Source organism: Rutidosis leptorrhynchoides, chromosome 6 (assembly GCF_046630445.1).
Source record: "Rutidosis leptorrhynchoides isolate AG116_Rl617_1_P2 chromosome 6, CSIRO_AGI_Rlap_v1, whole genome shotgun sequence".
In the NCBI taxonomy this organism is placed as follows: domain Eukaryota; kingdom Viridiplantae; phylum Streptophyta; class Magnoliopsida; order Asterales; family Asteraceae; genus Rutidosis; species Rutidosis leptorrhynchoides.
The window spans coordinates 261650895-261722983 of NC_092338.1; the positions used below are offsets into that span (position 1 = coordinate 261650895).

At 33.3% G+C, this 72089-nt stretch overlaps 1 protein-coding gene across 1 annotated transcript; it reads left to right on the top strand.

Moving 5' to 3' along the window:
• Positions 1-990: 990 nt before the first annotated feature.
• LOC139854483 (uncharacterized) lies at positions 991-16591 on the top strand. Its single transcript, XM_071843785.1, has 5 exons — positions 991-1038; positions 1186-1341; positions 15597-15685; positions 15796-15978; positions 16132-16591. Exons 1-5 carry the CDS (start codon positions 991-993, stop codon positions 16589-16591), a joined length of 936 nt encoding a protein of 311 aa, XP_071699886.1.
• The last annotated feature ends 55498 nt before the right edge of the window (positions 16592-72089 follow it).

A 72089-nucleotide genomic window follows, 5' to 3' on the forward strand; every position in this document is an offset into this window, starting at 1 on the left:
ATTTTAATATTCCAATTACTTTATATTCCAAATCATTTTATCACAAAGATTATAATAGTAGAAGTTGTTATATCATAAGACGTTTTTAATAATAAAAGTCTATTATATCGAAAAGACGTTTTCGTTTAAGAAAGTAATATCATATATGAATTATATCAGGTTTCAAGGTTTTAAATTTCCATTTTAATCATGACTCGTAAGATTAAGTCTAAGGGAAATTCAAACGTATGAAATCATCTTAATATAAAACATCGATCTACTTAACTCGTCAATATCTATTTCCTAATTTACCTATATTCCCTGATTTTGCTTTCTCAATACATAATATGAAGATTAATTAATTTTATCTTATCAAAATCACGGGGCAATTATTGTAGGGCATGCATTGAAAGCTAAGTAGGAATTTCTACTAACCCTTGTCCAGCTATTGTTAATTGACGTATTTGTTCTTACTCGTAGGTCACTAATTATTCCGAATACCGTTAAAAATGAAAGGTTTCCTAAATCAAAGTGGACCTCTCAACAGAGACTCGTAATCATAATTCAATGTATCTGATAATTCAATCATTTGATATTATCTTCTAATTCCATCGCTAATCATATTGAAACAAATACATTCATGTAAAGTATTATTCGTTTAATTCTTTGTTAATGTTTCAAGTTAATATATACACATATACCTATAATCACATCCGTTCATTTAATGGTTCGTGAATCGTTGGAATTTGGTCGAGGTTAAATGAATGTATGAACATCGTTTAAAATTCTTGAGATTTAACTTAACAAACTTTGCTTATCGTGTCGGAAACATATAAAGATCAAAGTTTAAATTTGGTCGAAAATTTCCGGGTCGTCACAGCAAGTTGGATAGACATGTTCCCTAGAGCGTCATTTCAAAATCTGGCACGAATTGCATCAGACCATTCCTCGATTGTGTGTCGCTTAAGTTCATTCGAGAAGAGAAAGAATAAAATATTTCGTTTTGAAAGTATGTGGCTACTTGATGAGAGTGTTTATGATGTTTTTAGGAACGCTTGGGTAAGTGGTTTAGATGCTGGGTTGCAGAGTGACCCATGTGCTATTATTGGTGAATGTGCTGCTAGACTTGCTGATTGGAATAAAAGGAGTTTTGGTCATATTTAAAGGTCTATTAAGGCAAAACAAAAGAGTCTTGAAATATTGCAGAGTCGTTTCGATGGTGGAACATGGGCCGAGCAGCAAGTACTGAGAGGCAAAATCAAAGAACACCTTACACGTAAAGAGCTAATGTGGAAGCAACGTAGCTACATTCAATGGCTATCTGAAGGGGATAAGAATACACATTTTTTCACTCTCGTGCAAGTAACCGGAGAAAACAAAATGCTATTTTGAGGCTTAAAGATGATGATGGTCGATGGGTAGAAAATTGGGAGGAGGTGTGTGGTTTGGTATCCACATATTTCTCTAATCTGTTTACCAGCTCTTCACCACAAGACTGCAACGCAGTGGTGGAGAACATTGATAAAATCTTGAAGGATAATGATATATGTGCACTTGAGAAAAACGTTACATCAACGGAGATTTATGAGGCATTAATGTGTCAAAAGTGTGTGCAGTAGTGCTTAACTCATCTTTCAACTTTTAAATTTATAAAACCTTTATTATTACAGTTTAACACCCTATCGAGCAGCAAAACCCGATCAGATATAGTATTTTAGGTTATCGTCCCAAAAGAGCATAGATGCGGATAAAAGTTGTTTTATTTAAATAATTTAATTCTTATTAAAGAATTAAAGATAGATTTTTATGTTTTTTATAGGATAGATTCTTATCTCTTAGGAAAGAGATGCTTTAAAGATAAAAAAGTAATAAAATAAAATAAGGAATTGAAGATTCAAAATAAACAGATAAAAATAAAAGCAATCACATGAACAACTAACTTATACGTGAATCATATTAAGCAAGTTTCATAACTTATATTAACACAAAGCAGAATAATAATCATAGACCAACTATTATCCCTTAATAGGTTAAGCTAAGTGTTGCATATCATTCAAGAAGTAGGACTTTAAAGCATATGCTAGACACGTGATGTGCATGACTAACATCTCAATTCTTCATGTTCAATTTAATTACATGATGCATATCAATCTTGTGATGAGGATCAACATGCAAATAGACTGAAAAATTATATAAGCTATTAAACACCAAGTACATTAACTCAAGTTACTAGCTGAAAGTCAATTACTACTAAGTTCTCATGCAATCGTTAATTAAACAAATCCAAACCAAGGTTCTTCGATTAAGCCTAACAATATCAAAACTCTATTATATAAGCGTAATTCCAATTAAACAAGTTTATCACTATTAAGCTTTTTAACCTAGTTTCATGCAAATCAATTTGACAAGTTTGATGGACTAGATCTAAAAAGTAGCATGAATCGAATAATACATCTTTGGATTGTAGAGACCCGTCCTAATCCATCCGGACGAAGTCCATATCGATTACAAACGATTCACAACAGTTGATTACATCGCGAGGTAATTGACCTCTATATGATAAATTTTACAAACATTGCATTCATTTTTAAAAGACAAACTTTCGTTACATCGACAGTTGACAGGCATGTAAAGCATTTCATAATATATCCAAATATAATTGACTTAATAATAATCTTTATGAACTCAACGACTCGAATGCAACATCTTTTGAAATATGTCATGAATGACTCCAAGTAATATCTCTAATATGAGCAAATGCACAGCGGAAGATTTCTTTCGTACCTGAGAATAAACATGCTTTAAAGTGTCAACCAAAAGGTTGGTGAGTTCATTAGTTTATCATAAAGAATCATTTCATAATTTTAATAGACCACAAAATTTCATACTTCCATTTCTCATGATCATACGTCCTATGCATAGAGACAAAAATATCATTCATATGGATTGAACACCTGGTAACCGACATTCACAATATGCATATAAGAATATCCCCATCATTCCGGGATCCTCCTTCGGACATGATATAAATTTCGAAGTACTAAAGCATCCGGTACTTTGGATGGGGCTTGTTGGGCCTGATAGATCTTTCTTTAGGATTCGCGTCAATTAGGGTGTCTGTTCCCTAATTCTTAGATTACCAGACTTAATAAAAAGGGGCATATTCGATTTCGATCATTCAACCATATAATGTAGTTTCGATTACTTGTGTCTGTTTCGTAAAACATTTTTATAAGTAGCGCATGTATTCTCAGTCCCAAAAATATGTTTTTGCAAAAGCATTTAAAAGGGGAGTAATGAAACTCACGCATATAAATATTGTAAAACAGTTAATAAAGCATTTGCATGTATTCTCAGCCCCAAAAATGTAAAGAGTAAAGGGGATCAAATGAAACTCACCATACTGTATTTCGTAGTAAAAATACATATAACATCATTGAACAAGTGTAAGGTTGGCCTCGGATTCACGAACCTATATCATTTATATATATATATATATATATATATATATATATATATATATATATATATATATATATATATATATATATATATATATATATATTAACACATATAATGGTAATCGAATAAGTTTATATCGTATTAAGACTAATGTCCATATATATTTTTATATTAATACTTATAATCTGTTATAGTATGTACATGATATATAATTTATTTACTAGGAATAATATTATATTAGTTAAAAACATGATATTATGTAATATTAGTATATTTATGATATAGGTAACAATAATAATAATAATAATAATAATAATAATAATAATAATAATAATAATAATAATAATAATAATAATAATAATAATGTAACAATAATGCTAATAATACAAATTGTAGTAATAATAATAATTAATCTTAACAATAATAACAATAATAATTAATAAAATAGTAATAATAATGAAAATACTACCTTTGAAGTATCAAGCTTTAAAAAGAAAATAAACTGCCTGAGCCCGGATTCGAACCCGCGACCTCTCATTTCACAATCTCCCACCAAACCAATGGACTACTTGTTACAATCTTGAAATATCTCGCAAGTTTTATAATTTAACATATGTGAACCCGTTTGTTTTTTTCTTATTAAGCCTAAAACCCAATTTACACAAGCCCAATTATCCATTTATGGCCCAATAGTAAAAAAAGTATACGGCCCATGTACGTTTTGATCCACAAACCAGTCCATTAACATCAAAAAGACTAGCTCGTTATTTCCACTGGTTCCATGGTGGTTTTGGTTCGGTTACTAAGCAGCCAATAGAATAAAACGATCACATCATCATCATCGATTCATGTTCATCACCGAATTCATTATCATCATCATCTATTATCATCGTCCTCACATCATCTTAATCGAGTTTTGCCATCATCATCATTAGTGAACGTCATCATTAACATTCGAACAGTATCATCATATCATCCCCATCATAACAGATTCATCGTGATTTTATGTAACCGTCACCATCCTTATCATCATTAATAACATCATATCGTGTATCATTTATTATGATCATAACCCATTCATCATGATATCTTCATATCATTAGCATCATAATCGTGGATCATCATAATCCTCATCTATGATCATCACCGTGACCATTTATCATCATACTATTCATCTTCTTCCTCATCGATCTTCATCCTTATCATCTTATGAATTCCATGTTCGTAAAAATAGAGAACAGTTTCAGCGATGATTGTGATTATTTTGTGTTTGTAACTGAAAGAAATAGGAATATCAAAACAACCGTACAGTAGTTAATGGTTGTGGTTTATGGGTGACTCTAGCCTGAACTAGAAACAATTCGGAATAGTTGCAAAAGTGTATATGTGTAAGGGCTGTAGCAGACGAGTAAAGTTGCAGTTTTGATTTTTGTGCTCGTGTTCTCGATAGGGTTCTGAAGAAGAAGAACAAACGTAGGATGGTTGAGTTTTGGTGAACCAGAAAACAGAAATATAGAAAGCGGAGGCACTGTAGCATCATCAGTCTTTCATCTTCTCGTTGTTGTAACAGGAAACGGAGGCAAGACAGCATAGTGGTGGTTTTGTGTGGCTGTTTACGACAGGGATAGAAAGAAACCATGTTGTAAAAGCTCGATGGCTATGGTGGTTTGAGATGGTGTTACTGTTGGGTTTCGGTTAACAACAAAACAAGGGGGATTCGGGTGACCTTAGTCCTAGTCGAATAGCAGCAACTTATATGGTGGAGTTTTGGTTCGAGTAAAATAGAAAAATTAAATGGGTTTAATGGTTAATCGAAGAAAAAGGGAAGACAAAGGTGGTGGTGGATGGTGGGTTGAGGTTGTGTGATGAGTAGGTGTTTGTGTAACTTCGACAAACTGTAAACAACCCTAAGGTTGGGGACGTTTTAATGAGTTATGGGTGGCTTTGGCCATCTAATGATAACAATCAAGAGGTTTGTATGTGGAGCTAGAAAAACGAATTAAGAAGCAAGAATATGATTTCCAAGTGGCTCGAGAGTGATGATTATAGGTGGTCATGGGTGTTGGTTTAAATGGGTTTGAAGTGGATGGATGATGGTGTGCATGTGGTGAATGAGTTAGGAAGTAAAAAGTTAATAAGTAACAAGTGAGGTTATGAAAGGGTTTTTAATGGTGGTTATTCATTTTCATGGTGACAAATAGAATTAGAAAAGTGATAGGTTTTTGGTTTTCTATCTATCTGTAACACTTGCATAAAATAAATATAGAAGATTATGTGGCTAGTCTTAAACAAGAATAGAAAAAAGAAAAGGATACTGTAAGTAGTAAGAATTGTGGTTGCATTGGATTCTCTCTCATATTCATTTTCATCATATATGTATATATATTACTAGGCGTAGTAAGTAGAACAGTAACAAGCAATATATTTGCTTTCAAAGAAAGAATAAAACAATCAGGATGAGTTGGGGTAGGTTTACACAAAACAAAAATGTAAAGTAAGAAACAGTAAAATAAATAATATAATAATATTAATAATAATAAACGTAAATTTAATTAATTACCGACAGTTCTATTAGGAACATTATATCATACCCCGTTGATAATTAGTGGCGGATAAAAAGTCATCTAAAAAATCCCTTATTTTTATATTAAATAGTTCTATTTATTTTAGACATTATGGTATAAACTTTGATCATTAAATTATTAAATAAAAATTACATCAACTGTCCCTCTCATTTATGGGTAAAATATAAAAAGTGTTCAAATTTAACAATTAGCTCATAAATACATTTTTTATAAGCCTAAAATTTATATAACTCATTTTCGGATCACCGTCTATTTTAAAATCATATAAGTTTGGACTTAACTTGCTTAAAATCTATCGAAACATCAAACAAGTATTACATTCATTTAATATTTAATTTTAATATACTTTATTTATATAGTTATGCTTTAAATAATAATTATTATAATATCTATATTTTATTTTGCATAAATAAATTTTAATATCAACAACAAATTATATTTTCAATTATTATTTATATATATGTACACATATCTATTACAAATAGTTGTTCGTGAATCGTCGGGAATAGTCACAGGTTAAATGAATCTATATAAATAGTTCAAACATTTCGAGACTCAACATTACAGGCTTTGCTTATTGTGTTGGAACATATAAAGATTAAGTTTTAATTTGGTCGAAAATTTCCGGGTCGTCACAGTACCTACTCGTTAAAGAAATTTCGTCCCGAAATTTGAGTGGAATGGTCATGGCTGACAATAAGTATGTTTTCATGACGTATCCGAGCTAGAAATTAGAGTTTTATCATCAGTGAGTAATATAGGTAAAAAAAAATTTGATTACGCGAAGAGTATAATCGAAGCTATCGTAAGAGAGGGAACTGATGACGTAGTTATGATTGATTTCCGGAATTCATGGGATTTAAAGAAAATCTTCGTAATAAGATTTGGTTCTTCGGCGATATAGGAAATCAGATCTTCTTTGATTAAATGCAATAATCTGTTTCGATTGCTCTATCGGATATTTTACTATAAATCCACTCCCTTCATTTCCTTATTTTCACAGCTCACACCTTCCATTCTTTCTCCCCTGATTCATATTTTTAAAGCATTCATTAATATGCTCCATCCAGTTCTAATCCTTGATATACTCTTAACTTTCATATCTGTCATTCTTCTCTTTCATCTACCACCGGAGGATTATATTTACTTCTACTATTATCTTGGGGTTATAGTGTTTTTAATTTTCCCGTGCCTTTACGTGGCAATACGTATTGATATGCACGGTTTGTAATTTATGGTTTGTTGTCGAGCTTTATATTTTCTTTATATTCAAGAGTTCCATACTTTCGTCTCCTCTTCCCGACTTCAAGTCAAGCGAATAATGGTCCAGAATTCGTAGATATGGATTTTGAAATGAACATAGTTAATGTTCTAGAAGGAAATCGTAATGGCACGATCTTGATTTTTCAAATTACTAGAATATCTGAAAAGATAGAACTATTAAGAATATATGTTCTTGATATACTTGGAGATTGGGTAGAATGTAAGAGTCGTGTAACATGGCACATGATGACGTTATGATCTGTGAATCATCACGTTCCATTAGAAACTCAGCATGACTTACTGTAATATAATCACGTTGATCAAGTGTCATTATATTATACTAACTCATGCATCAGTTCCCAACATTACTTCAATAACATTCATATTTCAAGCTCGAAAGTTTACAGAATATAGAAACTAACAGTTTCTATATGATGTAACACTGATAGCACGAAGAGATTAATGATTTCAGATAAGAATTGTTATGAAAATATTCTCGAAAATATCAAAGATATTTATGATGATATTTTCAGAATTTCTGAGATCGAATGTTGATGAAGAAAATCCTTTCGCAAGGATTTAGAATAAATAAGGAGCAAGATATTCACTAAAGACTTCATCAGAAACAGAATCATCAGGGTTCTTTATGTACAAGTTTAGTCCTTGTGATTTGCTCAGAGTCTCCTTCATGGTTTGCTCAATTCGTTTTTCAGTACCAAACTTCCTTTTGAGCTTTTCCAACGTATCTTTTTTTTTTATCAAACTTTTGACTGTTAAAATCATCCATAGTTTTTGTTGCTTCATTCAACTTTTCAAAATTTAGAGCATTAATTCACAGACTGGGTGCTTTTCTGAATTTCAGAATGGAAGATCATAGTTCTAAGAGATAAATGTTATATGGATACATATAACTGTTGATGTGGAAACGTTGCGAGACTCAAAATACAAATTTGCTGATTCCCGGTAATTGGTATGGCAGTTCTCGTTACAAGATGCGAATGAGTATATGATAGGGTTTCAATGAATAAATATAATGATTTGACAGAGAGATTTAAGCCAAAAAAAAAAAAAAAAAAAAAAAAAACAACGAGGCTGCTGGTACGTCTTCTGGTAATATGGTGGAATATAAAAGAATTCTCCGTTATAAAAAGGGTAATTGTATATATCAGGATTATAGTAAGGCTACTTCGAATGAAAAGTCGAAGTTGACTTGCTGGAGCTGTGACAAAATTGGCTACTTTGAAAAGGGATCGCAAAGTTATTTTTGCTAATAAATGCCAAAGGATCTGATGCGGCTACTTGTTAAACTTTTACTCAGTTGCCGAGAGTTTCTCAGGTGCATAACTATATGCATAAACCTTTCCTTCCGTAGATGAAGTGCGGTTGATTCATCCTATCGATTGAGGTGTTTTCAAGAATCATGAAAGGTTTGAATGCAGATTGTAATCGTCAAGATACAGATGAGGTTTAAGATGAGATCAAGTGGCAAACTTGAAGATATGTTTAGTTTCATATGTTATAATCAATATTTTAATTCATTTTAATTATCCAATGTCGACAGTCCATATTTGATAGTCCACAATTAACAGTCCGATAATACATATATAGCTTAATATATAATATCCGAATTAATTAATACGTATCGGGACCCGTGTACATGTCTCAGACTCGATCACAACTCAAAGTATATTAATTATTATAGAATCAACCTCAACCCTGTATAGAGAACTCGATCATTACTGCATATAGAGTGTCTATGGTGATTCCAAATAATATATATAGATGCATCGATATGATATGTCAAAACCTTGTATACGTGTCCCGATATTTAAAGTGCGTAAAATAAATAACAGGAATTAAATAACGATAACTAAAGTGCGTAAAGTAAATAACAGAAATTAGATGACAATAAATAAAATTGCGGGAATGTAAATTGCGATAATTAAATTGCAATAAATAAAATGCGATAAATAGAATGTAATCAGTTAGCTAGGAACAGTTAGCTGAAACAGTTAGCATGGTTTCTTAACAAAATTCCATATTGTTAATTAGTCTGTTTCTAATCAATTTTTATTGTGTCCATTATTTCTTCATTATGCCACTTGTTGGATTCTGGTAAGTAAAAATCCAAATATGAAATTGAATTTGAATAAAAATGGTTATTCTGTGGTGAACGGATTCGTATATCGATAGATGTAGGTAGGATGGTAATCGACCGTTGAATCAGATTCGAAGACTGTACAATGTAACTTATTAATGTGAAATCTTAAATATTTCTCGGGTATTACCTACCCGTTAAAAATATTTTCACCATTAACAGTTTGTACGAAAGAATTGTTAATTACAATCTTTATGAAAATATATATACATATATATTTTTTTCAGATGTAATCAAGGATTTAATGAGTTAATATAATATTAATCTCATTTGATTTACCGTTTGAACAAGAATATACAATCTCTAAAACATTAGAGATTACATAATCGCCATGTCGAACGAAGATAATTGATTAGAACGATATGTAGTATGAAGATCATACTCAAAGTACAGATGATGATATTGAAGCATGGATTGTTGATGGTACTGGTGTTGTTATTGATGGTACTGTTGGTGCCGGTGATGTTGCTGAAGCTGGTACATTTTGCACCATATTCTCCGAATTGATTATTCGAGCGCGAAGTTCCTTGACTTATTACTCCAGGATGATTGTCGGTCGGAACGAGTGGATGAATAAGGTTCAGAATTGTGGATAGAATATAATCTTGTGGATTTACCCTGGAAATGAAACTGAAAATGGTGTCTCGAACAGGTTCGCCGGTAACCGCTTCAGGTTCATCATCAAGAGGTAAATTCGGTTAGTGGAAAGGATCGCCTTCTTCTCGTCTCCATTGATTAAATCGACTACGAACTCATCAGATGAATTGAGGATGGTTGATTGGTTGAATTCATTCTGGTGACGCTACTTCCGGAGTTTAGATGAACATTCATGTCGGAATATCTGTCGGAATGACTATCGGAATAGCTATCGGAATCTGAGGGACTCGAACTGGTTGAGGGATTCATCTCGTACGATCAGATGAAGAATTTTCGATAAGAAAAAGAGTATAGGATGTAGATTAGTACCCTGTAATTCATAGTTTACATATGCATATATAATACTAAAATCTCATAAGTTACGGAGGAATCTACGGAATCTGCCAGGCAAAGTCTACAGTAACAGATATGCTAAGATATGAATTAGCAGATACGCTAAGATACAAATTTTGTCTATACACTATTCATGCAGTCAAAGCAGTAAAACGTGTCTAGACTAAGGATAATGAGCAGGTAATTTCCTAAGGATGATAAGCAGATGATTTCCGACAAAAACGATAAGCAAAACTTTTGACATGCAGACACGGTCGAAGTCCAGACTCACTAATGTATCCTAACGACTATCAGTTAAACACACTAATGCAAGACCTGGTTCACTAAGACCACCGCTCTGATACCAACTGTAGAGACCCGTCCTAATCCATCCAGACGAAGTCCATATCGATTACAAACGATTCACAACAGTTGATTACATCGCGAGGTAATTGACCTCTATATGATAAATTTTACAAACATTGCATTCGTTTTTAAAAGACAAACTTTCGTTACATCGACAGTTGACAGGCATGTAAAGCATTTCATAATATATCCAAATATAATTGACTTAATAATAATCTTGATGAACTCAATGACTCGAATGCAACATCTTTTGAAATATGTCATGAATGACTCCAAGTAATATCTCTAATATGAGCAAATGCACAGCGGAAGATTTCTTTCATACCTGAGAATAAACATGCTTTAAAGTGTCAACCAAAAGGTTGGTGAGTTCATTAGTTTATCATAAAGAATCATTTCATAATTTTAATCGACCACAAGATTTCATACTTCCATTTCTCATAATCATACGTCCCATGCATAGAGACAAAAATATCATTCATATGGATTGAACACCTGGTAACCGACATTCACAATATGCATATAGGAATATCCCCATCATTCCGGGATCCTCCTTCAGACATGATATAAATTTCAAAGTACTAAAGCATCTGGTACTTTGGATGGGGCTTGTTGGGCCCGATAGATCTATCTTTAGCATTCGCGTCAATTAGGGTGTCTGTTCCCTAATTCTTAGATTACCAGACTTAATAAAAAGGGGCATATTCGATTTCGATCATTCAACCATATAATGTAGTTTCGATTACTTGTGTCTGTTTCGTAAAACATTTTTATAAGTAGCGCATGTATTCTCAGTCCCAAAAATATGTTTTTGCAAAAGCATTTAAAAGGGGAGTAATGAAACTCACGCATATAAATATTGTAAAACAGTTAATAAAGCATTTGCATGTATTCTCAGCCCCAAAAATGTAAAGAGTAAAGGGGATCAAATGAAACTCACCATACTGTATTTCGTAGTAAAAATACATATAACATCATTGAACAAGTGTAAGGTTGGCCTCGGATTCACGAACCTATATCATTTATATATATATATATATATATATATATATATATATATATATATATATATATATATATATATATATATATATATATATTAACACATATAATGGTAATCGAATAAGTTTATATCGTATTAAGACTAATGTCCATATATATTTTTATATTAATACTTATAATCTATTATAGTATGTACATGATATATAATTTATTTACTAGGAATAATATTATATTAGTTAAAAACATGATATTATGTAATATTAGTATATTTATGATATAGGTAACAATAATAATAATAATAATAATAATAATAATAATAATAATAATAATAATAATAATAATAATAATAATAATAATAATAATAATAATAATAATAATAATAATAATAATAATAATAATAATAATAATAATAATAATAATGTAACAATAATGCTAATAATACAAATTGTAGTAATAATAATAATTAATCTTAACAATAATAACAATAATAATTAATAAAATAGTAATAATAATGAAAATACTACCTTTGAAGTATCAAGCTTTAAAAAGAAAATAAACTGCCTGAGCCCGGATTCGAACCGCGACCTCTCATTTCACAATCTCCCACCAAACCAATGGACTACTTGATACAATCTTGAAATATCTCGCAAGTTTTATAATTTAACATATGTGAACCCGTTTGTTTTTTTCTTATTAAGCCTAAAACCCAATTTACACAAGCCCAATTATCCATTTATGGCCCAATAGTAAAAAAAGTATACGACCCATGTATGTTTTGATCCACAAACCAGTCTATTAACATCAAAAAGACAAGCTCGTTATTTCCACTAGTTCCATGGTTGTTTTGGTTCGGTTACTAAGCAGCCAATAGAATAAAACGATCACATCATCATCGATTCATGTTCATCACCGAATTCATTATCATCATCATCTATTATCATCGTCCTCACATCATCTTAATCGAGTTTCACCATCATCATCATTAGTGAACGTCATCATTAACATTCGAACAGTATCATCATATCATCCCCATCATAACAGATTCATCGTGATTTTATGTAACCGTCACCATCCTTATCATCATTAATAACATCATATCGTGTATCATTTATTATGATCATAACCCATTCATCATGATATCTTCATATCATTATCATCATAATCGTGGATCATCATAATCCTCATCTATGATCATCACCGTGACCATTTATCATCATACTATTTATCTTCTTCCTCATCGATCTTCATCCTTATCATCTTATGAATTCCATGTTCGTAAAAATAGAGAACAGTTTCAGCGATGATTGTGCTTATTTTGTGTTTGTAACTGAAAGAAATAGGATATCAAAACAACCGTACAGCAGTTAATGGTTGTGGTTTATGGGTGACTCTGGCCTGAACTAGAAACAATTCGGAATACTTGCAAAAGTGTATATGTGTAAGGGCTGTAGCAGAAGAGTAAAGTTGCAGTTTTGATTTTTGTGCTCGTGTTCTCGATAGGGTTCTGAAGAAGAAGAACAAACGTAGGTTGGTTGAGTTTTGGTGAACCAGAAAATAGAAATATAGAAAGCGGAGGCACTGTAGCATCATCAGTCTTTCATCTTCTCGTTGTTGTAACAGGAAACAGAGGCAAGACAGCATAGTGGTGGTTTTGTGTGGCTGTTTACGACAGGGATAGAAAGAAACCATGTTGTAAAAGCTCGATGGCTATGGTGGTTTGAGATGGTGTTACTGTTGGGTTTCGGTTAACAATAAAACAAGGGGGATTCGGGTGACCTTAGTCCTAGTCGAATAGCAGCAACTTATATGGTGGAGTTTTGGTTCGAGTAAAATAGAAAAATTAAATGGGTTTGATGGTTAATCGAAGAAAAAGGGAAGACAAAGGTGGTGGTGGATGGTGGGTTGAGGTTGTGTGATGAGTGGGTGTTTGTGTAACTTCGACAAACTGTAAACAACCCTAAGGTTGGGGACGTTTTAATGAGTTATGGGTGGCTTCGGCCATCTAATGATAACAATCAAGAGGTTTGTATGTGGAGCTAGAAAAACTAATTAAGAAGCAAGAATATGATTTCCAAGTGGCTCGAGAGTGATGATTATAGGTGGTCATGGGTGTTGGTTTAAATGGGTTTGAAGTGGATGGATGATGGTGTGCATGTGGTGAATGAGTTAGGAAGTAAAAAGTTAATAAGTAACAAGTGAGGTTATGAAAGGGTTTTTAATGGTGGTTATTCATTTTCATGGTGACAAATAGAATTAGAAAAGTGATGGGTTTTTGGTTTTCTATCTATCTGTAACACTTCCATAAAATAAATATAGAAGATTATGTGGCTAGTCTTAAACAAGAATAGAAAAAAGAAAAGGATACTGTAAGTGGTAAGAATTGTGGTTGCATTGGATTCTCTCTCATATTCATTTTCATCATATATGTATATATATTATCAGGCGTAGTAAGTAGAACAGTAACAAGCAATATATTTGCTTTCAAAGAAAGAATAAAACAATCAGGATGAGTTGGGGTAGGTTTACACAAAACAAAAATGTAAAGTAAGAAACAGTAAAATAAATAATATAATAATATTAATAATAATAAACGTACATTTAATTAATTACCGACAGTTCTATTAGGAACATTATATCGTACCCTGTTGATAATTAGTAGCGGATAAAAAGTCATCTAAAAAATCCCTTATTTTTATATTAAATAGTTTTATTTATTTTAGACATTATGGTATAAACTTTGATCATTAAATTATTAAATAAAAATTACATCAACTGTCCCTCTCATTTATGGGTAAAATATAAAAAGTGTTCCAATTTAACAATTAGCTCATAAATACATTTTTTATAAGCCTAAAATTTATATAACTCCTTTTCGGATCACCGTCTATTTTAAAATCATATAAGTTTGGACTTAACTTGCTTAAAATCTATCGAAACATCAAACAAGTATTACATTCATTTAATATTTAATTTTAATATACTTTATTTATATAGTTATGCTTTAAATAATAATTATTATAATATCTATATTTTATTTTGCATAAATAAATTTTAATATCAACAACAAATTATATTTTCAATTATTATTTATATATATGTACACATATCTATTACAAATAGTTGTTCGTGAATCGTCGGGAATAGTCACAGGTTAAATGAATCTATATAAATAGTTCAAACATTTCGAGACTCAACATTACAGGCTTTTCTTATTGTGTTGGAACATATAAAGATTAAGTTTTAATTTGGTCGAAAATTTACGGGTCGTCACATGGATCAAGTACTCATGAATCTTAGAATCATGTTATTTAATTATTAAGCATGGCAAACAAGTATATTTAAGCAAAACAGATTCAAAACAGTTCAAATATCATTACAGAAACTCGACCATACAGATCTGAAAAAGAACCAGAAATCGTATAAAGTACACGAATCTGGCGGCTTTGTTCCAGTCAAGCCGGCGGCTTAAACTGGTGAAGCCGGCGGCTTCATCTAATTCCCAGATGAAGTTCAGTTTTCATCCATGTAACCACTATAAACGTTTAGTTCATAGCAGAAGACGAACAGAAACGATTAAATTAAATAAAATAGACTAAACAATAAAGTAAAGATATAATCATACCTTAAAAAGGTAGATGAAAAGAACTTGAATAATTAACTTGAATGATTCTTGATTACAATGAAAAGTAAATCTAATCTAAGGGTTTTAGAGAAAACCCCAAAAGAAAAACGAAACCAAACTAAATTGTATTGAGTTGTACTGAATTGCACATCTAAAACTGAGACTAGAGCCCTCTATTTATACTATTTAGAAACGGTGGCCAAGCCGGCGACTTCATTGGGAAGTCGGCGGCTTGCCTTGGGTCGGTGACTCCTTCTGCAAGTTTAACTTGATCCACAAGTACAAAACGCATAACCATCATAATTAAGCCGGAGGCTTGGTAGCAGGCCGGCGGCTTCAGTGATCCGGAAAATCTTTCTGATTTTGTTTACATTTTTACTTGAACTTAGTCGACAAGTTGAGAAACCGTGTCCATTAGGCCGGTGGCTTGATCTTCTTTTTGTTTGGTCAACAAGTTCATCCAATTCTATAGCAATTCTAGAACATCCTGACGTATTCAACTCTAAGCCGGCGGCTTCCTTGACTCCATGTCGGCGGCTTCATAGCCTTTTCTGCAGTTTTCTTTGTTTTTGGTCCTGTTTAATACATAACTTTGATAAAATCATTAGAATTACCTTTTTTCCCATTTTATTCATTTTACCCATTTTAATGTGTTTTAGGATTAAAATGACCTTAAAGTACTAAGATAACTCCTCAAAATGTTATCAAAAAACTGTATAATTTAGGAGTTATCAGGCATTAATGCAAATGGACCCGTCTAAGGCTCCGGGGCCTGATGGTATGTCAGCTTTATTCTTCCAAAAATTCTGGCATGTTGTTGGCACTACCGTAACGGATACGGTTTCTTGTTTTTTTGAGTCGGGAGGGCCACCTCCTAATATCAATAAAACTCTTGTAACTCTTTTCCTGAAAGTTTCAAAACCCGAGTCCCTTAAAGATGTACGGCCAATTAGTTTGTGTAATGTGCTCTACAAAATAATATCTAAAGTGCTAGTTAATCGAATAAAACCAATTTTGCCGAGCATTGTTCATGAAAATCAATTAGCTTTTATCTCAAACCGTGTGATCACGGATAATGCAATACTTGCCTTTGAAGTCCTACATTGGCTTAAACATAAGGGAGATGGTAAAAAAAGTGCAATAGCACTCAAAGTAGACATGAGCAAATCTTATGACAGAGTTTAATGGTCTTTCATTCGAGCTGTTCTTTGCAAATACCGCTTTCCATCACACTTTATCAATTTGATTATAGCTTGTGTTACTTCGGTTTCCTTTTCTTTTAATATTAAGCAAGTTTCAAGTCACGTGATACCAACTAGAGGTCTTCGCCAAGGGGATCCACTCTCGCCCTATCTTTTTATTTTGTGTGCAGAAGTGCTATCAGTCATGATAAGGAAGTCAGTAGCAGAGGGTTATATTCATGGAGTTAAGGTGTGCCGTGGAGCGCCAGAAGTCTCTCATTTGTTCTTTGCCGATGATATTCTATTTTTTGCTAGAGCTTCAATTCAAGAAAGTTGCTGATCAAAAGATATTTTGGAACGATATTGCCATATGTCATGTCAAGTTATCAATTATGAAAAATCTGACTTATCATTTAGCCCAAATGTTGAGCCACATGTTCGTACATCTATAATTGAGTGCTTGAATGTACGAGAAGTTGTTAATCAAAGCAAATATTTAGGACTCCCATTAGTTATTGGGAGATCTAAAAAGGTAGTCTTTCAAGCTATTTTGGACAAGATAAATAAAAAGCTCAGAGAATGGAAAGAGAAAACTCTCTCGATTGGGGGGAAATAGGTACTCATCAAATCTGTTGCGCAAACAATGCCCATGTACATCATGAATATCTTTCTACTTCCTAATAATCTAATTGATGACATTCACAAGGCTTTGAACTTGTTTTGGTGGGGTGATGGGGTGAAAGAAAAGCCTATTCGGTGGTGTGCATGGGAGAGAATGTGTGTATCAAAGTTTCGTGGTGGGCTTGGATTCCGGCATTTGGGTTTGTTCAATAGATCTTTGCTCGCAAAGCAAGTGTAGCGCCTGATCACCAACCCAACGACATTGGTTGCTAGAATTTTTAAGGCTCGTTATTTCCCACGAACTTCCTTTTTTGATGCAACAATTGGCTATAGATCGAGTTATATTTGGCGCAGTTTTTTCTGTCAAAGATCTTGTGCGAAAAGTAAGTAAGTGGAAAATTGGTGATGGTCGTTCAGTGAGAGTAAGGGATGATTTCTGGGTTGATAATCAAAGAAGATTGGGACTGAAACCGAATAATTGTGAAGTTGAGTATGTACGGGACTTATTGATTCTTGAGGGTAATGACTGGAACCGCGGTCTGCTATCAGAATTGTTCCCACATGATATTGCTAACAAAATAGCAGTGATGAAACATGACTAGGAACTTCGAAATCAACAGATTTAACTCACACAATGGCGGAATAAGTGAATCAAACCCTCTAGTGAATGAGAAATGCTTTTTGGGATTAATTTAGTCAAACCACAACAAAGGATGTGTGATTAGATTACCACCTAGAGCTATTATTCACCTTTTGAGTGATTTGGGTTGAGAGAGAATCGGACAGGTTACCAGATCTAAGTGATGTGTGTGTAATGAGAGGCTTAACCTAAAATGAAGAACATAAACACTTATATACCCCTGCTGTTGAGTCAACCGCGTGTGTCAGGCCTCACTCGTACGAGTGGGCTGGCTCAGCCGTACGGTTGATCACTCACTCGTGTATGTGTACATAGATTAGGTTTGTAACTCAGCTCAATAAACTCGTGTATATGTAGTCAAAATTCCTTATCGCATTCCTGCAGTACCTGTAACCACATATAAACACAAATAGGATAACAAAGAGCGATCATGGTAACCCATAAACTGAAATACTAATCACAAACGTGCAGTAGATGTCTAGGGACTTACATAAAATGCATCAACAACTCCCCTTAGGACCTAGAACATTGGTTACAATAAAGTAAACGTTCGTGAAATACATATAAGTTCAAGAGTAACATCAGTTTAATATCAATACAGATTTAGATTCTCTCTCTCACATAAATACCTCATCAAAAACAAAATACAAACTAGCAACTCAGTATTCGACAGGATTCAGTTGGCATGAGCTTGGTTCGAGCTTTGAGCATCACTATCTCTATTGAGGTAGGCATGGTAGACATCGATCACACATTGATATCTCATAGCTTCCTCTTTTCTCATCTCTGAACATAATGTGATGGCGGTGAAGTGTCTCCACATCAAATCTCGACAAGTTCCTCAGCCACATGGGATCCAGAATCCTCACATTGTCAAACTGTATGCTTCCATCATCTTTCTCAATTGCATTCAGGATCACTGCTTCCTCCGACAACTCATCATAGAACCACCATTTGAAGTTTTTACAAATGTCCTTGGGTAATGGCATCAAGGGAGATTGTTTCATATAATTCACTGGACGGAACTTAACAACACGAACAGGTCCACCTTTCGAATTTAACTTTGTCGGGTGTATGGAGAACATGTCGGCTGTTGACTTGAAGATATCTCACTTCCCTATTTTATACTCAAATCTGAGTTTTCTTTGAAACCATCTGGAAAGGTCATTATCCTCAGCATTCAACATCTTCAGCTTCGCAAGTTGCATGATCTCAAAGTAAGGTACAGTTTTGAAGTGACTCGGTCTTGCCATATAATCAAATCCTCCTACTCTTTTGATCGCAAAACAATTGATCTCCTTGAAGTAACCCCAACTCAATATTTTACCCTTGGCATACTTCTTGGTTCTCTTTCCCTTTTCATAGAAACTTACAAACTTTGGCTCGAGTTCTGGCTTATTCATCTGATCAGGTTTAACAACGTTCTCTTTCCACCAGCTTTGACGAATCTCATCTTCTTCAACGTTTCTATTCACCTTAACCCTATCACGTTCAAACCATTTCTTAATTTCTTCCCATCCTTCGGTCTTAGCTTGCTCAGCTCGGAGTTTCTTCTTCTTTAGTTCAGTCTCATTTCTTTCTTTCTCAACGAGCAGTTTCTCATGTCGGATTCTCTTATTCCTTTCCATCAAAACATCAACTTCTTTGATTTGCTCCTTGTATACCTTCCTCACCTTTTCTAATTCAATCAACTTCTTTGTTTTCACCTCACTACTCAATTTAAAAAAGTCACTTAAAGTATTGAGTGACGGATTCGAGTAGGGCTCGAGCGAAGGTATAACAATCTCAACTTCTTCTTCTTCTTCTTCTTCTTCTTCTTCTTCTTCTTCTTCTTCTTCTTCTTCTTCTTCTTCTTCTTCTTCTTCACTCTTAGATTCTGTCACCAGTTCATCTTCGGATTCAATAATCACATCCTCTTTCACATTACCTTTACCAACAGAATCTTCACTATTTTCATCTTCAAACAAATTATCAAAATCACTTAAATCGATATTTTGGATTGATTCGGGAGTGACTTCAGCAGCTGGATCTTCTAGTGGAGCCTTGTTTTCAGCTTCAACTGTCTCTGCATCCTCTGTATCATTATCACTGTCGTATGCCAGAGCAGCAAGCTGTTCCACTGGGAAATCACTTGGTGGAACGTCCCCCTTTTCTGCATCATTAAAAACATTTGAATAATTCATATAATATTCAGCAGTAAAGACCTCACCATATTCATTAAAACTTTGAATAGGTATCACTAACGGGTATCCAAAAGAGGGTCCTCCAGTGCCAGCGTCTTCTTCATCTTTCTCATCGTCACCACCCAAATCAGAGGAATATTCTTCTCCTCCATCCGTTATCAACTTAGTTTTACCAGAGGTGAGTTGTTTGATCTTATGATTCAACTCTTTTAACTTCACTTCGTTCTCATTCTTAATTTCAACAATCTGTTTCTTCAGCTTCTTTGTCTTTCCCTTTTGACTATTCACACGTTTCCACAAATTCTTATTATCTTCCACTAACAACTCTATCTTCGCATCACTCGCCTTCTTTTCCTCAACGGCTTGATTTTCAAGATTCGTAATCTTAGTGATTAATGACAACAGAAGATTTTGTTGTGTCTTGAATTCGGATGGATTAACCTGAGGTGTTGTAACAGCAGCCCTCGGTGAGGTAACAGCGGCTCTAGCATCCTTCATGAAACCGGAAGGTTGTCTTTGAGTCTGTTGCCTTGAACCTCCATGAGATGATCTCTGTGGTGAGTCATTATGGTGTTTGGTTCTCCTCTCCTTCTTTTTAGGTTGCTCGGAAGTCATCGATTATTTCCCTTTCCTCTTCCTTTGAATCAAACTAACATCCTCATCAGTCGCTTCATCATCATCACCATCATTACCATCATCATTGTTTCCTCCTTGAGCTTCACCAGCAGCTCTCTGATTATCACCTTCTCCTTCTTCCTCATCAGTAACTTCATAGTTAGAATCGGAATCATCGTTTCTCCAAGCATTACCAAATGGACATCTATAATTCTCCTTGATAAGATGGCAAACAAGCTTTCTCTTGAAATCAAGTTTCAGTCCCTCATTTCGAGTTTGTTCCATTCTTTGAAATGCCACAACATTCATTGGATGTAGCGGAATGATGTCATGTTCAAGCTTTGGTAAGTCTGGTGCAGGGTCATTGATAATCAACTGAAGAAAACGAGCGTAGATAAGATATCTCTGTGTAGAACTGAAGTGATTAGCTTTGAAGTTATAGAAAACAAATCCGGAGAAATCATACGGAGCCTTTAGGACGAGTGCAACAAACATGCTATGTACTTTCTCGTTAAGCTTATCAAACCCAGCTTTTCGTCCACTCAAGCAATGCATCAACACGTGAGCAAGATATCGATACTGTGGAGGCAGAAGAGTCTTCATCAGTTCAGAATTACCAGCAAGGTAACCAGAGTATCCACATCTCTTGAAGCATCCGTGGATTCTTTCTCGATTAATTGTCATGTGGGAGCAGTTCTCATCATTAAAGCCTAGGATCCTCCTAATCACAGTCTTAGAAACAACAATCTCGTGCCCTTGAACATTACTAACCAGCTTAGCATCATCCTCTGACACATCAAGCACTACATTTCTCCATAATTCCCTTTGGTGGCTATAGTAGGCTGTACACTGAGTAGAAATGGCAGTATGGATCCTTGATCATTTAAGAAAATCAATAATCTCTACAAAGTGGTCTCCTTTCTCAAGAGTAGTGTCGTAGAGAGAAACTTGGTTGTTCTGATCACCCATCTCTAAGATAATCTCGGGTTGAACAGGTGGGTTGACGGGATTAACCTGAGGATTCTGTCCTTGCTCCCCCTGAGCTTCTTGATTAACAACCGGAATATTAGCTTGTGGTTCTGCCATTGGTAGTATTTTAACAAACTGAAACATCAACAGAAAAGTTAGAAACAGTAATCATATATCATAAATAATCAAAGCATTTGCAACAAAGTGTCATAAGCTCATAAACAGGACAATCGTGCGAGTGGTACTGTCACACGTGCGGCTGAGAGGTCAGTCGTGCGAGTAATATAGTCACTCGTGTCACTGTTGATATGTTTGAGTAGTAACATGGTTTCAGACAAGGTACACGGTTGAGGCAACATGGATAAGCGAGTGAGTCAACCGGGTGGTGACTCGTGCGGTTAAGCACACGTGTCAGCTCAGTCAAACGAGTGAGCATCCAAATAAACACTAAGTGATATCAAACGAGTGGTCTCAGATGTTCACACGGTTAAGCCTTAACCGTGCACTGACTCGTGCGAGTCAAGTCCCACGCGTGCGAGTGGGGTCACTCGTGCATGTCTGATGAAACCAATATTAAATAATATTATTTAAATCAACGGGATTACATGTTTGTGTGTTTTGGGATCCGATTTACATCACGATAGCAAGCTTAGGTACCGTTTAACTTAAAACAACATCAAACAATCATCAAAACACAATGCAATTACATAAAATTCAATTTATAACCCACTAGGGTTTCGACACATTCAAATAGCAAATTAACCAACGAAAAATCGATAGAATTGTACCTAGCTAGTGGTGCTGTGATCATCTTTTGATGCTTAACAAACCCTACGGTGGAAAACTTGAATGGTGAGGATCGATATTTGAGAGCAAAATAGGTGTTGGTGTGCAAGTGTGAGCGACTGTGCTCAGCACCCCTTATTTATACTCTCGTGCTCAACCGTACGATCGAGCACACGATTCACCTTCCAATCGTGCGCCTCATAATCACTCATGCGTGTGACCCAGAAGACTATGGATAAGTCTAGAACATGGTCACCCGTACGGTTAACCTCAATTGTGTAGTTACTCGTACGGTTCACACTTCAAACGTGCGAGTGAGCCACTTAGGCAAATTAAAAATTTTTACAAACTTAGGATTTCGACTTAATTGTCAATCTTAGAGCTAATCAGTACCTTCAATTTGAGTCATGAATCACTAATCAATCAAGAAATGAACACTAACACTTAGGCAACCCAAACATTCTTAACCAAAAAGAGGTTATTACTCTAAACATTCTGTTTCTCATGAGTAAGTCATACAGTGTAATGTCATCTTAAGGTCACTAGCACCTTAAATCATTAAAGTCCTTCAAACAAACGCAAGCTCTACAAACTTCTATCTCATGGATTTGGTGGCCAAAAATATATTGATCTTAACAAGGTTCTTTCAGATGTCATTGTGCATTCAGAGGATAATCAGAAAATAAAGGAAAGATAAAATCTTTATGAATTTTCTGATATAAAAAGTCATGCAACTAAAAATATGCAAATGAGAGACATTCTATCATGAAATGCAATAACATGCAAAACCAAAATATTTTTGTTGTTTTATGGTTTTCAATGCAAGCTATTTAACAAAAGCAAACAGATAAGCAAAGCATACAAATTCACATTCTTTTTGTGAGCAAGATGATTAACAATTTTTAAAATGGATCAGAACTAACATATTGAATCAACTTATGTTGTTCATTTCCAATTGTCCAGTCTATGTCTATTATCATGCAATTACTGATATTAATCCTCATTAAATATGAACATATTTATTTTGGACACTTCGACAATCATGTTGGCATTAATTACTTGAACACTAAAAAAAAGCAGTGATTTTTGAGATCACGCTAAGTTCATTAATCTTTGAGTTTCATCACTTATGATTGTGCATTTCTATTAGGTTGTCAATTCATTACACGTAACTTTCTATTATCTCTATCCATGTACTTCATTCAAATTGAACAGGATGGTTCTCACGGCATTTTGAATAACCCTGTCAGCCTTTGACTTCTACCAATGTGTTGACAATCTTCAATCTAGTTGATCGGCAGATCTCAGAATATATTGGATTATCCAAATAGGTGCATTATTTAGCGCGGGGATTGGTTTACAGTTAAAGCAGACTTGCCTGATGACCAGTCGTCACACGAAATAAATATCAATGCCCTTAACTTCTTTATGTTCAAGTGGACATGGAAAACGGAATCGAGAGATAAACTTTCATAATTTTGTATTTAGAGTATATCTAGGTAAGTATCTTCCTAACTTACAGCCTTAATGGGTATAACTCTAAATTACAGAAGACAAGAATTTTGATAGTTCGGTGTGAACGTCGTGATTAAACAATTCAAGCTGCGTGGGGGCGTCACACTAAGAATGATCTGAGTTCTTTTATGAGCACTTCATGAATCAGCATTCTTCATACTTTCAAACTTCGGGACTTTGCCATCTTGATACGCCAATTTTTTTACTTTGATTTTTTTTATATTTGAATTTTTCAGCATATCATCGTCTTTTGATATATTGATTTTGAACTGCATCATGAATGGAACTTCCATCATATCTTTGTTGTACTCATGCTTGAACTCATATTTCTTTATTGTGTGTGCTCAGATCACTCGAAGGTGTTCTCCCTTAAATGCTTGAACGGTCCGCAATAAAGAATCATACTTTTCTACTTTAAGCGAGAAGGGACACTTACTTCGACATAAACTAATTTTTCACAGACTTTTCGGAGTTTAGTTTCGATTATTAAGTCTCGGGCCCGTGACAACATGGTATGCACCAGCCAAACAGATAACCCTTAACTCCTTGAATGATCCATTGAATGTCCCAATCATAGCTGTGAGGCTGAATTAGTAGAGCAACGTTTGAATATTGCTTGGGGACATCCAACACCAACTTTTTCTAACGATTATCAATTATGATAGGGGATACCCTCAACTGACTGTTGAGTTCCTAAACAATTATCATTAGATACAGTTCCTCAACCACTTGTAGTAGTACCTATCTATGCGTTAATTTAACATTGAATAATTCTAGGGTTCATTATACATCTAGGTTAGATTTTCACAGAATCATTGTTCATATGATTTAAATGACATTGTTGCAAATTGAGTTTAATAATATTGGATGTCAAAACATTTGTTGATGATGATCTCAAAAGTCTAGAACACATATGAACTTTGTGAAAATCTTAATCTAGTTGCAAACTCATTGACACTAATGAAAAGTGAAAATGTGAAGAATATTAACATCAAAACATCTAAGTATTGATGATAATTAAAGTTTGCAAAAATTGTTGCCTACAATTGAATTATACACTTTGAATTAATTTGAAGTATCATTGTGTAGAAAATGGCGAGAGGAAAAGGCAAGACCATTGTAGCAAAAAGAAAAGACTCATATGATCCACCATCTGATCTTAAAGAGAGAATTGCCTACAACGTTGAATTTCTGACAGACAGAAAAATTGATGAAGGGAGAAGAGTTGCTCACACTGAAATGCCTGAACTGGTAAGGCAGTTTGAAAAACTCAAATGAAAATCCTTTCTCATTCAAAATGGTCCTATCCATCCCTCACTCATTCGAGAATTTTACGCTAACTTCAATTTTGTGAATGATGAAGTATTCTTCAATCTTCTGGGTGTTAATTATCGTTATTCACTCAAGGATTTCAGGATCATGCTGGATGTTCTCACTGAGGGAGAAAAATTATACAATAGGTAACATGATCTTTCAAATCTTCCTGACTTCATTTTAAACAAAACTCCTCTAATCATGATGATTCTGTTTCTGATGAAATCTTTAGTGAATACCTTGTTTCTGACTCCAAACTCTTGCGGACAAATTTTCTTCACCATCCTTCGATATTAGAAATTCCAAGATATCATCATATCTTTTATTATAAATATCCTCCATATTTCTGAAGATATTTTCATAACTATTCTTATCCGAAATCATTGATCTCTTAGTGCTATCTGTGTTACATCATATAGAAACTGTTAGTTTCTATATTCTGTAAACTTTCGAGATTAAATATGAATGTTATTGAAATAATGATGGGAACTGATGCATGAGTTAATATAATATAATGACACTTGATCAACGTGATTATATTACAGTAGGTCATGCTGAGTTTCTAATGGAACGTGATGATTCACAGATCATAACGTCATCATGTGCCATGTTACATAACTCTTTCATTCTGCTTAACTTCTGAACATATCAAGAAAGTATATTCTTGATAGTTCTATTCTCAGTGATTCTGGTAATTTGACAAATCAAATCGTGCTAATGCATTAGTTCTTATTTAGAACACGATGTTTATCGGAAATTCCATACATACGAATTCTGGACCATTACTCGCTTTATTAGAGGTCGGGAGGATAATAAAAAGGCAAAGAGCTCCAAAATATAAGAGAAAATATAAAGCCCAATAACAACACGGAGGTTACAAAACATGGATATTAATAATAATAGCAATATAAAGACACGACATAATTAAGAATAGTATCCCCCCAAGGTTATATTAAAAGTAAACAGATTTTTCTGGTGGAAGATTGAAAAAAAGGATGACAGAAATAATAATTAGGAAAAATATTAGGAATTAGAACTGGACTAAGCATTTTCACAATCTTTTGGATGTATGAACTAAGAAAGAAAGTATAAGAATGGTGAGAATAATGGAACGGAAGAGCTTAATTTATAATGGAAATATCAGACAGAGTAATCGAAGCAGATCACCGTATTTATTTATAGAGATCTTCATTTCCTTATTCGCCGGAGAAATCCGATCTTATAGATTTCGAAGATTTTCTTTAAATTCCTTGAATTTCGGAATTCAACCAAGACAACGTCAAAAGTTAAGACGCACCTTATTTTCTAATTTTCACCGTGACTACGTCAAAAGTTAAATCTCTATCTCAATCTGTTGTGATAGCTTCATTCGTTCTCTTCGATTAATCAAATCATTTTATCCATATTACTCATTGATGATAAAACTCTACTTATCAACTCATATTCGTCATGAAAACATTTTTATTGTCAACCATGACCACCTCACTCAAATTTCGGGACGAAATTTCTTTAACGGGTAGGTACTGTGACGACCCGGGAATTTCCGACCAAATTTAAACTTAATCTTTATATGATTTCGACACGATAAGCAAAGTTTGTAAAGTTGAGTCTCAGAAATTTTAAATTGCTTCATATATTCAATTGACCTTCGACCATTCTCGACGATTCACGAACAATTATTTGTAAATATTATATAAAAATAAATATTATTATAAAAATAATTAAAGTATAATTTTAATTATTATTATGATTATTTACTATTATTATTATTATCTTTATCAATATTAATATTATTAATATCATTAATATTATTAATATAGTTATTAGAAAATAATGCAATCTATTATTATTAATATTATTTTTATATTGTTTGAAAATGATAATATTAATATTAATATTATTATTAGAAATTTAATTATTATTAATATTATTATAATTATTAATTAATAGTATTATTTGTACAAAATCATATATATGTACGATTGAGAATCTAAAGTTTATTTCCCATATCTTTCATACTATAATATATTTTGTTTTTGGCTCTAAACATATTGCATAAAGGAATCTAAAGTACAGACATAATCCAAATATTTGTTACACATCGATTTCACATATTGTTTTTATCTATTTCCTGTCAATTGTTCAATGATCTTCAAATGCTATCAATCCAGCTCAAAAGTATCACAATTTTGTTTCATTACTTGACTTTATCACCAAACCTTCCACTACACATTTACAACTAGTAATATTACTCCTTTTCTTTAATTTTTTTTGGAGACCACCCATACATATATGCACGCATGAAATCAACATCCCCAACACCTCACCATATTTTTGTTTTTCTTTAATTCTATTAAAACAAACCTTGATCACCATCGACAAACCAAACTATCTCCACTGCAGCTGCAATGATCTGTTACATTCATGAATCAAACCACCACCTCTTACGATCTCAAATCGAAAACATCAACAACAATGCAACCACCTTTTCTGCTACTGTATGTGTGTTTAGTATTCTGTTAAGTTGCCAATTAAACTACCATCGAAAACCCACATCATTTTCTTCTTTTCGTTACTACTGCTACTGCTATCTTCCTATGTCAAGCAACGATTGAGCACCTTGTTTGTTGCTGCAACCATCAAACAACCACCATCTTCAACTCGATCACTACTCCTGTTCTGCTATAAATTGAAGCAGGTACAACTACTGCCACTCGATTATTTTCAACACTGTAAACCGTTGCAGTCCAGTCACTATTGCTTTTGTTTTCACTTCTACACGAATCACTCAATCATCACCGAGTCAGGTAACTGTTATTACCTTTGTGAATATGACTTCCTTTTGTTACTTCATGATTCTTGCTCGATCAACACTCAATACAAAATACCATAATCAAGAAATAATCAAAAGCCGATATATGCAGCTGTTCAATTGATCAAACCCATTCGATTATGTAAATACTATTTTCATTTCTATTCCGATATAGGAAACAAATACCTACTTTAACTACCTGGTTTCGATAATTGCAGCTACTCTGTTTCGGGTTTGACTCATCATTCGAACACCATTAACCCTCACCATCCTTATCAATTCCCATATCAAACCCACCAAGAACACCATTTACTACTGTTCATGTCTGATACATCTAAAAAAAAAGGTACAGGGTAAATATACATAGAGATAAAGAAATTTGGGGAATTTAAAGAACCAATTACCTATTTCAACAAGTCAAGAATCGATTACTTGATCGATTGATGGATGATGATCGATGATGATGACGAAGATGGTTGATGATGATGAACGAGGCTGAGAACGAATTGACTAACCTGCTGATCATCAATGGATTCTGTTTGATGGATTTGTTGATGATGAAGATGAATTACTGATTGATTTTGTGATGATGATTTTTCTCCTTGCTACTACAAACCTTCGATTACCAACCATAGAAACCATCTGTCAGAGTAACCCGACTCCTAATACGGTTCTAGTAATAAACCTGTTAACGGGTGAGCTATTGGATCATTGGATTGATGGGCTTCCACAGTGGGCTTGTGACTTACTGCTGAGCCGAACATATACCATTTATTTAGGTAGAAATATTATTTTTATTAATTCTTATTACTAATTATTATTATGGTTATCATTATTATAAAAATAAAATATTAGTATGTTATGTTTGTAATATGAAAGATGATTAAAAACTTATTAACAACTATAGATATAGATATAATGATTTATTTATGAATTCAATATGATAAAAGTATGTAAGATGATTATTATTATCATTAATAAAATTTACATTATTTTCATTATTACTAGTATTATATTATTAGTATTTTATAAGTATTAGTATTATTATTAGTAGTATTATTATCGTTATAGTTATTAATATTAGTATCATTATTATTATTAGTAAAATCATTATTTTTATAGTTATTACTATTAGTAGTCATTATTATTAAAATTAATATTTTTATTTAAAAAGTATCATTTTTAACTCTAATATCATTTTTATTATTTTTATCATTACTATATTATTTAAGTATTATTATAATTTTAACAAACAAACGATATGTATATATATATATACAAAATATATTTAATACATGTAACATAACAAAAATTTATATTTTTATTTATTTTAAATATATAAAATGAATATATGAAAAATATAGGTTATTAATATAAAAATGATATAACTAATAGATTTATATATATATACATATATATAAATATGTTCGATTACAATTATATGTGTTAATATACATATAAATGATATAGGTTAGTAAATCCGAGGTCAACCCTGCATTGTTCAAAGTCGTCATATGTATTTTTACTATAAAATACAGTACTGTGAGTTTCATTTGCTCCCTTTTACTCTTTACATTTTTGGGACTGAGAATACATGCGCTGCTTTTATAACTGTTTTACGAAATAGACACAAGTACTTAAAACTACATTCTATGGCTGGATTATTAAACCGAATATGCCTCTTTTTAGTCTGGTAATCTAAGAATTAGGGAACAGACACCCTAATTGACGCGAATCCTAAAGATAGATCTATCGGGCCCAACAAGCCCCATTCAAAGTACCGGATGCTTTAGTACTTCAAAATTTATATCATGTCCGAAGGAGGATCCCAGAATGATGGGGGTATTCTATATATGCATATTGTGAATGTCAGTTACCAGGTGTTCAATCCATATGAATGATATTTTTGTCTCTATGCATGGGACGTATGTTTATGAGAAATAGAAATATGAAATCTTGTGGTCTATTAAATTATGAAATGATTATTTATGTTAAACTAATGAAATCACTAACCTTTTGGTTGACACTTTAAAGCATGTTTATTCTCAGGTATGAAAGAAGTCTTCCGCTGTGCAATTGCTCATTTTAAAGATATTACTTGGAGTCATTCATGACATATTTCAAAAGATGTTGCATTCGAGTCGTTGAGTTCATCAAGATTATTATTAAGTCAATTATAGTTAGATATATTATAAAATGGTATGCATGCCGTCAACTTTCTATGTAATGAAAGATTGTCTTTTCAAAAACGAATGCAATGTTTGTAAAATGTATCATATAGAGGTCAAGTATCTCGTGATGTAATCAACTGTTGTGAATCGTTTATAATCGATATGAACTTCGTCCGGATGGATTAGGATGGGTCTTAACAAATTACGCCTAATGACATCTTAATCACAAATTGACCAAGATTAGGCTTAACACATAAGTGTTAAATAATAACTTGTGATCTTAAATCTTATCTAGACATCCTTAGTATGATCATCAAGTACCAACACACTTAAGCCAATGTCATTAGAACAATAATTGATATTGAAAATGACTTAGTGATTAATTAAGGCTAAATGAGGAACAATTCTCTCAAGTGTAACTAGTAAAGACTTGTAATCCTAAAATACAATTAGATACATTAAGGATGGTCACCAAGTCCCAACTAGAGATTGCTCTTACCCTGTTCATGTGTTGGACATTAATGTGTGCTTACACATTAATCATGCAATATTTTATATTGCAAGTAAGCTTGCTAAAAGCTTAAATTACAAGTTGTGCAAATATCTATATGATTGATCTTATAGTGACTATCTCTTTCAATGTATGAGTATTACTTGCTACTTGCTAGTATGTCTAATACTCATAAATTTATCAACTTGATTAACATGCTTGCTATGTGCTTACTAGTTAGGATTCAAGTAACTAACCTACTCCAATAAATTAAGTGTAAAATGGTTCACAATGAAATTATAGTCAATTGTCTATTTAGTCTAAGTAACTAAGTGTGATTGCTTATTTAAGAATGACTTAACTTTGATATCTCTACATACTTCATGATTATCTTATAATGACATCATTCAATTAATCTCTACCTAAACCCAAATGGAACATGATTTGTGGTTAATTGAAACTAGGAAGTTAATGACATAGTGACTAGTTTTTAGAATTAAACCAAAGGCATTAATGTGACTAACTAAGTCTTGACCAATCTGAGATTTTCCAAAATATCAATCAGGACACTTCTCCAAGAGTGTTGGGTTTACCACTAATGGAGTGTTATGTCACTTTCATGCAATAAGACCAAATATCACACACTTAATGCATATAGTACTTGTATAGGATGTTTGGTTTCTTTTGCAGGTGCTAGAAGGAGTAAAGGTGCCAAAATGTGATGTTCAAATGAGTCAAACGGCTATACAACGGATACTAATTTTGGACTGGAGCACGCACGGTCGAACCACGATCGACCGTGCTGGCAACCGTGTGTCAACGGCTATATTTTGAATCCTACTATAAAAGGCAAGCATTGAAGAGCATTTGAAGTAGACCCTCTTGTATATTTCAAAGGCTTATTTCTAGAGATCACAAGGGCTCTAACTACTACTCAAATGTGATCAAGCAAGAGAAGATTCTATGATCTTATAGTTATAGAATTTGGTTGTTGTAAACTTACTAATCAAAATCATTAATCTTGTGAGTTTACTTAGTGTAATGTATGTCCTAGTATTGTCTTAAGATCATCATTACAAAGTGTATAAGTCTTGTAACTTTAATTAGTAGAAGCATATGCTAGCTTAGTGATCTACTTTCTTAAAGGGACTTAGGAAGTTGATTAATCTTATTTGAAGATTAATACTTGTCCAAGGTGAAGATAAGTTGATCTAGGTTGGAGTTGATCTTTCAAAGGGATAGAAAGATTAGGTTTGTTATCTACCAAAGAAGTTGAATACTTGTAAATCGGATCTCCACCGGGTTTGGAGAAAAGTGTTTAGTGAAGCAACAAATCCCGATTAGGGTAATCGGGGAGTGGATTAAGGCGGATTAGTTAACATCAACCCGAACCACTATAAATCCTTGTGTCTATGTTCTTTACATTATTTCATTTATCATTTTGAACATATACACTACACACATCAAGTTTGAGTTTAATTGGTTGATCAAAGTTAATCGAATTTGGTGATCAATAGAAAAAGTGTTAAAAACGTATTAAGTAACTATTCACCCCTCCTAGTTACTTACAGAGTTAATTAATTAGGGTCGAACGTTAAACGATTTAAGAGGTGATTGTTTACTTAAATTGTAAGGTAACATGGTATTGGTATAAATACCATGTTACATCACAATTCACCTCAAGCCTTCCCATTTGGAAAACCCTTGTTATTGTGAGAGGCACCTTTGTGTGAGTGTTTGCTCTCAATCCCCCATCCCCAATTGTTCAAGAAAGCTTGTGGAAATCATACCAATCTTGGTATTGATTTCCACCAAAATCATACCAATCAGTTAAGTGCTAACACTCTGTATTGGTATTATAGTGCAGATTGTGTTTTTTCATGCAAGTTAGCTTACTTTTTATCCCTTGAATCATCACAAGGAATACTACAACCTTCTCTTGAAAGTTCTAATGCTTTTTGGCATGCTATTTGGAAGGCGAGGGTTCCTAGCAAAGTTAAAATATTCATTTGGCGAACTTGGCATAATTATGTTCCATCACTTGATAACTTACGGGCTAGAGGTCTTATTGCATCAACAAACTCTTGTACTCACTGTGGTGATATAAATGAAGATATTTCACATGTATTGTTCCAATGCTCAGTAGCAAAGGAGGTGTGGAATCGAATTAGCTTTGGTAGTATTTATGATATAGTGGGAGGGGCTGGTACTTTGGAGGATTTTAGTCGCGTAATTCTCGACAAGTTTCCAGCGAGGTGGGAGCTGTTTATGATGATGCTTTGGGATTTGTGGACAAAAAGGAACAAACACTTCCATGATCAGATCATTGATATATATGAAAGAGTTGAAGTGGAGGCAAAACGGGTTCTATCTGACTTTCACAACGCTAATAAGAGAGCGGATTCCTAAGATGTTGATGCCATGCATACCACACATACATATGGTTAAGACCACAATTCGGATACATTAAGTTTAACTACGATGCAGCTTGGAAAAGAGAAAGTGGTAAAGTAAGTTTGGGGTTTGTGGCTCTTAATCACAACGGGGATGTTCTAATTTCAGGTGCTCGATCAGAATGTTTTGCAGGCTCAGTTTTGGAGGCTGAGGCTAAAGCTATCTATTGGGCGATGACTCATGCGCGGAGGAAAGGATACTCAGAGGTCACTTTTGAGTGTGACTCTTTGTGTTTGATTAATGCTCTTCGTAAAAACTCCACTTTGCTACAAATTGCAAGTATGCTAGTTCAAAGAGATTTTAAGTAACTCCCTAAGTTTTAATGTGTGTAATTGGTCTTTTGTAAGAAGACATGGGAACAAAGTGGCTCACAGTATAGCAACTTCATTCTTGAATTGTACTCACGAGACTATTTTTGAAGGTAGTGTCCCAAATTGTGCGACCGTATGGTTGGCGAACGATGTAATCTCTTCTGATATTGTTTAATTTATATGTCAAGTTTTCATAAAAAAAAAAATAACAATCCATCACTAGGTTTCAATCATCTAAGTGGATACATAAATAAATTAGCTAGACATGGTAGTGCAAAAGTAATAACACACATAGATAAACAATTGTCAAACATTGTACTAATCTAAAGAATAACAAGAATCGTTACCAGATGATTAGTCAAACACACACTTGAAAGCTAAGTCTTCAACATCAAATACAAACATGAAAAACCCTTGAAAAACGTCTTTTGCTGTCCAGATTTCGTAAATTAAGTGTTACCCTAACTAGGGGATTAAATAAGTTATTTATAATAAATTAATAACTTGTCCAGTACATCAGAATCTCACGTTTCGCGAGAAATCTCGCGTTTTGAGAGGTGCTTGATAATCAACTGAAGCGCGACCAAATGACCAGGGATTGAAATCCTGCTGAAATCCCACATTTGGGACCCTAGTTTCGAGTTCTGTAAGGATTCCTGACGTGCGTTGAGTCATGTGCGTGTGCGGAATCAGCAACTTTAAACGTATAAACCTATACTACTACGACTTTAGCACTAACAGGCAGAGTCCCGATCAATGTAGAGCAGTGGGTGTAAGTACAGGATCTTTGTAAGAGATGTAACAAACTGTAGTCGGTGAGTTGGTGTTATCTATTCTAGCTCGTTTTATCTTTTATAATAATATATTGATATTTTGGGGGGTTTTGTATTGCAGAAGCAATGGATAGTTTTGGATTTAAATCAAATAAAGGATACGAAGGAATCTGGTTCGTCAATCCTCCCGGACTTATAAAGAATGAATTTATACGCTTTTGACATACGAGTGGAACGGGAAATTTGACAATGACCCGTTTATATAAACACTCCTACGTCTTCATACGTTTATTATAAAGATGGGATTAACCTGTGTGTTTCAAGCCTAAACGAATCTAAGAAGCTGTGGTAGCTTCGATGGCATGTCTGTCCATGATTGAGTCGACGAAACCAATCACTACATGCATGTCATATTTACTTAAGATTATTTGATTTAAACTTAATTGTTTATTAGAGTGTAATTGTTAGTCTATAATCTTTACAATGTTAAAATTAGTATTTTGCAAATTAAACACATAAATAAAATAATGTTTGAAGGTTTAACCGAATGTTTCTAAGCAAGCAATATTTTTATTATTATTGTTAATTTATTAATCTTGTTATCAAAAACAAATTTCCCCAAAATATTAATCGTTAAATATAAGATTGGATGCTTCTCTCGAAGCAATCACCCCAAAAAATACTAGAAGTTGTGAAGTTTCTTAGACTCCCAAAAATTTTCGCCTCTCATGGGATGATACCCGCTTACCAATCAGTATACTACACCGACTGAATTTTCTGATCCGTAGTTGTTCTGTAATAATTGATAAAAAGGTTTCATAAATTTAAAAGCATTAATCTGTGCGCGCGCACAAACACACGTTAAAACTCAACTGACAGTTGTCTAAAATTGTTGGCTTTATGCAATGCTCGTAATTTGGTGTTAGTTGTTTTACCCCGACCCTTCTTACGAGAAGCAGCTCCATATTCAAATGAAAAAAATACATAGTTAAACATTATAAATTAATAAACATTATGATCTCAAGGTACACTTACTAGTTGGTGTACGGACGGGGACCCAATCATGCCGAGTGGGTGAATTGTACCCATCTCCTCCATGATATGTCGAAGCGAACATTAGCACAACGAGGCATAATATATACATCTTCATAAATACCAAGGTAAGGTAAACAGAACAATGACAATAATATATAAAAATGTTATAAGCTTGTGGGATTTGCTAGTCAAAGTTCCAACATTCCAACTCCCTACTATAATCTTAACCTGATAGGTTAACCTATTGCCACTTATAGACCCTCTAGACCCACCCGTCGCTAAGCTCAAAGGACATGAACCTTGTGTTGTAGCTCATGTGGTAATGGCATGTCTCACTTAGCGAGAGGTCTGGAGTTCGACTCCCCTGGGTGCAGCATTGCACACAAGGTTGTCCCTTAATCCATGAATTCCACCCAAGGGTGCCTTCCACACATCGCGTTGCGGTGGAAGTGGGGGAAGGAGTTTTACCGTTCATGCCCTCGGATTGGGTCGGTTTTCCTCCTGGCAGCAGTTGGAGGCGGGTTATGCAACTGCTAGAGATGAACACGTGAGTGGTTTAGTCTTCCCTGGGTTATCCCAAACTACTGATAAAAAAAAATAAAAAAATCAAAGGACAAGACTTCAAGTAACCATCTCTACGAGAAACGTCTATCTTACTCTATAAAGAAAACCAAGAAAACAATGTATAATCAATACATATATATATATATATATATATATATATATATATATATATATATATATATATATATATATATATAGAAATATTCATTTGAATTCATAAATTAAGTTGAGATCAAAGGGACCAATGAAAGCGTGACATGTAGCGCGAAATCACATGTGATTGAAAAAAAATTACAACTATATATATATATATATATATATATATATATATATATATATATATATATATAGTGGTAGGATCAAGAGGGAAGTAACCATTCGGGAGGAAGCGGGGGGAAGCAAAATTTTTTTTTTTTCGTTTTTTGAAAAAACTTTGTTCACGAACATTATAGATGAGATGAAAATATGAACATTTAGTAGAGACACCTCGTGATAAATGTTTTTATTTTGGCGGGAAAACGCTCGAATAAGTAATATATAACAATTATCGTGTTTTTCGAGCGTATTTTGAGGTTTTAGCTATTGGGGTTTAGATATTAGGGTTTAGATATTAGGGTTTATAGGGTTTAGATATTAGGGTTTGGAAATTTAGGGTTTAGGGTTTAGATTTGGGATTTAGATTGAGTTTTTAACACGGACGGTTTAGAGGTTAGGGTTTAGGGTTTGGTGTTTTGGGTTTATGGAATAAACCCAAAACACCAAACCCTAAACCCTAAACTCTAAATCGGGCTAAATTTTACTTCACAAAACATGAAGAAAAAAAACGTTCATATTCTTCACGAACAATATTATCTTTAATGTTATTTTTATCGATCGTTTTCCCGCCTAAATAATAAACCCAAAACACCAAACCCTAAACCCTAAACCCTAAACCCTAAACTCTAAACTCTAAATCGGGCTAAATTTTACTTCACAAAACATGAAGAAAAAAAACGTTCATATTCTTCACGAACAATATTATCTTTAATGTTATTTTTATCGATCGTTTTCCCGCCTAAATAATAACATTCATCACGAAGTGTCTCTTCTAAATGTTCATATTTTCGTGTGATCTTGATGCTGGAAAAAAAAAATGAAAAAAAATGAAAAAAAAAATTTTGCTTCCCCCCGATTGGTTACTTCATCATTGATCCTGCCCCTATATATATATATATATATATATATATATATATATATATATATATATATATATATATATATATAGGGTCATAATCAAGAACGAAACACTTTTTTGGGGGAAGTAAGTTTTTTTTGTTTTTTTCGAATTTTTTTTTCAGACATCAAATTTAGGTGAAAATATGAACATTTAAAAAAGACACTTTGTGATGAATGTGTTTATTTAGGCGGGAAAACGATAGAAGAAATAATTGATAACATTCATCATGAGTAATGTTATTCCTAATAATATTTTTGGAACATTGTTTTCTTTCATCTTATATGAAGTTTTATTTCAAAATTTAGCCCGATTTAGAGTTTAGGGTTTAGGGTTTAGTGTTTTGGGTTTAGTCCCTAAACCCAAAACCCAAAACCCAAAACCCAAAACTCTAAACTGTTCCTGTTAAAAATTCAATCTAAACCCTAATTTCTAAACCCTAAACCCTAATTTCTTAACCCTAAACCCTAATTTCTAAACCCTTATAGCAAAAGCCTAATTTTTAACCCCCTAATTTCTAAACCCTATTTACTAAACCCTAATATGTAAACCCTAAAAAAAACTCAGAAGCATAATATTACTCATGATGCATGTTTTCATTTTTCTCTTCGAACGTTTTCCAGTCAAAATACTAACATTCATCAAAAAGTGTATTTTTTAAATGTTCATATTTTCATGTAATCTTGATGCCTGAAATTTTTTTTTCGAAATAAACGAAAAAAATTTACTTCCCACACTTTTCCCCAAAAATATGCTCCCTCTTGATTATATATATATATATATATATATATATATATATATATATATATATATATATATATATATATATATATATATATATATATAAGTTTGTAAATATGTTTAAATAATTAATGAATATAGATTATATTAATATTATAAATTATAAATATAAATATAAATTATAAATATGGATCTCAAACGAAAACAATAGTGTATATATATGAATATGAGATGTATATGTACTTAGATATCAAGTAGGAAAACAGAATGCAGTTAACCAAAAGAGATAAAGGAAGAGGTAACCGGCCAGAAAAATTAATTTTCAGTAGTAGCCGACGGCGGTCGACAAGAAAACGGTGTTGCCGACGAGCAAAAGTTGTTGTTTCTTGTGAGGAAAGACGTTCCAGAGCCCAATATATAGGCGATGATATTTCACTCGCCGGAAAAACCATTTTACTCGCCGAAAAAAACCCACCTCCGGCGGTTGATCCTGTGGCGCATGGGAGCTCCGACGGCGGCAAGACTAGTCTGGTTTAGTTTGTTAGTTAATTTTGAGTTAAATGGTAGTGGTGATGTCTTCTAATTATCACCTATTAGATTGTTATTTACAGTGAAAAAATTGTTGGGAGTTATAAAGTCTTTTTGAACGTTGCGAGAGAATAAAGGGAGGAGAGAGAAATGTATATATGCATCTTTACTTCAATTGTATAGTTAATTAATGTGTATGTATTATGCTTAAAAAATAATGAAGAATCTCATTGTGATTTTGCAATATGGCGATGTTTGTTAACGGGAAGTCATGAATCATGATGAGCTTTTTGCAAAGGGCGAAAATGATGCTCATGCTAATGTAATTAAGATGCAAGAAATAGCTCCAGTGGGCTACCGGGGACCGCTGGATGGGTTGACAAAAGTTAATACAGAGCTAGCATGTCCCTGCCGATATACATGTTTTTGAAACAACAAAGTGTTTTGAAAGAGCAGTGTAGGTGTTCACAAAACGGCTATGTACATCTACATAGCTAATATCATTATATAGATTCATTCATACGCTGCTTCTCGGGGATTGTTTATTAGTTACGTACCAATTATAGAAAAAGAACCAAAAATCAGATTCTTGTGCCAGTGACAACTACCAAGATCTCATCAAATTGTACAAAGTGCAAAGTACAAATTGTACAAACAGTTAAAAACCAAAATATGGATAATAAACTTTGGAATGTGGCATATATATATATATATATATATATATATATATATATATATATATATATATATATATATATATATATATATATACATTAGCAGGTGGCCCAGTGGCCCACTTCGTTGGGCCTGGAATAAAAAAATCTTCATGTTTTTAGATCAAGCCTAATACTCCGTATAATTTTGGACCATACCTATAATAATACAGTAAAGAGTAACAATGTGGATTACTGATTAGTGATAACTGGCTTCATTTAGTTTACTTTTACATCATCTCATTTATCTTTCATCTCATTTCTTTACCCAACCTCTCATTTCTTTACCTAACCTCTCATTTCTCTCCCTACACTAACCATCACCGCCACCATACAACCATCATCAGGTCGCCACTAACAACCACAAAACCTCCCATTTTTATCCTCTTTTTTTATTTCGATGTTGATCATCTTGCAGATCTTAAGGTGTAGAAAGTTTTCTATACTTTGGTTTTGTCTACTTTTTTCAATTTCTTTCTTTTTAAAGTAGCCGTCGCTCGATATGTTTTCCGGCAAAAATCACAATCAACAACATAACGGGTTGTATGCTCGTTTTGTTGTGCAGCTGTTGTATATAATTTTACGGTGTGTTATGATTTGGTTCTTTCTTTTGAAACCAGTGGCGGTTCACTGCAGTGGGCGGTGGTTACCTATTTTCCGTCAAAAGTCACCACCAACATGTCACTAAATATCATATCTGACCAATGTACAACCTTTTATGTAACACCCTAAGCAAATCTCACATCGCCCACATACATGAGTGATCATGAGATTATAAGGTAATACCCACGCTTAAATGACACAACGCGTTTTGGGATCACAGGCTGAGTAAAAGTGCGAGTACGTTATGGTTAAGCGTGCTCGGGCGAGAGCACTACCAGGATGGGTGACCTCCTGGGAAAGTGCTTCTCGTGTGTGGTCGCCAAGAAAAAGTCGTGCGCCTGCGGGCAAAGCGAACAATATTGTGGTCATGTTAAGCTGAGGTGTTACATTTTAGGCATGATGTACAACTTTTTCTGCATGATGTACAATTTTTTGTCACAATGTAAAAAATGAAAGTTGGTTACCTATTTTCCGTCAAAAGTCACCACCAACATGTCACTAAATATCATATCTGACCAATGTACAACCTTTTAGGCATTATGTACAACTTTTTCTGCATGATGTACAATTTTTTGTCACAATGTACAAAATGAAAGTTAGTAATCAATTTGAATAAAATGAAATAAAAAAGAAACCAATGATGGCAGAGGGTGGGTTTCAAGGATGGAGGAGTGGCCAATTTAATTGGTGGTAAAAAAAAAAAAAAATGGTGACGTCAGCATGACGTTATGATGACGTCAGCATGACGTAGGCGAAAACACTGTTCCTACCGACCATTACTTCCAAAACGACAATGAAGTGGGAAAAAGCCAAAAAAATTTAAACACAAAACGGCAAGCATGTGTTAGGCTGATATTCTTTTTATAGTAATATATATATATATATATATATATATATATATATATATATATATATATATATATATATATATATAACATGAAACTCATTTTTAAGTTGACTTAAACATAAACATGTACATACCAATCGAAATAGCTTCTGAAATAAATGGTTATATTTTACTGCTTACTGTTATTGTTCACAAATACAGTATGTAAGGGTGACAATTTTGTTTCAAAGGATCTTGAAACAATAGTATTACATCATCCAGCAAACAATAATAAAATTAATAATAAAAAGAGGTAAAAGTTGAAGCAAATACCTTCATATTGAGATGCCAACTGGTGGTAGGAAAATAAGATTTGCTACGCGTTCCTCGGCTCCATACTGCTCCAAAATGCTTTTTCAACGTCTTGTTTGAGCTCCACGAAGCTAGTTCGTTTAATCAGTTGCTCTTCCGGTGTGTCTTTTTCTAGATAAAACAAATCAGGCAAATCGTCCAACATGACCTTGTCGAGTACTTCTAAACGATGAGGGAAAAAACGTCGACCCATCTCTATCGTCTCTACAAAGACGTTGACAGAATTTTGAAACCTTAGTCCTCAGCCATATGTATAAACTACTTACAGCAACAAAAACAAAATGCATTACCTACGTAAACACTAAAAAGCATCAGCACTTCTAACAAAACTCAAATGTAAAATTGATTATAACACTCTCAACTAACAGATGCTGTTGCAGCAAAACAAACTTCTTAAACATCAACAATGAATAACATATCTACAATATACTTATAAAAGAAAAAATGAATAAAAAAGTTACTTGCACAAATGGAAGATGCAAACGTTGTTGGATTGTCCATTATAGGCATAACAGCCATTTTACAAAGATGTAGTCACACAACTACTACCTAGCAAGAGTATCACCACCATGTTCGTGAACAACAGCCGAGTTAGGTCATATGGCTATCAAATTAGGACCAACTGAAGTACGAAAAGAAATAAATTAGACCGGATCGTGTATTGAAAAGCATCATTTTATAAGGGATAAAACGGGAACGAACCTTTTCATAATCATCTTTTGAAGTAAAACTCAACCGAATTGACGTCGTTTTAAACAGCAAAAATAAGCAACTTATATAGTAACTGTAAATTAGATATAGCAAAAAAAAAAAAACAAAATCCAAAAGTAAGCTTTCATTAAACCTAATGCCACAATTAACGGAAAGCAAAGGTACCAGGAATTCGTAAGATGATCGTAAAGAGAAATAAGGCTCATATATGTATACAAAATCAAGCAAGAAAACATGGGTCACCATGGCTGCAATCTATAGATTGCCCTGCCAAGATACGAAGCCATTTGTTCTCATTGCTTGATCCAACTCCCACATATTCATCATCGCGGCCCATTTTTTAACATTGTCTATGAATGTCATCATTTTTACGGGGAATTGTAAAGAGCATGTTGTTGATACAAATGTAAGCCAAATAATAGTGCTGCTTAATTATTTTAGATAAGCGTATACTCTGATACTGCTCCAAATGAACATATATTTAGTACTAATATCTTTCCAATATGTAAAGTTTTTAGTTGCAATTGTTCTATTTTCAAGTAATATTCGTTTAAATAAATAAATGTGAAGACAGAATCGACGATTTAATGACGCAAATGACCAAAAGGCTCAAATGTACAAGATACAATCCAAGTGGTTCAATTTATTGATAAATAACGTCTAAAAATGACAAGAGTACAAGCCGCGAACCGCAAAGTACAAGATATCTAAGCATACGAAAAGAAGTTCGAAAATCCGGAACCGAGACATGAACCGAGTATCAACGTACAAGTCAATGGAGCTAAAATTACAAGTCAACTATGCAAAAGAATATAATATATATATATATATATATATATATATATATATATATATATATAATTATATAAAATTATATATATATATATATATATATATATATATATATATATATATATATATATATTATATTATATATTATAAAAATACAGCAGCCCACGTTTTAAAAAAGTTTGTGAGCTGGAATCCAGACCTCCACGATCGTGGAGCTGCAGAGGGTAAAACCTCCACGATCGCTGAGCAACCCTGACACAATTTGGCCTATAAAAGCTAGAGCATTCTGCCGAATCCTTCACCCCTTTTCCAACCTCAATATCTCTATATGTATTTATATTTATATTTATAATTATAATTAAGTTTAATTTAAAATTAATAATAATAATTTGGGTTATTGTAAGAAATGTTTTACGGGTTTTAAAGTCGAAACTCTGTCCGTGTAACGCTACGCTATTAATAATCATTGTAAGCTATGTTCTTCCTTTTTAAATTAATGTCTCGTAAATAAGTTATTATTATGCTTATTTGAGCCGAAGTAATTGTGATGTTGGGCTTAATATTAAGATGGGGTTATTGGATTTTGTACCATAATTAGGGTTTGGACGAAAGACCGACACTTGTGAAAATTGGACTATTGACTATTAATAGATGGGGGTATTGTCTAATCGAGTGATAACTCATTGGAGTCTGTCGAACCTATCATCAAATTAATTAACCTAATAATTAATAATGATTATGGTTGTCCTATTTAGTGACATTCATATGGAATCTATTATAATCATTTAATTAATTATTCGGGTTGGGTAATTGATTATTCAAACTGATCAAGTGGGTAAATTAATATTCATATCTAATTAAAACAGGGGTGGATTATATACAGTGATAACTGGTGTAATTGTTGACAGAAGTGATAACTGCGTCACAGTTTAAATCCTTAATTAGTTGGACTATTTGACTTCGGGTATAAGGGTAATTTGACGAGGACACTCGCAATTTATATTTATGACTGATGGACTATTATGGACAAAAACCAGATAGACGTATCAAATAAACCAGGACAAAGGACAATTAAACCAGAGTAATAAATTAAAATCAAAACGTCTAACATCATGATTACGAAAGTTTAAATAAGCATAATTCTTTCATTTCATATTCTATCGCAATTTTATTTACTGTTATTTTATATATCTTCATTTATTTATCGTTATTTATTTTACGCACTTTAATTATTGTCATTTATCTTTACGCTTAAAAATATAAATTCAACAAACCAGTCATTAAATGGTAAATCCCCCTTTTATAATAATAACACTTATATATATATATATATATATATATATATATATATATATATATATATATATATATATATATGTATATATATATATATATATATATATATATATATATATATATATATATATATACATATATATTTGTATAAATATAGTTGTTAAAAATATAGTACGTAATCACTAGCTCCCTGTGGAATAAACCGGACTTATTAAAAACTACACTACTCTACGATTAGGTACACTGCCTATAAGTGTTGTAGCAAGGTTTAGGTATATCCCATAAATAAATAATTAAAACTTGTGTAATTTGTGTCATATTTCGTAATAAACATATAGTATATTTCATACACCTCCACTGCACACATCTAGTATTTTTGGCGCCGCTGCCGGGAAATTCTGTGAAAAATGCTATATTAAAATTATATTATTGTAAAAATATATAATTTCTTATTTTGTAAAAATATTTTGTAATAAGTATAAAAAAATAAAAATAAATAAAAATAAAAAATATATGTACTTTTAAGAATCTATCTATAAAATTAATAAGTATTTTTATTTTTAGATTTTTGAAATATAAGTTTATTTTTATTTTATAAAAATTATATATCTATCATTTAAAAAAAATCAAATAAATATTAAAAACTGAAATTGGGCCGGATTCAATTCAGAACCCAACGGAAGCCCAAAATAATAATAAATTTAAGTTGGGCCAAGCCTGTTTAAGCCGAACAGATAAGCCCGTTTACTGTATTATTCCAAGATCGCGGAGCTGTAGAGTGTAAAAGCTACGCGAACGAGTAGTGCTCTCTGACAGGTCAAACCACAAGCATTTATTACGGGTTTAGGGTTTAATTTTATAATTATTATTATTAGGGTTTTGATAATACTAAAAACGAACATATATTTCATAGCATTATCTCACAAGAAAGACAAGCTTTTAGTTGCAATTGTTCTATTTACAAGTGATATTCGTTTAAATATTAAAAGGTGAAGACAAAAGACAGATTCGACGAATTGAAGATGCAAATGATCAAAAAGCTCAAAAGTACAAAGTACAATCAAAGTGGTTCAAATTATTAATGAGAAACGTCTCAAAGTTACAAGAGTACGAGCCGCAAAACGCAAAGTACAAGATATTAAATTGTACGCAAGGACGTTCGAAAATCCGGAACCGGGACCAGAGTCAACTCTCAAAGCTCGACGCAACGGACAAAAAAATTACAAGTCAACTATGCACATGAATATAATATAATATATAATTAATTCTTAAAATTATATATATATTATATTATATATTAAAACCGTCGGCAAACTAGCAAACAAGCACATGTGAACTGGTCCAGCTGGCCATGCGATCTCATGGCCAGGATGCCTATATTTCATGCAATCGCAGGGCCCCAAATTTTAGGTCAGGTCCTATAAATTTCGCAGTTTTGGTCGAATTTCATACACCTAATTCACTCTCTATCTCTCAACGTAATATATATATATATATATATATATATATATATATATATATATATATATATATATATATATATATATATATATATATGTATATATATATATATGTATATATATATATATATATATATATAATTATAATTTTAATTTTAATTTTAATAATAATGAGGGTATGTTAGCGAATGTTGTAAGTGTGTAAGTCAAAATTCTGTCCGTGTAACGTTACGCTATTATTAATCATTGTAAGTTATATTCAACCTTTTTAAATTAATGTCTCGTAGCTAAGTTATTATTATGCTTATTTAAGCCGAAGTAATCATGATGTTGGGCTAAAATATTAAAGACGGGGTAATTGGGCTTTGTACCATAATTGGGGTTTGGACAAAAGAACGACACTTGTGGAAATTAGACTATGGGCTATTAATGGGCTTTATATTTGTTTAATTAAATGATAGTTCTATAAATAACCATATACACTCGATCGGACACGATGGGCGGGATATTTATAAGTACTTACAATCGTTCATTTAACAGGAAACGGGAATGGATTAATAGTCAATGGACTTATTAAAACAGGGGTGAATTATATACAAGGAAAATTGGTGTAATTATAGTTTAACTCCCCAATTAGTTGGAATATTTGACTTCAGATATAAGGATAATTTGACGAGGACACTCGCACTTTATATTTATGACTGATGGACTGTTATGGACAAAAATCAGATGGACATATTGAATAATCCAGGACAAAGGACAATTAACCCATTGTAATAAACTAAAATTAACACGTCAAACATCATGATTACGGAAGTTTAAATAAGCACAATTCCTTTATTTCATATTTAATTGCACTTTTAATTATCGCACTTTAATTTATTGTCATTTTCATTATCGTACCTTTTAATTATCTCAATTTTATTTATTGTCATTTTATTTATCGCACTTTTATTTATCGCACTTTAATTATTGTCATTTACTTTACGCTTTAAATTAAGTCTTTTATATATTCAATATTTTACATTAGGTTTTAACTGCGATTTAAGTTTTTAAATCGACAAACCGGTCATTAAACGGTAAAAACCCCATTTTATAATAATAATACTACTTATATTTATATTTATATTTATATTTATATTTATGCAAATATAGTTTTAAAAATATAGCGTTAAACTTGGCTAGCTCCCTGTGGAACGAACCGGACTTACTAAAAACTACAATACTGTACGATTAGGTACACTGCCTATAAGTGTTGTAGCAAGGTTTAGGTATATCCACTCTATAAATAAATAAATAACTTGTGTAAAAATGTATCATATTTAATAGTATTTTGTAATAAATATATAACTATTTCGTGTACACCTCTACGCACATCAAGTATTTTTGGCGCCGCTGCCGAGAACTGTTTAAACGCCGGAAGCGAAACGCTATATAAAAAAAAAAATTTTAATAAGTTTTGTAAAAATACGTTTTAAAAATACAAAAATATAAAAAGAAAAACAAAATATATATATTTTTAAGATTTGTTCAAAATATATAAATTATAAAATATTTCTATTTCTATTTTTAGTTTGTAAAAATATAAGTTTTTATTTAATTTATATAAATATTTTATATAAATATTAAAACAGAAAAAAAAAGTATACGGGCCACTACACTGTAGCAGCCCAACTTCTGGCCTGGTTTCCTAATTCATGCGACCGCATGAATATCCTACACATAATCCATACGATCGCATGACCTGAAAAGACAGGTCTGATCATAGTACGTACGAAATTAGGGTTAAAGTTTAATTATTATTATTATTAATTAATTAAGATTAGGGTTTAATTTAATATTAGTTAGTTTTAGATTTTAATTAATTTGTAATTTAAGTGTTAATTAGTTTTAATAAATATATAAACTTAATACTTTTATAAAATAATAATATAAAAATAATATTTTTATAAAATAAATAATTTTATCATTTTTTATATCTTTTTATATTTCGTATCTTTTTAATCGTTAATTCATAAATTATATGTTTTTCACTCGTAATTAGTTTTAATATAGTTTTTTCCGTAGTTATTTATATTTCTAGATTTTTAGGATTTGCCGTAAAATCCCTTAAGTGCTTTTTCTTTAGATTAAGATTTAGGTGCTTTAGAATTTTGCGACGCCGTTTTATAAATTTTAGTATCTTTTTAAGTAATTGCCGTTTTGGATATAGAATATCTTTAAGCTTTAATACCTTTAGACGCAACTTTTAATTTTTAGTTTTTAGACTTTTAAGTTTCGACGCGCTACGTTCTTTTTATTATTTTTCGACCTTTTATTTTTCGACGTTTTTCGACGTAATCTTTTTCTTTCTTATTTCTCGACGCTCTAGTTTTTAGGACTTAGATTTTTTTCTATTTCTTCTCTAAAATTTCTTTAAACTTCGACGAAAAATTATTTTAAGCGGTTAAATTGATAGACATCCAAAATTTTCTGGTTCGTAGTAATAGTTGGATTTGTTAGTGGCGAGTTGTGGGCTTCCGATTTAAAGGGTTCTGGCTACCTGCTGCATCTATTGGCTATTCGAAACGTGGGCAAAATCAGAAAAGTCTATTAATTTGATAACTTATATAATTTTTATTTTTATAACTAATACGATATTCAGTGAATGCACCGAGCAAAACATTCACCACCTTTTACACGTTCACCACCTGTAACTCGATCAAGACATCTAGCCAATATTGTCGTCGTTGATTTTTCTTTAGAATCGTCATCCAGTCAACCAAGTACTCCAATTCAAATTTCCGATAATCCATTTTTTGAACCCGACCTCACAATTGAGAATCCGGAAGATATTTAGGGACAATTCAGAGATCCTGAACCATTAATCTTTCCTCCGGAACCACAAATCACTCAAACAGAGATTGTCGAGGAACAAACCATTAAATCAGAATCCTCTAGTGATTCAGATTAAACAAATTCAATCATGGAAAATCTGGAACCTCTAAGTATGGAAGACCGAATGAGAGCTAAACGCACTGGCCAAGGTCACACAATTACTCAACCAGACATTAATGCACCAGATTATGAAATCAAAGGACAAATCCTACACATGGTAACTAATCAATGCCAATTTAGTGGTGCGCCGAAGGAAGATCCAAATGAACATCTTCTTACCTTTAATAGGATCTGTACACTATTTAAAATAAGAGAAGTGGAGTATGAACAGATCTATCTCATGTTATTTCCCTGGACTTTAAAGGGAGAAGCCAAAGATTGGTTAGAATCGTTATCTGAAGGGACGATTGATACTTGGGACGTTTTAGTTGAAAAATTTCTTAAACAATTCTTTTCGGCATCTAAAGCCATGAGACTTCAAGGAGAAATTGTTACGTTCACACAAAAGCCAAATGAAACTCTATATGAGGCGTGGACAAGATTTGAAAAGTTATTGAGTGGATGTCCGCAACATGGTTTAGACACTTATCACATAGTACAAATATTCTACCAAGGATGCGACATCACTACACGGAAAGACATCGATATAGCAGCTGGTGGTTCCATTATGAAGAAAACCGCAACTGAAGCTTACAAAATTATTGATAACACTGCTTCCTACTCATATGAGTGGCATCCAGAAAAAGATATCGTTAGATCATCTAAAGCGGCTAGAGCCGATTCTAGCCATGACTTTGATTCCATTTCTGCAAAGATAGATGCTGTCGAGAGATGAATGGAAAAGATGACTAAAGATATTCACTGAATACGAATTAGTTGTGAGCAGTGTGGAGGACCATATTTGACAAAAGATTGTCTCAGTATTGAACAAACAATGGAACAAAGAGAGAATGTTTCATACATGAACCAAAGGCCTGGAAATAATTATCAGAATAATTATCAACCACCAAGACCAATCTACAATCAAAACCAGAATTATAATCGAAATATTCCATACAATAACCAACAAGGTCCTAGCAATCAACAAGTATCCAACAATCCTTACAATCAGCAAAGACCTATTTTCAAAATAAACCAACACAAACCGATGATAAAAAGCCAAACTTAGAAGATATGATATCAAAGCTAGTTGAATCTCAAACTCAGTTTTTCACATCTCAGAAACAAACCAATGAACAAAATGCTCAAGCATTTAGAAATCAACAAGTTTCTATTCAAAATTTGGAACAAGAAGTAAGTAACCTAGCAAGGTTGATAGGTGAAAGATGAAATGTCCCGTTCTTATTAATTAAAAACGTTCCATATTAATTGATTTTGTTGCGAGGTTTTGACCTCTATATGAGACGTTTTTCAAAGACTGCATTCATTTTAAAACAAACCATAACCTTTATTTCATCAATAAAAGTTTAAAAAGCTTTACGTACATTATCAAATAATGATAATCTATAAATATGTTACAACGAAATAAGTTTCTTGAATGCAGTTTTTACACAATATCATACAAGCATGGACTCCAAATCTTGTCCTTATTTAAGTATACGACAGCGGAAGCTCTTAATATTCACCTGAGAATAAACATGCTTTAAACGTCAACAAAAATGTTGGTGAATTATAGTTTAACCTATATATATCAAATTGTAACAATAGACCAAAAGATTTCATATTTCAATATACATCCCATACATAGAGATAAAAATCATTCATATGGTGAACACCTGGTAACCGACATTAACAAGATGCATATTTAAGAATATCCCCATCATTCCGGGACACCCTTCGGATATGATATAAATTTCGAAGTACTAAAGCATCCGGTACTTTGGATGGGGTTTGTTAGGCCCAATAGATCTATCTTTAGGATTCGCGTCAATTAGGGTGTCTGTTCCCTAATTCTTAGATTACCAGACTTAATAAAAAGGGGCATATTCGATTTCGATAATTCAACCATAGAATGTAGTTTCACGTACTTGTGTCTATTTTGTAAATCATTTATAAAACCTGCATGTATTCTCATCCCAAAAATATTAGATTTTAAAAGTGGGACTATAACTCACTTTCACAGATTTTTACTTCGTCGGGAAGTAAGACTTGGCCACTGGTCGATTCACGAACCTATAACAAATATGTACATATATATCAAAGTATGTTCAAAATATATTTACAACACTTTTAATACATTTTAATGTTTTAAGTTCATTAAGTCAGCTGTCCTCGTTAGTAACCTACAACTAGTTGTCCACAGTTAGATGTACAGAAATAAATCGATATATATTATCTTGAATCAATCCACGACCCAGTGTATACATATCTCAGTATTGATCACAACTCAAACTATATATATTTTGGAATCAACCTCAACCCTGTATAACTAACTCCAACATTCACATATAGAGTGTCTATGGTTGTTCCGAAATATATATAGATGTGTCGACATGATAAGTCGAAACATTGTATACGTGTCTATGGTATCTCAAGATTACATAATATACAATACAAGTTGATTAAGTTATGGTTGGAATAGATTTGTTACTAAATTTCACGTAGCTAAAATGAGTAGTTTTTACCAATTTTGTTTTGCTCGCCATTTCTTCGTTTCTAATCCGTTTTGAGTGATTTAAGCGGCCACGATTTCGTATTGAACTTGAATTTATGAAACTAAACATAAAAGGTATAGGTTTATAGTCGTAAATACAAGTTACAAGTCATTTTTGAAAGAGGTAGTCATTTCCGTCGAAAGAACGACATCTTGATGACTGTTTTGAAAAACATACTTTCACTTTGAGTTTAACCATGATTTTTGGATATGGTTTCATGTTCATAAGAAAAATCATTTTCCCAGAAGTATAGCTTTTAAATCAAAGTTTTTCATTGTTTTTAATTATCCAAACCAAAACAGCCCCCGGTTGTAACTACGACGGCGTAAATCCGGTTTTATGGTGTTTATCGTGTTTCCAGGTTTTAAATCATTAAGTTAGCATATAATATAGATATAGATCAAGTGTATAGTTGATTTTAAACGTGTAGTTAGAAGGATTAACTTTATTTTCGAACAAGTTTAGAATTAACTAAACTATGTTCTAGTGATTACTAGTTTACCACTTCGAATATGATAGCTTTTTATGTATGAATCGAATGATGTTATGAACATCATTACTACCTTAAGTTCCTTGGATAAACCTACTGGAAAAGAGAAAAATGGATCTAGCTTCAACGGATCCTTGGATGGCTCGAAGTTCTTGAAGCAGAATCATGATACGAAAACAAGTTCAAGTAAGATCATCACTTGAAATAAGATCGTTATAGTTATAGAAATTGAACCAAAGTTTGAATATGATTATTACCTTGTATTAGAATGATAACCTACTGTAATAAATAAAAATTTCTTGAGGTTGGATGATCACCTTACAAGATTGGAAGTGAGCTAGCAAACTTGAAAGTATTCTTGATTTTATGTAACTAGAACTTGTAGAATTTATGAAGAACACTTAGAACTTGAAGATAGAACTTGAGAGAGATCAATTAGATGAAGAAAATTGAAGAATGAAAGTGTTTGTAGGTGTTTTTGGTCGTTGGTGTATGGATTAGATATAAAGGATATGTAATTTTGTTTTCATGTAAATAAGTCATGAATGATTACTCATATTTTTGTAATTTTATGAGATATTTCATGCTAGTTGCCAAATGATGGTTCCCACATGTGTTAGGTGACTCACATGGGCTGCTAAGAGCTGATCATTGGAGTGTATATACTAATAGTACATACGTACATCTAAAAGCTGTGTATTGTACGAGTACGAATACGGGTGCATACGAGTAGAATTGTTGATGAAAATGAACGAGGATGTAATTGTAAGCATTTTTGTTAAGTAGAAGTATTTTGATAAGTGTCTTGAAGTCTTTTAAAAGTGTATGAATACATATTAAAACACTACATGTATATACATTTTAACTTAGTCGTTAAGTCATCGTTAGTCGTTACATGTAAGTGTTGTTTTGGAACCTTTAGGTTAACGATCTTGTTAAATGTTATTAACCCAATATTTATAATATCAAATGAGATTTTAAATTATTATATTATCATGATAATATGATGTATGAATATCTCTTAATATGATATATATACATTAAATGTCGTTACAACGATAATCGTTACATATATGTCTCGTTTCAAAATCATTAAGTTAGTAGTCTTGCTTTTACATATGTAGTTCATTGTTAATATACTTAATGATATGTTTAATTATCATAATATCATGTTAACTATATATATATCCATATATATGTCATCACATAGTTTTTACAAGTTTTAACGTTCGTGAATCACCGGTCCACTTGGGTGGTCAATTGTCTATATGAAATCTATTTCAATTAATCAAGTCTTAACAAGTTTGATTGCTTAACATGTTGGAAACACTTAATCATGTAAATAACAATTTCATTTAATATATATATAAACATGGAAAAGTTCGGGTCACTACAGTACCTACCTGTTAAATAAATTTCGTCCCGAAATTTTATGCAGTTGGAGGTGTTGACGTATCTTCTGGAAATAAATGCGGGTATTTCTTCTTCATTTGATCTTCTCATTCCTAGGTGAACTCGGGTCCTCTACGAGCTTTCCATCGAACCTTAACAATTGGTATCTTATTTTGTTTAAGTCTTTTAACCTCACAATCCATTATTTCGACGGGTTCTTCGATGAATTGAAGTTTTTCGTTGATTTAGATTTCGTCTAACTGAATAGTGAGATCTTCTTTAGCAAAACATTTCTTCAAATTTGAGACATGTAAAGTGTTATGTACAGCCGCGAGTTGTTGAGGTAACTCAAGTCGGTAAGCTACTGGTCCGACACGATCAATAATCTTGAATGGTCCAATATACCTTGGATTTAATTTACCTCATTTACCAAATCGAACAACGCCTTTCCAAGGTGCAACCTTAAGCATGACCATCTCCCCAATTTCAAATTCTATATCTTTTCTTTTAATGTCGGCGTAGCTCTTTTGTCGACTTTGGGCGGTTTTCAACCGTTGTTGAATTTGGATGATCTTCTCGGTAGTTTCTTGTATTATCTCCGGACCCGTAATCTGTCTATCCCCCACTTCACTCCAACAAATTGGAGACCTGCACTTTCTACCACAAAGTGCTTCAAATGGCGCCATCTCAATGCTTGAATGGTAGCTGTTGTTGTAGGAAAATTCTGCTAATGGTAGATGTCGATCCCAACTGTTTCCGAAATCAATAACACATGCTCGTAGCATGTCTTCAAGCATTTGTATCGTCCTTTCGCTTTGCCCATCAGTTTGTGGATGATAGGCAGTACTCATGTCTAGACAAGTTCCTAATGCTTGCTTAATGTCTGCCAGAATCTTGAAATAAATCTGCCATCCCTATCAAAGATAATAGAGATTGGTATTCCATGTCTGGAGACGACTTCCTTCAAATACAATCGTGCTAACTTCTCCATCTTGTCATCTTCTCTTATTGGCAGGAAGTGTGCTGTTTTGGTGAGACGATCAACTATTACCCAAATAGTATCAAAACCACTTGCAGTCCTTGGCAATTTAGTGATGAAATCCATGGTAATGTTTTCCCATTTCCATTCCGGGATTTCGGGTTGTTGAAGTAGACCTGATGGTTTCTGATCCTCCGCTTTGACCTTAGAACACATCAAACATTCCCCTACGTATTTAGCAACATCGGCTTTCATACCTGGCCACCAAAAATGTTTCTTGAGATCCTTGTACATCTTCCCCGTTCCAGGATGTATTGAGTATATGGTTTTATGAGCTTCCCTAAGTACCATTTCTCTCATATCTCCAAATTTTGGTACCCAAATCCTTTCAGCCCTATACCGGGTTCCATCTTCCCGAATATTAAGATGCTTCTCCGATCCTTTGGGTATTTCATTCTTTAAATTTCCCTCTTTTAAAACTCCTTGTTGCGCCTCCTTTATTTGAGTAGTAAGGTTATTGTGAATCATTATATTCATAGATTTTACTCGAATGGGTTCTCTATCCTTTCTACTCAAGGCGTTGGCTACCACATTTGCCTTCCCTGGGTGGTAACGAATCTCAATGTCGTAATCATTCAACAATTCAATCCACCTACGCTGCCTCATATTCAGGTGTTTCTGATTAAATATGTGTTGAAGACTTTTGTGGTCGGTATATATAATACTTTTGACCCCATATAAGTAGTGCCTCCAAGTCTTTAATGCAAAAACAACCGCGCCTAATTCCAAATCATGCGTCGTATAATTTTGTTCGTGAATCTTCAATTGTCTAGACGCATAAGCAATCACCTTCGTTCGTTGCATTAATACACAACCGAGACCTTGGTTTGATGCGTCACAAAAAATCACAAAATCATCATTCCCTTTAGGCAATGACAATATAGGCGCCGTAGTTAGCTTTTTATTCAATAATTGAAACGCTTTCTCTTGTTCATCCTTCCATTCAAATTTCTTCCCTTTATGCATTAATGCAGTCAAGGGTTTTGCTATTCTGGAAAAGTCTTGGATGAACCTTCTGTAGTAACCAGCAAGTCCTAAAAACTTGCGTATGTGTTTCAGAGTTTTCGGGGTTACCACTTTTCAACAGTTTCTATCTTTGCCGGATCCACCTTAATACCTTCTTTGTTCACTATGTGACCGAGGAATTGAACTTCTTCCAACCAAAATGCACACTTTGAAAACTTAGCGTACAATTCTTCCTTCCTCAATACTTCTAACACCTTTCTCAAATGTTCACCGTGTTCTTGGTCATTCTTTGAGTAAATAAGTATGTCATCAATAAAAAGACAATGAAAAACTTGTCAAGGTATGGTCCACACACTCGGTTCATAAGGTCCATGAACACAGCTGGTGCATTAGTTAAACCAAACGGCATGACCATAAACTCGTAATGACCGTAACATGTTCTGAAAGCAGTCTTTGGAATATCATCTTCTTTCACCCGCATTTGATGATACCCGGAACGTAAGTCAATCTTTGAATAAACAGACGAGCCTTGTAGTTGATCAAATAAGTCGTCGATTCTCGGTAGTGGGTAGCGGTTATTGATGGTAAGTTTGTTCAACTCTCGGTAGTCGATACACAACCTAAATGTACCATCTTTCTTCTTGACAAACAAAACAGGAGCTCCCCACGGTGATGTGCTTGGTCGAATGAAACCACGCTCTAAAAGTTCTTGTAATTGGCTCTGTTGTTCTTTCATCTCGATGGGTGCGAGTCTGTAAAGAGCACGAGCTATTGGTGCAGCTCCTGGTACAAGATCTATTTGAAATTCAACAGATCGATATGGAGGTAGTCCCGGTAATTCTTTCGAAAATACATCGGGAAATTCTTTTGCGACAAAAACATCATTGATGCTCTTTTCTTCAGTTTGTACTTTCTTGACATGTGCTAGAACAACATAGCAACCTTTTCTTATTAGTTTTTGTGCCTTCAAATTACTAATAAGATGTAGCTTCGTGTTGCCCTTTTCTCCGTACACCATTAAGGGTTTTCCTTTTTCTCGTATAATGCGAATTGCATTTTTGTAACAAACGATCTCTGCTTTCACTTCTTTCAACTAGTCCATACCGATTATCACATCAAAACTCCCTAACTCTACTGGTATCAAGTCAATCTTAAATGTTTTGCTAACCAGTTTAATTTCTCGATTCCGATATATATTATCTGCTGAAATTAATTTACCATTTGCTATTTCGAGTAAAAATTTACTATCCAAAGGCGTCAATGGACAACTTAATTTAGCACAAAAATCTCTACTCATATAGCTTCTATCCGCAGCCAAATCAAATAAAACGTAAGCAGATTTATTGTCAATAAGAAACGTACCCGTAACAAGCTCCGGGTCTTCCTGTGCCTCTGCCGCATTAATATTGAAAACTCTTCCACGGCCTTGTCCATTCGTGTTCTCCTAGTTCGGGCAATTTCTAATAATGTGGCCCGGTTTTCCACATTTATAACAAACTACATTGGCATAACTTGCTCCGACACTACTTGTTCCACCATTACTCGTTCCGACACCATTTGTTCCTTTCGTTCTGTTAACCCCTGGTCCGTAGACATCACACTTCGCCGCGCTATGACCATTTCTTTTACACTTGTTGCAAAATTTGGTGCAGAACCCCGAGTGATACTTTTCACACCTTTGGCATAGCTGCTTCTGATTATTGTTGTTGTTGCGGTTGTTATTGTTATTGGGATGATTGTTGTAGTTGCTGTTGTTGTTGTTGTTGTTGTTGTTGTTGGGCCGTTTGTTGTAGTTGCGATTGATGTTGCGATTATTGGGATAGTTGTTGCGATTATTGTTGTAATTGCTGTTGTTGTTGTTGTATTGGTGATTCTTATCACCGTTTTCCTCCCACTTTCTTTTGACTTGCTTCACATTGGCCTCTTCAGCAGTCTGTTCTTTAATTCTTTCCTCAATCTGGTTCACTAGTTTGTGAGCCATTCTACATGCCTGTTGTATGGAGGCGGGCTCGTGTGAACTTATATCTTCTTGGATTCTTTCCGGTAATCCTTTCACAAATGCGTCGATCTTCTCTTCCTCATCTTCGAACGCTCCCGAACACAATAGGCACAATTATGTGAATCGTCGTTCGTACATGGTAATATCAAATCCTTGGGTTCGTAACCCTCTAAATTCAGTCTTGAGCTTATTGACCTCTGTTCTGGGATGGTACTTCTCGTTCATTAAGTGCTTGAATGCTGACCACGGTAGTGCGTAAGCATCATCTTGTCCTACTTGCTCTAGATAGGTATTCCACCATGTTAACGCAGAACCTGTGAAGGTATGCGTAGCGTACTTCACTTTGTCATCTTCAGTACACTTACTTATGGCAAAAACCGATTCGAGCTTCTCGGTCCACCGTTTCAATCCGATCGGTCCTTCGGTTCCATCAAATTCCAAAGGTTTGCAGGCTGTGAATTCTTTGTAGGTGCATCCTACACGATTTCCTGTACTGCTAGATCCAAGGTTATTGTTGGTATGTAGCGCAGCCTCTACTGCGGCTATGTTTGAAGCAAGAAAGGCACGAAATTCCTCTTCGCTCATATTCAAGGTGTGTCGAGTAGTTTGTGCCATTTCCTTCAAAATAGTCAAATGAAACAAGTTAATCATACAGAATATTAAGAGTAGTCAATAGTATATCGTAGCATAATATGACCTTATTTATAAAAGCTTTTTCTTCATATTAGCATTTTATAAGTTTAAATTCGGGTAGTACCTACCCGTTAAGTTCATACTTAGTAGCTAATATACAATTCAACTACTACAATTCTATATGAAAAACTGATTATAATAATATATCGCGTTCAAACTTTTACACAATATTTTACAAACTTACAATACCGCTTATTTTACATATAGCATGAAATATAGCACACAATAAATTTGATACAAGATGGTTGTGAAGATAATTCTAGCTAGTACACAAGTCGTTCAGCAAAGGCAATAAAGACACGTAATTCATACGTCCAGAAACAAGTCATGCATTCTGGTTTTACTAGGACTACTTCCCATCCTTGGTCTTGTGGAACATAACCGTTATGGCCGTTGATAAGACAGCGTGTTGCAATGTCATCAAAGGGATGAGGGTTACGTAATGTCCAACAGTCCTGTAACAATCTAAAAACCTCATTTCTTACCCCAATTACCGACTCCGTCACTTGTGGGAATGTTTTGTTTAATAGTTGTAGCCCGATGTTCTTGTTCTCACTTTGGTGAGAAGCGAACATTACTAACCTGTAAGCATAACATGCTTCTTTATGTTGCATGTTAACAGCTTTTTCTAAATCACGAAGTCCTATATTCGGATATATTGAGTCAAAATAATTTCTTAACCCGTTGCGTAAAATAGCATTTGGGTTCCCCGCAATATATGCGTCAAAGTAAACACATCGTAACTTATGGATTTCCCAATGTGATATCCCCCATCTTTAAAACGAAAGCCTTTTATAAACCAAGGCATTCTTGGAACGTTCTTCGAATGTCTTACAAACTGATCTCGCCTTAAATAGTTGTGCCGAGGAATTCTGACCGACTCTAGACAAGATTTCATCAATCATGTCTCCGGGTAGGTCTCTTAAAATATTGGGTTGTCTATCCATTTTGTGTTTTTATACTGTAAAGCAATTTTTATAAAAAAACAAATACAACTATCTTATTCCGACTCGCTATATTACATATATTACACCACACGAATACAACTATCTTATTCCGACTCGCTCGTTTCTTCTTCTTCGGTTTTAGTTCGTTTTGCCAAGTTTCTAGGGATATATGATGTTCCCCTAATACGAGCCGTCGTTTTCCACATTGGTTTAGAAAAACCTGGTGGTTTAGAGGTTCCCGGGTTATTGTCACAACTTAAGAAATACGGGTGTTGACGATACATATAAAGTTCATCGGGTTTGGAATCAAATTTCTCTATTTTTATGCCCTTTCCCTTATTGTTCTCTTTGGCCTTATTAAATTGTGTTGGGGTAATTTCTATAACATCATCGGAATCCTTGTCGGGATCCGATTCATCGGAGAATTGGTAATCCTCCCAATACTTTTCTTCCTTGGCGGAAACACCATTGACCATAATTAACTTTGGTCGGTTGGTTGAGGATTTTCTTCTACTTAACCGTTTTATTATTTCCCCCACTGGTTCTATTTCTTCTTCCGGTTCCGACTCTTCTTCCGGTTCCTCTTCGGGAACTTATGAATCAGTCCACGAATCATTCCAATTTACATTTGACTCTTCATTATTATTAGGTGAGTCAATGGGACTTGTTCTAGAGGTAGACATCTATCACATAATATCAAACGCGTTAAGAGATTAATATATCACATAATATTCACATGTTAAAAATATATAGTTTCCAACAAAATTTGTTAAGCAATCATTTTTCAAGTAAACATGGTCGAAGTCCAGACTCACTAATGCATCCTAACAAACTCGATAAGACACACTAATGCAAAATTCTGGTTCTCTAAGACCAACGCTCGGATACCAACTGAAATGTCCCGTTCTTATTGATTAAAAACGTTCCATATTAATTGATTTCGTTGCGAGGTTTTGACCTCTATATGAGACGTTTTTCAAAGACTGCATTCATTTTAAAACAAACCATAACCTTTATTTCATCAAGCATGGACTCCAAATCTTGTCCTTATTTAAGTATGCGACAGCGGAAGCTCTTAATATTCACCTGAGAATAAACATGCTTTAAACGTCAACAAAAATGTTGGTGAGTTATAGGTTTAACCTATATATATCAAATTGTAACAATAGACCACAAGATTTCATATTTCAATATACATCCCATACATAGAGATAAAAATCATTCATATGGTGAACACCTGGTAACCGACATTAACAAGATGCGTATTTAAGAATATCCCCATCATTCCGGGAACCCCTTCGGATATGATATAAATTTCGAAGTACTAAAGCATCCGGTACTTTGGATGGGGTTTGTTAGGCCCAATAGATCTATCTTTAGGATTCGCGTCAATTAGGGTGTCTGTTCCCTAATTCTTAGATTACCAGACTTAATAAAAAGGGGCATATTCGATTTCGATAATTCAACCATAGAATGTAGTTTCACGTACTTGTGTCTATTTTGTAAATCATTTATAAAACCTGCATGTATTCTCATCCCAAAAATATTAGATTTTAAAAGTGGGACTATAACTCACTTTCACAGATTTTTACTTCGTCGGGAAGTAAGACTTGGCCACTGGTCGATTCACGAACCTATAACAAATATGTACATATATATCAAAGTATGTTCAAAATATATTTACAACACTTTTAATACATTTTGATGTTTTAAGTTCATTAAGTCAGCTGTCCTCGTTAGTAACCTACAACTAGTTGTCCACAGTTAGATGTACAGAAATAAATCGATATTGATCACAACTCAAACTATATATATTTTGGAATCAACCTCAAACTATATATATATATCTCAGTATTGATCACAACTCAAACTATATATATTTTGGAATCAACCTCAACCCTGTATAGCTAACTCCAACATTCACATATAGAGTGTCTATGGTTGTTCCGAAATATATATAGATGTGTCGACATGATAGGTCGAAACATTGTATACGTGTCTATGGTATCTCAAGATTACATAATATACAATACAAGTTGATTAAGTTATGGTTGGAATAGATTTGTTACTAAATTTCACGTAGCTAAAATGAGTAGTTTTTACCAATTTTGTTTTGCTCGCCATTTCTTCGTTTCTAATCCGTTTTGAGTGATTTAAGCGGCCACGGTTTCGTATTGAACTTGACTTTATGAAACTAAACAGAAAAGGTATAGGTTTATAGTCGGAAATACAAGTTACAAGTCATTTTTGAAAGAGGTAGTCATTTCCGTCGAAAGAACGACATCTTGATGACTGTTTTGAAAAACATACTTTCACTTTGATTTTAACCATAATTTTTGGATATGGTTTCATGTTCATAAGAAAAATCATTTTCCCAGAAGTATAGCTTTTAAATCAAAGTTTTTCATTGTTTTTAATTATCCAAACCAAAACAGCCCCCGGTTGTAACTACGACGGCGTAAATTCGGTTTTATGGTGTTTATCGTGTTTTCGGGTTTTAAATCATTAAGTTAGCATATCATATAGATATAGATCATGTGCATAGTTGATTTTAAAAGTGTAGTTAGAAGGATTAACTTTATTTGCGAACAAGTTTAAAATTAACTAAACTATGTTCTAGTGATTACTAGTTTACCACTTCGAATATGATAGCTTTTTATGTATGAATCAAATGATGTTATGAACATCATTACTACCTTAAGTTCCTTGGATAAACCTATTGGAAAAGAGAAAAATGGATCTAGCTTCAACGGATCCTTGGATGGCTCGAAGTTCTTGAAGCAGAATCATGACACGAAAACAAGTTCAAGTAAGATCATCACTTGAAATAAGATCGTTATAGTTATAGAAATTGAACCAAAGTTTGAATATGATTATTACCTTGTATTAGAATGATAACCTACTGTAAGAAACAAAAATTTCTTGAGGTTGGATGATCACCTTACAAGATTGGAAGTGAGCTAGCAAACTTGAAAGTATTCTTGATTTTATGTAACTAGAACTTGTAGAATTTATGAAGAACACTTAGAACTTGAAGATAGAACTTGAGAGAGATCAATTAGATGAAGAAAATTGAAGAATGAAAGTGTTTGTAGGTGTTTTTAGTCGTTGGTGTATGGATTAGATATAAAGGATATGTAATTTTGTTTTCATGTAAATAAGTCATGAATGATTACTCATATTTTTGTAATTTTATGAGATATTTCATGCTAGTTGCCAAATGATGGTACCCACATGTGTTAGGTGACTCACATGGGCTGCTAAGAGCTGATCATTGGAGTGTATATACCAATAGTACATACATCTAAAAGCTGTGTATTGTACGAGTACGAATACGGGTGCATACGAGTAGAATTGTTGATGAAACTGAACGAGGATGTAATTGTAAGCATTTTTGTTAAGTAGAAGTATTTTGATAAGTGTCTTGAAGTCTTTTAAAAGTGTATGAATACATATTAAAACACTACATGTATATACATTTTAACTGAGTCGTTAAGTCATCGTTAGTCGTTACATGTAAGTGTTGTTTTGGAACCTTTAGGTTAACGATCTTGTTAAATGTTATTAACCCAATGTTTATAATATCAAATGAGATTTTAAATTATTATATTATCATGATAATATGATGTATGAATATCTCTTAATATGATATATATACATTAAATGTCGTTACAACGATAATCGTTACATATATGTCTCGTTTCAAAATCATTAAGTTAGTAGTCTTGCTTTTACATATGTAGTTCATTGTTAATATACTTAATGATATGTTTAATTATCAAAATATCATGTTAACTATATATATATATCCATATATATGTCATCATATAGTTTTTACAAGTTTTAACGTTCGTGAATCACCGGTCCACTTGGGTGGTCAATTGTCTATATGAAACCTATTTCAATTAATCAAGTCTTAATAAGTTTGATTGCATAACATGTTGGAAACACTTAATCATGTAAATAACAATTTCATTTAATATATATATAAACATGGAAAAGTTCGGGTCACTACAAAAGAAAACCGGGAAGTTTACCTAGCGATACAAATGCTAACCCCCGGAATGAAACAGCTAAAGCCATTACCACAAGAAGTGGTATTACACTTAAACCACCTGAAATACCTGTAATTTCTGATGACACTATTCCTACTCCACAAGAACCACAACCTGAACAAGATAAGGAAACAGAACCGGTAGTTGAAAAGGTTAATGAAGATAACATAGTTAAGGCTAAACCTTATGTTAAACCATACCAACCACTACTTCCTTACCCGAGTAAAATGAGAAAAGAAAGACTTGAAGCCGAGCAATCCAAATTCTTGGATATGTTTAAACAAATAAATGTAAATCGTCCTTTCATTGATGTGATTTCAGGAATGCCAAGATATGCTAAATTCCTAAAAGATCTAATCACAAATAGAAAGAAAATGGAAGAACTCTCGGCTGTTACTATGAATGCTAATTGTTCTGCAGTGCTGTTGAATAAGATACCAGAAAAATTATCAGATCCAGGGAGTTTCACAATTCCATGTTTTCTGGGTAGTCTTAGTTCAATAGAAGCATTGGCAGACTTAGGTACTAGTATAAATTTAATGCCGTATTCACTATACGCTAAACTAGACCTTGGAGAATTGAAACCAACACGAATAAGTATACAACTAGCCGATCGATCAGTAAAATATCCTAGAGGGATAATGGAAAACATGCTAGTTAAAGTTGGTACTTTAGTATTTCCAGTAGATTTTGTTATATTGGACATGGAAGAAGATTCTCGAGTTCCTCTCATATTAGGAAGACCATTCTTAAACACGGCTAAAGCAATAATAGACGTGTTTGGTAAGAAACTGACCTTAAGTATTAAGGACGAGAGTGTTACCTTTTCTGTTGATAGAGCCATGCAACAACCGCAATCTGCAGATGATACATGTTATTATATTCAAACTATAGATTCACATGCAGAATTGTTAGAAGAATTTCCAGAATTACAAGAAACATGAGAATGTTCTTTAGAAGAAGGAACTGAACCAATTGATGAAGCTAAAATGTTAGCTACACTCATGGCTAATGGATATGAACCAACAACAGAAGAAATTCAAATGCTAAAAGAAGAAGACAGATATCGATACAAATCATCGATAGAAGAACCACCAACATTAGAGTTAAAGCCACTTCCAAACCATTTGGAATATGCTTATTTACATGGTGAATCTGAATTACCTGTAATAATATCGTCTTCTCTTACTGAAAATGAAAAATTTCAACTCATTTCTGTACTAAAAGCTCATAAACCAGCTATTGCATGGAAAATTCATGACATTAAAGGAATAAGTCCTTCGTATTGCACACACAAAATCCTTATGGAAGAAGGTCATAAAACGTATGTGCAACGCCAACGAAGACTAAATCCTAATATGCAAGATGTTGTTAAGAAAGAAATTATTAAACTGCTTGATGCAGGTTCAATTTATCCAATCTCTGATAGTCCATGGGTAAGCCCAGTTCAATGCGTACCTAAGAAGGGTGGCATGACTGTCATCACAAATGAGAAAAATGAGCTTATTCCTACTAGGACTGTAACAGGATGACGTGTTTGTATTGATTATAGAAAATTAAATGACGCCACCAGAAAAGATCACTTTCCCTTACCTTTCATTGATCAAATGTTGAAAGATTAGCCGAAAATAGTTACTATTGTTTTCTTGACGGTTTTTCCGGATACTTTCAAATTCCAATAGCACCCGAGGACCAAGAGAAAACCACGTTCACATGCCCTTATGGTACTTTTTCTTACAAACGCATGCCATTTGGACTTTGCAACGCCCCTACGACCTTTCAAAGGTGCATAATGGCGATTTTTCACGACATGATAGAAGAATGCATGGAAGTTTTCATGGATGACTTTTCAGTTTTCGGTGATACATTTGAATCATGTCTAGTTAATCTTGAACGAATGCTTATTAGATGCGAACAATCAAATTTAGTTCTTAATTGGGAGAAATGCCATTTCATGGTTAAAGAAGGCATCGTTCTTGGTCATAAAATTTCAAATGAAGGAATTGAAGTGGATAGAGCTAAAGTAGATGTAATTGCTAAACTTCCACATCCCACCAATGTTAGAGGAGTTAGGAGTTTTCTAGGGCATGCCGGTTTTTACCGACGTTTCATAAAAGATTTTTCTAAAATTGCCACACCTATTAATAAACTCCTAGAAAAGGATGCTCCATTTATCTTTTCAGATGAATGCATCAAATCTTTTAATATTCTTAAAGAAAAACTCACTAATGCGCCGATCATGATAACTCCAAATTGGAATCTACCGTTTGAACTTATGTGCAATGCAAGTGATTTTGCAATGGGAGCTGTTTTAGGACAAAGGATTGAAAAACGATTTCAACCTAATTATTACTCTAGTAAGACGTTACAAGGAGCACAAAAGAATTACATAACTACTGAAAAAGAACTCCTTGCTATTGTCTTTGCTTTTGAAAAATTTCGTTCATATCTCGTTCTAGCAAAAACGGTGGTCTATACCGACCATTCTGCTCTTAGATACCTATTTTCAAAACAAGATACCAAACCACGATTAATCCGTTGGATCTTACTCTTACAAGAGTTCGATATTGAAATCCGAGATAAAAAGGGAGCAGAAAATCTCGCTGCTGATCATCTTTCTCGTCTTGAAAATCCTGAATTAGAAGTTCTGAATGAATCGGCTATACAAGACAACTTTCCTGATGAATATCTATTGAAGATAGATTATTGTGAAATTCCATGGTTTGCAGACTTTGCAAACTACTTAGTATGTGGATTCCTTGAAAAAGGGTTGTCGTACCAAAAACGAAATAAATTCTTTAGTGATATAAAACACTATTTCTGAGAAGATCTACATTTGTTTAAAAGTTGTCCCGATGGAATAATAAGCCGATGTGTATTCGGGGATGAAGCCAATCAAATCTTAAACCATTGTCACACAGGACCAACAGGAGGGCATTATGGGCCTCAACTCACAGCAAGAAAAGTTTACGATGCTGGATTCTATTGGCCTACAATTTTCAAAGACGCACACCTTCTTTGCAAATCCTGTGATGCATGTCAAAGGGCCGGAAAAATAAGTCAACGTGATGAAATGCCACAAAATGTCATTCAAGTATGTGAAGTATTTGACATTTGGGGTATTGACTTTATGGGTGCATTTCCAAAATCTCATAATAATATCTACATTCTCGTTGCCATTGATTATGTATCTAAATGGGCGGAAGCACAAGCTCTCCCGATTAATGATGCACGAGTTGTAGTCAACTTTTTAAAACGTCTTATTGCTAGGTTTGGAACACCGAAAGCTTTAATAAGTGATCGAGGTACTCATTTTTGTAATAATCAACTTGAGAAAGTTCTCAAAAGATATGGAGTTACTCATAAAATCTCAACCGTTTATCATCCACCAACAAGTGGACAAGTTGAAAATATCAACCGAGCTTTAAAACGTATTCTAGTGAAAACCGTAGGATCAAATTCGAAGGAATGGTCCATGAAATTGGAAGATGCACTCTGGGCTTTTAGAACAGCCTACAAAATTCCAATTGGAACCAACCTTTCAGACTCGTTTACGGAAAAGCATGTCATCTTCCAGTAGAAATTGAACATAAAGCATTTTGGGTTTTGAAGACATGTAATCTTGATTTACATGAAGCTGGACGTCTACGGTTAAGTCAATTAAACGAATTAGAAGAATTAAGACATATGAATTTAAAGAAAGAACGAAGAAATGGCATGATAAAAGAATCAGAAGTTCAAAAGAATTTAAAGAAGGAGACAGAGTTCTTATTTTCAATTCACGATTCAAGCTATTTCCTGGAAAATTGAAATCAAGATGGTCTGGACCATTCATAGTTAAAAGAGTTTTCCCGTACGGAACAGTAGAATTAATAAATTCAAATGGGATTGAATTTAAGGTTAATGGTCACAGAGTTAAACATTACATAGATAATCTAATGGAAGTTGAAGATGAAGTTAATCACAATTTCGATACCACAGCTAACTAAGTGTGGGAAGTTTCGAATCTTTTTAGGGTAATATATATTTCTGTTAGAGTTAGATATTCTGTTTTCGTGTAGTTTTCGAGAATGGAATCCGAATGGTCTTTCCCTAGCAGACCCTAAAGAACTAGTCTTCTCCCTCCATTTTGAATTTTTATTTCTTTTAGGTTTTACGAGATGAAGAATTCCTTTGATCTAAACCATGGTCTAATGCTACATGCTATGATTACTAAACGTAATAATGACACCCTTCCGAGTGAACTGGTATCATTCATAAGAGGCAAAATGGACGGAGTAAGAAAAGAACTCAGGAAAGATCATCATAAGATACATTTTGGTAAAGGAAAATCAAAATCCGCAACGAAAAGAAGAGTACGACACCTTGAAAGATGTTATAAATGCGGAAAATGGTCACACGAAGGTAAATGTTCAAATAATCAAACATATTCAAATACTGAATTTGTTACTCTATGCAGAGAAGGACCGTTCATATGTTTAGAAGAAAAGATATTGAAGAATCGAGGTTATGCTTACGTAGCTATGGAAAACCAAATCACACGACTCTCCTATGAGTCGGCTAAAGCAGGTCTTTGAGAATTCTTTCTCACAGGTAAGTATGTACAGTTTTTATTTTTATTTTTATTGCTTTTAACCTTTTGATAATAAACGCTGAATAGTTCGCTATAAAGTATTAAATTGGTATTCAATAAAATTAGGTATGCGTAACCGAAATTATTGATATCATACAAAAATTTATTACATCACTGCGAAATTTACCGTTTATTCTTAAGGTATAAATATCTTTAATCAATCAATCCAAAATATTTCAGAAATTCGTCAGGAGTAAAACTAGGTAATATAGCCAAAATTACTTTACCGAAAAGAGGGGCGTATATTTTTGATAATATTTGATTGATTAAAGTGGGATAAAAGACCAAAAAGATTTTTTTTAATTTTTACTTTGTTTTTTAAAATTAATATATAAATATTAAATTAATATTATAAACTTTTTAAAATCAATATATTTAAGTTTGTAAATATTTGAAAAAAAATTAATATTTTTAATATAAGTTTGTATGTATAAAAACAAAAACATAATATAAGTTTGGTGTGATTTTTTAATTTTAATAATATAAAATTTTAATTTTATGCATTTTAAATTTAAGTTTGGTGTGAATTTAAAAACAAAAAATTTACTTTATTTCACTAAGTTAAAAATTTGATTTTTAAAATTCGTCGTGAGTTGAAAACTAGGTCGTTGAACTGAAATTGCTTTACCCGAGGGCGGGACGAGAACTTTTATTATCATTATTTTTAATCTTATTGAATTAAAGTATGCCAAAAACGTTAAATAATAAAAAAAATCTTTGCTTTTAAAACAACGCTTAAAAAGTAACAAATTTTAAAAACTTTGTTGAGAGACGGACTAGGACAGCGATCCGAAACGCCCTCATTCATAAATTAACAAATTTTTAAAATTTATTAATTTATGTTTTATTAAGTAAAGGTTTTTATATATAAAAAAAAAAACCGGACCCCATGCGATCGCATGGGGTTTCCTCTTAAACCTCATGCGGTCGCATGAGGTCAAAATGCTGGTCAGGTATCAAAAGGCAGCGAGTTCTGCTTCTGTCTCACTCCACACTCATACACAAACACGAACACATACATACATACACTCTTCAAATCACCAATTTTCACCCAAATTTCACCAAATTTCTCACAAAACTTCGCTACAATCATGCCTAGGTTCGGATTTTTTAGCAAGAAGGTAAAAATTACACCCCTAAACTCTTAAATTTCTTAGTTTTTGTGATAATTACCAATATTTTACCTTATTTAATTTTGTCAATTTCTAGTGTAATTAGGGTTAAATTGTTAGTATATTATGCATGTATAACCTAGATTGATGCTATTTAACATGATTTGAAGCCAAAAACTTCAAAAATTTTAGAAATATAGGGTTTGTGTTCTTGAGCAATTTGGGGCTTTTTGATATAAACAGGTTATGGCCGATTTTTGCCATGAATTATTGCTAAATTAAGTAGTGTAACATGTTTAGGTAGCTAAATGATCAAAACTTTGATCCTAAACATGATTTTTGAAAATTAAAGTGGACTTTTTAGGTCTAAAATTCATGAACTTGATTAAATTGATGTAAATGCCATTTGAAACTTGTTTAATTGCTAGTAATGGTTATTTTGACATGTTATTTGAGTAGAATGCTTATGAACTTTGTAAACATTTTCATATATGCTTATTTGAAAAAGTATAGAATTGTTAAAATTGTGAAAATGTGTATAAGTTTAATTTTGATTGAACATGTTATTGTAATTGTTTCAAGTTGTTATTTTGCTAACACTAATGCATATTTGGATGCACAAATTTTGTGTTTAATGTGTTTTTTAGAAAAATACCGATACTGATGGTGCATCATCATCTAGACAACGTGCTCCAGAACCTGAACCCGAAATGCAATATGAACCGGAGCAACAACAGGAACAACAACAAACTGATCCACACGTACCATATTATGATCCGCAGCAAGAATATGTTAATGCCTACGTATAATTTCCAATTCATCCGATAATAGCACACCCAACGATTCATGAAGAACAGTTGCATCCTAATTTGAGATTTGATCGAAGTTGAAGAGATTACCCGACGTATCAAAGTAACAAATTTAAATTGATACCGAAAAATGTAGAAGTGTCAAGGGTAATCGATTGGGCGCCTTTGGAAAGGGTCCAACTAGTTAACTCAGTTAGACTGCATCTGATCCAAAGGTATGGCAGCTCTTCTTTTTTCGATTGGGAACGTTTATTCACCATTCGTAGGCTTGTATATAAGGAATGGTGTGTTGAGCTTGTGAGTACTATTGCGTTAAATTTGGATGTAGTTAGGTTAGATGATAGAAGTTTTCTTAGATTTATACTTTTCCATAGGATGTACAGGATGTCCATGCTGGACATGGCCAGGGCCTTACAGATTTACACTCCTGGTGAATTACTACAACCTGATTGTATTAATTTGATTTATCATGGTGAACGGGTAGATAGGAATTTTGACGCGAACGCCATCTGGAGGCGTATGTCAAATTATAATGTTTTTTTGTTAGGAGGAAGACACTCCTACTTAGATATTAACAAAGCAGAGCTACGTATTATACATAGATTTTTAGCTAATTCAATTACACAAAGAGGTAAAAACAAGGAAAAAGATGACCTTACACGACTTATTTTACCTTAAGTGTATTCGAAACACTAGAAGCTTTGTTAATATTCCCTACTATGTTGGTTTTTATCTTTCCAAAGTAGTGGCAGGAATACAGGACAGGGGAATAATAGGAGGAGGTATTTTTGTTACTCTCATTGGAGTGTATTTGGGTGTAGATAGGGATCAAGGGGGTCCACTGATGGTGTGTAGGGAACAGGATGATACTTTAGGATTGAAGGTCTATCAGGGTGCTAAGTTATTAAAGAGCAGACGCAATCAGGCAGTACCATATGATGGTAATCATCCACAGGTAGAGAGAGGTTCAGATGAGGAAATGGAGGAAGCAGATGACATTAGGGATGTCATTAGGGAGGCTATGAATGACGTCTACCAGTGTATAGATGAGGTAGAATTGACAAATGAGGATAGACATAGTCGGTACGAGCAGTGGCACGCCCAGGATGTGTACGAGCATTCTAGGCAACGACAGCATGATAAATGGCACTATCATCAGCATCAGATCATGAGCCAGCTATCACCTCAGGATCATTACGTACCGACCCGACCTGCTTACTATCCTCCACACCAGCCCAATATGCGACCACCATTTACTCTCTACGACCCTAACGAGGCCTATCAGTACACCTATAACCAACCATAGAACCTGCCCGACGACATGAACTGGAACCCCTATCCAGATTGATATAGTTCCCTTTGGTAATTTGTATTTTTTATTATTATTATTTATTTAAGTTTAAACATATAATATTGTGATACTTTTATGTAAGTTTTAATATTTTTATTATGTTGTACTAGTATTTCATATATGATTTGAAAGTGGGATGTTAAGTCCCATTTCAAATTACCATGCATGTTATTATTTTTATGTATGTATATTGTCATGTACACAACAGGGTAAAACAGCGCATTTTCAAAGACTGGCATTAAGTTCAGCAAAAGCTACTAATTTTGATGACAAAACGAAAAACAAATGTGATGTAACAACAAGACGGAATGAACAAATGATGTGCACCATTTATCATTCAACAAAAAAATGCCAATATGTTTGGAAACTTTGGTAAAATTTAATTATTTTTCTACGCTAATCACCCTCAATAATTTACATTGTTATTGATTTCTTGCAAATGAGGGCATTGCAAGATCTTAATTGTGGGAAGGGGTTAAATTCTTTCGGATTTTTAAAATTTTTGACTTATACACTTGGTTACCATTAAAAATACTAGTAACGCAGTAGTTGTATTAGAATCTAGTGCTCTGTGATAATAAAGAATAGCCCTAGTCTTTTATACTGACTACCCAATTCTAGTAAAATTTTTTAAATTTTCAAATAAATGAATTCAAAATCATGTTTATACATATTTATGAACGATAAAACTAGGTGTTAACACCGAAATTATTGTTACCTCGGAAAGGACATAAATTGGGAAACAACCCAAAATGTTAGAATTCATTTAAAATGGAATAGAGGATAATAAAAAGGCAAAGAAAGGAAAATAAAAGCCAAGTGTGGGAAAAATTTACCAAGTTATTTAAAACATATATCACATATTTTTGTACAAATAATAGAAGATACTTTTATTTTGGACAAAATTAACCGTTTTACCCGGTAAATTGTAATATATTTGAAAAAAAGATGGATCTACACGATGAATCAATTCCATCATTAAAAGGAAGTAAAGTCTTTCGAAAAAGACACGCGCTTCTTGATTTAGGTCAGGAAGTTGTCATTCAGACCAGTTGTAGACTCTACGAAAAATCTTGAAAAGTTTTCTCAAAAATCAGCTGGAAATCCACGGACCTCAGCATCAAATAGGGTCGCCAAGTGGTCAGACTTATCCTAACCATGAGAGGATCTGTCTCGTAAAATGGGGAGGGCGCCGCGCAAATTAGCTTGATAAGACTAATGAATCAGATCCTCAAAAAGGATAATCTCCTTAAAGATCATAAATCAGCTTTTAAGACTGATATTACTCAATCCTTGAGATTGACCTTAAAGATTGAGAATTCAAACTCATGGAATTCGATGATATCTAAACTCGAGCTTGAACGAGAAAATATTTTGATCAAATTACAAACTGATTTGTTTTCTGAAAACCCATTTCCAATGCGTTCATTACCATTGAACGTAAAATCCTAGGAATTCACCTAGAATTCATTAGGTCACCTGAATCAAATCGGGTGTCAACCGTAAGAACGATGGTTACATAGCATGGTTAAAGACAGGACCTTGTGCCAAACCGAAAAACTATAGGGTGATCTTTACTATTGCTCCTACAAAGGATAGTAATTGCATCCGACACATTATAGACCATAATTAAAAGCATGTCACGGGACATTGCCTCAACAGTTGCTTGTTCAACGCTTTCCTTTACAACCGAACGGTAGTTTACCGAAAGGTAATATACGAAGCAAGTATACTGGACGTGTTGCTTTCCTAATACAAGGTTAGCAAGTGGGTGACACAAAACCGCAAGTTTTGAGCTAAAATTTTCAAATCTGAAACCCACCAAACCCACAAAAATATTTTGCAAACACCGGTGAAGGGTTATTCCGAAAAATTATCTAGGGTAAAAGCTAGATTGAATTTTCAAAAGATCAAATATTTTCATAAAGATCCAATTACCTAAAGGATCTAAATTTTCATAGTCATGTGGGACTGTAA

Bases quoted from the DNA above. Each gene is read 5' to 3' on its own strand.
- LOC139854483 (XM_071843785.1), top strand. From the start codon at position 991: ATGTGGCTACTTGATGAGAGTGTTTATGATGTTTTTAGGAACGCTTGG. The intron at 1,039-1,185 runs GTAAGTGGTTTA...GAAATATTGCAG, and splicing joins ATGTTTTTAGGAACGCTTGG to AGTCGTTTCGATGGTGGAAC. The intron at 15,686-15,795 runs GTACAAAACGCA...ACTTGAACTTAG, and splicing joins AAGTTTAACTTGATCCACAA to TCGACAAGTTGAGAAACCGT.